General features: G+C 34.1%; 5 protein-coding genes and 1 pseudogene across 5 annotated transcripts in view; all 6 read right to left on the minus strand.

Moving 5' to 3' along the window:
• LOC131073297 (endoglucanase 16-like) overlaps positions 1 to 871 on the minus strand; it is a 9,138-nt gene extending 8,267 nt beyond the window's left edge. The window contains exons 1-3 of the mRNA XM_059216019.1: positions 665 to 871; positions 335 to 547; positions 49 to 249 (exon numbers count right to left, since the gene is read on the minus strand). Of these exons, the coding sequence (XP_059072002.1) occupies positions 49 to 249; positions 335 to 547; positions 665 to 871 (621 nt within the window). The remainder of the gene's footprint in view (positions 1 to 48; positions 250 to 334; positions 548 to 664) is intronic.
• A 12,445-nt stretch (positions 872 to 13,316) lies between these two features.
• Positions 13,317 to 15,532, minus strand: LOC131073295 (endoglucanase 16-like). The gene is made up of 8 exons (XM_058009701.2): positions 15,326 to 15,532; positions 14,996 to 15,208; positions 14,710 to 14,910; positions 14,493 to 14,570; positions 14,250 to 14,402; positions 14,050 to 14,158; positions 13,739 to 13,902; positions 13,317 to 13,664 (listed from the first exon to the last, which is right to left on the minus strand). The coding sequence occupies exons 1-8, from the start codon at positions 15,530 to 15,532 to the stop codon at positions 13,317 to 13,319; spliced, it is 1,473 nt and encodes a 490-aa protein (XP_057865684.2).
• A 5,560-nt stretch (positions 15,533 to 21,092) lies between these two features.
• Positions 21,093 to 30,276, minus strand: LOC131053160 (endoglucanase 16-like). The gene is made up of 9 exons (XM_057987780.2): positions 30,070 to 30,276; positions 29,740 to 29,952; positions 29,454 to 29,654; positions 29,237 to 29,314; positions 28,994 to 29,146; positions 28,794 to 28,902; positions 28,483 to 28,646; positions 28,098 to 28,408; positions 21,093 to 21,459 (listed from the first exon to the last, which is right to left on the minus strand). The coding sequence occupies exons 1-9, from the start codon at positions 30,274 to 30,276 to the stop codon at positions 21,093 to 21,095; spliced, it is 1,803 nt and encodes a 600-aa protein (XP_057843763.2).
• A 4,165-nt stretch (positions 30,277 to 34,441) lies between these two features.
• Positions 34,442 to 44,985, minus strand: LOC131871927 (endoglucanase 16-like). Its single transcript, XM_059216020.1, has 11 exons — positions 44,779 to 44,985; positions 44,449 to 44,661; positions 44,163 to 44,363; positions 43,946 to 44,023; positions 43,703 to 43,855; positions 43,503 to 43,611; positions 43,192 to 43,355; positions 42,807 to 43,117; positions 35,848 to 36,203; positions 35,587 to 35,742; positions 34,442 to 34,518 (listed from the first exon to the last, which is right to left on the minus strand). Exons 1-11 carry the CDS (start codon positions 44,983 to 44,985, stop codon positions 34,442 to 34,444), a joined length of 2,025 nt encoding a protein of 674 aa, XP_059072003.1.
• A 5,562-nt stretch (positions 44,986 to 50,547) lies between these two features.
• LOC131053159 (endoglucanase 16-like) lies at positions 50,548 to 59,737 on the minus strand. Its single transcript, XM_057987779.2, has 9 exons — positions 59,531 to 59,737; positions 59,201 to 59,413; positions 58,915 to 59,115; positions 58,698 to 58,775; positions 58,455 to 58,607; positions 58,255 to 58,363; positions 57,944 to 58,107; positions 57,559 to 57,869; positions 50,548 to 50,914 (listed from the first exon to the last, which is right to left on the minus strand). The coding sequence occupies exons 1-9, from the start codon at positions 59,735 to 59,737 to the stop codon at positions 50,548 to 50,550; spliced, it is 1,803 nt and encodes a 600-aa protein (XP_057843762.2).
• A 5,560-nt stretch (positions 59,738 to 65,297) lies between these two features.
• LOC131053158 (endoglucanase 16-like) overlaps positions 65,298 to 72,089 on the minus strand; it is a 9,193-nt pseudogene continuing 2,401 nt past the window's right edge.

Here is a 72,089-nt window from a genome sequence, read left to right on the forward strand (position 1 = left end):
GTTAGTTAACAGCTATGTTTTCTATTTTACTTGAGCACCCAAACATACCGATTGAGAACGTTGGAGGAGAAGGTGTGAGTAACGAGGGTTTGTGAATCTGAAAACAATGGAGGAGGCAGCCAAGGCTGCGGCCGTTTCTGCTGCAATTTCTGATCCAGGGGTGTCTTTATCAATCTTGTAAAGAGATCGAGGAGTGTCCATATCTTCTGGACGCTCCCAACAATTATGGTCTGCCTGGGGATCACCCACCTATTTCATGCATCAAGATCAACCTCGTCAGTTTTTCATAATCTTGAAGAATGAATGCTGAATATTTTAGATTAGATTTCTTTACCTGAACCCATAATTCATTTGGAGTTGCACTAGCCTTGAGAAAGTAGTCAGTTCCCCATCTAATAGCGTCCCTTGCATTCTGAATCTCTCCTGCAGCTTTCAACTCTTTCCCATAATCCAGTGTGCCCCAAGCGAGTGTGGTGATAGTGAATGCCATGGGAAGCCCATATTTCACGTTATCGCCTGCATCGTAGTAACCCCCAGCTAAATCAACCTGCAGTTGAGTTGCACATAAAATTTTGTATGGAGTCAATTTGGAATGATAGTATGATCCACTTCTATTTTTATTTCTAAATAAATTGAATAGGGATTTATTTCTGCTTCTACTTACGTTTTGCAACTTCCCATCTGTGAGGCCAGAATCTCCTCTCCACTTTACTCGCTGGGATTGTGGGAGTTTACCGGATCGTTGGGCCTCTAGAAAGAGGATAGACTTAGATAGAGCATCTCTGTAATCGAATTCTCCACGAACCACCTGCCACTCACCACAAAACAGCAACAACACCACTGCCAAAAGCGCTTCCATTGCCTTGGCCATATGGATTCTCTTCTTTCTTTGATATGCAATTTAGAATTGTGCGCTAAATTTATAGACTTGTTAGTCGTGGTATAAAGCTAGTATTTATAACGAGGACTGTGTATGAGTTTCTGTTGCTGAGTAATGCATGGGAACTGCAAGATTTAGAGCATGGGACACCACAAAATAAACGATAAATACTCAGCACCTCAAACAGTTAATACGAGAAATCAGGTTGATGCCTTATATCATTTGTCTTTTTTTCGATTGTTGTTCACAAGAATTATACGTTTCACAAGATATATACGTTTTACCTTCAATTTTGATTTGTTCTTGTTCACAAGAATTATAAGTTTTAGCATTTGTTTTGATTTGTATTATTTTCCGTCTGCACCGCAATGCTACCGTTAGTAATTATCGTTGTTCGTTGATGAATGGTAAGGGAGAAAACGATTCTAATTACAGGCTAAGGCAGGTGAAAGTTTGTAGTTTGATTTAAGATATAATACTATTGTTAAAATTCGGTTTTAGGATTAATGCTTTAATATAATATACATACGTGTAGTAAGTAATTATTGTATTATATATTTGTATCAAGTATTGGAAAAATATTTTTGGTTTACATGATGTTATACTATACTTTAAAAAATAAAATCTGAATTTAATTGTTTATTGTAAGGTATTTGTCAATAGTATAGTCATTATCATTCAATATTTTCAATAGGAGTTGCATAAGAGAAAAGAGAAATGAAAGTTGCAATAAGCTGGTCTTTAGCCTCATCATAGTTCTCACCACTCTAGTTCAAAAAAAGAAAAGCCATTTAGAGGACACTCCCTACTTGTATCCTCCTTTGCTTGCAGTGGCTGGTTCAAGCCTCTTCCGTAGTGAAAAGTCATTTGAAGTAAAACAAGAGTTTCTCAATAAGGAGTGGTAGGCCATATAAGACCTACTATTGTTAGATCAATCTTAGTTTCTCTAGTGCTCGCATGTTGGTTTCCTCAATCTTCTATGGTTTCTAGTTGTTTTTTATTAGATTAAGTAAGGAATGACCCCAAACCATTAGACATCCAAATAAAATGGCATGGGAGAGAGATGCGTCTTTCATCTTTAGAGGAAAATTTCCTTTTGGAACTACTAGGATGAGGAGGCTTCTGGTCATGATCATTAGGAGAATTATACGGTGCAGTGGGGTTGAGAGTGGGGTTTTATCCAAGCAGTAATTGTAAATGGTATAAATGAAGCCCTTATATAAGGGCGGGTAAAAATCTTTAAAAAAACACTTGTCCAGGGAAGAAAATAAAAATAATGGATAACTAACAAGCTTATTATGTCTTAAGTGATTAAGAATGGGGAAATTGTACCTGTGGATTGTTACAAATTGTCCCTCCAATATGAAGTACTTTATCATATGGTAGGTAATGGATCCTCACAATAATGAAATGTTTTCTTTTCTAAATCGATTCTAGTGTCTCTTTAGTCCCTCACCATTCTCTAGAAACATTGAAATGCACTCCTCATAAGAATTTGTTTACTTATTCGAGAGACTTTTTTTCCATCACACTTCAATGCAATCACTCGAACAATAATCTCTTCTGAAACCTCTAAATTGATACCACCCACCATAAATCTCCCACTTTTCATGCTATTCATAAACTAGGACAAGAGGTCATCATCACTACCTTTCATAATTATGAAGAATACTGTGATTCCTCTCCTATCATAGATGTCTCACACTTGTGTATTCTTTTTTAATAAGACATACAAGGTGCATTGAACAAGAAAATGTTGCCCACCACCCCCCCCCCCCCTCCCCATGTGATTGTAACTTTCTCACACCCAAGAATAGAGCTACATGCCGTTGGTCTTAATTATGGCGAACATTCCAGGAACCCTATTGTGCAACCACAGTTTGGAGAGTTGATACAAGTCCTCCTTTTAAGTAGCTTACCTCATGTTGGATGGAGAAGCATTCCTGCCACTTGGGGCCAAGGTATCAAGTTTTCCTCGTTAGATGCTCCACACTCTTGGGCTTAGTTATGGTGACTGTTCCAGGTGTCTTATCGTGCTTCTTCTCCAACCCCTATTATGGTTGATTATGGGAAACGGAGTTCTATATTCTATATTTGTAGGGTTAGTACCAAAGTTTACATTGGAAAGGAAATTTATAATTAATATTCTATATTTCTTATTTTTAATTGAACATTTGATTTTAGGGAAAGATTTAGGATCATCCCAAAAGGGAACATTACACGTTGACACTAACTGGGAATAAAAAATAAAGTAAATTTAGAAGACAATTATTTAGAATTAGACTGATATGAATGGTCTAAATAGGAAACTTATTTCTAGTTTATAATACCTGCATTATTTCTATTTCTCCATTGGGTTGGAGATAAGCTAATTTTCAAAATAGATGATAAAAGGTTTTCCCATTGAGATAACCCACTTCTTGAAAGAAATTTAGAGACATATCTTGGTTCAAGTTTCACAACTTGTGATGATATCAAAGGATCATAGTGAAAGTTGAATAGTGAAATGGTTCGTCCTAAAAAAGCCTCTAAGAAAGTTAGAAGTAGTAGTAACAAAGAAATTAGTAGTTGAGTATCACTCAAAAAGATTTGCAGGACAATATGAATCATCAAGAAAAATCAATTGAAAACAAAAAAGTGTAATGTTCCCAATTTTTACGTGACATTTATAATTAAATTTACGTTTATTAAGTGGTAAAAATTATTAAAAATATTTAAATGATGATTTAATGTAATTATTTTAATTAAATTATATATATATATATATATATATATATATATCACTTTATTATAATAAAGTTCTCCAAAGTATAATAAACATTTTAATCAGCTAAGACGACCTAATGTTCTAGATGCTTCTTGGAGTTCTTTATAGGGAGACTGGATGGAAGAAGAAAGGCATGATTGATTTGATGAATTTGTCTAATGCTTTACATTATCTCATCAGTGAGGACAAAAACCTTCAATCATAAGGATGGTTGGATGGAAACTTGGATCTTCCAATGGATTAGAAGATTTCCTAGCCGATAAAGGATGTTGGCTAAATTTGGGCGAAATTTTGTTAATTTATGAAGAAATCCTTGTGGATGAAGAATTGACACCCTTAGCCATGTCACAACCATTTAATTAGCCTTATTTTGTTCTGATTATTTCAGGCGAACTGACGCATGCATCATATTTAACAGACATAAGACACAACACATTCAGATGAAGCATGGTAGTGAAGATTTAAAAGACTGTCATTCTTCTCACATCATAGGAAAAGTGTTCTTCAACATGACTGAGGTGGCATCTTTCCAACATTTGTGCAAGATTACCAAGTAGTGTGGGAAATATATATTGGTAACACCATTTAAGGCCGATTATAATTACTTGTTTCTGATTTGACTGTCAAGTTGCTTTTCGTTAGGAAATCGTGGTACATTCCTAGCGCATCTCATAAAAATGGAAATGATTTTTCGATGTGCAATAGGTTTTGATCAGATACTGGCAAGGTTAAGAAAGTAAGAAAATAATTACTTCAATCTACTTCAAATCCCTCACTTGTATGATTACATTTCTATTTTGAGCTTACTGTTTCCGTAGATTTGGGTGGCATTTGAGGAGATGGATTTAGGAGGGAAAAATGAACATTTTGTTTCATCATTTTTTTCTCTTTGTTCTCTTTGTCTACTACTGGTTGAAATAATAGAGTATAAGCATTTGAAATAATGCATTTCAATTACATTTACTGACTGTGAGTTTCCAACTCATGTGTCCCACACAATGAAGCATATGAAGTACATCTTCAAGTGGGATTGTGCGACAATCTAGAGGGTGATCATTATTATAGTGGGCGAAGAGGTTCTTAATCTAAAGGTTCCTCAACTTTTTTTCCTTCTCAGGTTGTTTTTGTATTCCTATCTAATGCATTTGATTTTCTTCAGAATTATGGATCTTTGTTCCATTTGTGTTCTATATGTCATGGTCGGGTTCATATCTATTGATCATGATAATTAAAGGGTTGTGAAAAAGCATGACTTGTTTAATGGTAAGGGATGGATAGATGAATTTTCCCTAAAAAATGTTTGAAGAGGAAGCCCCATTATGTTGGTGTATATAATACTATGGAAATAGGTCTTGAATCAAACAACTGTAATATCTTTGACGATGAACTAGGTTTGTTCTTTAAGCAGATTTCTTTTTCAGAGGCATCACAAATTTCAAAACTCTTTTATTCACTGCATCACCTGGTTCTACATCAACTGCGTCAACATAGGATTGAGAATATCTCAATCTGGCTACACTTTTAAAATATTCTTTTAATTATGAGGAATTCTACATGCTCATTTAGACCCTTCTCAATAAAATGTATTATTTTTTATATAAATTCAAGAGGGATCTCTTAATAGGGCAAAAATATATTCAATAAAATGTATGATGACTGACTTCTTTGAGCCCTTGTCACACATGGTTTGAATTAAATTTTATCACACAAGATCCCTCCAAGGATCAAAAACCTCTAGGCTTCCTCATAGTCGGATCTAGGGCCATCTCCGTTAGTGTTTTCCACAATTCAATTCAAATCCTCTTCCTCCTTGGTTTGCAACACCACCTGTATTTCTCCATCTTCTAGAGTATCACTTCATTGTTCCTCCTGATTGGTGTTTTGCCGTTCTCTCTCGTATTTTCCTATTTGATCCTCTTTCCCTTCTTCAACCATCTGGTTTTTGGGTTTTTCCATGTTAGTTTTCCCATGTTTCTCGAAGGTATGAGGGATGCTAACACTTTGGGGTTCTTCTGCCATTTTTTTCTTTTTCAGCAATCTTCGGTTGCTTAGAAGGTTTTTTGGCTCTCCATTGCGTTGTCTTATCTTTCTTCTCTTTCTATTTGGCGACCTGTAGAGGGCATTTTCTAGAATTATGCCTCGATTTTTTGCAGTGAAAACATGCAAAAGGGACACTTTCATATTCTATAGGTTGGATCCACTTCCCCAATCTGGAGTTAATCTTGATAGATAATGGCATATTCGTGCCTTGCATAACTCCCATACAAATCCTTGCAAAGGTAAGTATTCTTCTAGCTATTGTGATAGGATCCATAGATAAGAGTTCCCAAAAGGAACTAGCGATTCCTTTAAAACATCCTCAACCCATAACTCTAGAGGAAGGCTCGACAATCTGACCCAAACAGGAGCTTGTACAAAAAATAACTCATTTAGGTCCATCTTAGGTGACCATTTTGTGCAAGCGTAGATTTTCCAATCAAGCAAGGACCATCACAAAGCACCTCAACATGTCTTCTTCACATGAAAATGGCATCAATAACGCACCTTTGGATATAGCCGTTATCTCCACTTGACCTTTATGCGTCCATTTATGTTTCACAAATGTCCCGACAACATCAATATTCAGCGTCGGGCACAAAATTTTTCCAACCCGAGTCATTGCCATAAGGCTAATGTTATGCTCAATTACTGGGTCTGGAACTGCAATAGAAGATCTACCCTTTTCTGGTTCTGAGATATTATGAACTGGGAGTAGCGAGGACTTTCCACTCGGTTTGACACCGAATAGAGACGTCTACGACCGACCGTTGTCCCTACAAATAGGTCCCTTCCTTGGGCTGTGTCTAGCACATGATGCTCCATCACCCCCATCAGGATCGAGAGGCTTGTCACCAGCTTTTGGGTTCCCATCCACTAGGTCCTTTCCATTTGGCTCAGAGGAATCAGGCAGTCTTGAGATCCATCCTTTCCGCCCTCCCCCTGGTTTGCTTGTCCATTGCAGGGTTTCCTGCCTAGTCCTAATTTCAAATTCAAAGTCTCTCCCTTCTCCCGGCCCCGCATCGCTCTCTAATTTTTACTTTGATACAAATTGTTGAACACACCATGGGGGATTAATTGAAAGAGAACCGTGCACTAGTTTGTTGTTTCTAAGAGTGATCTAACTATATATCACAATTTATATTTCAATTGTGTGAGATATTTTTCACATCAACATTTTAGATTATACTCCATCATCCATCATCAAGATGGAGGAGTTTATAAAGATAAGGAAACCACATCTACCTTCCAATGTTTAATTTCATAGCTTACTAGATAGTAGAAAAGAAGGTCGAAATAGGTTCAAACAACATAAAAAGTAGTTTAGTCCAATAACTTGTTGAAATATGTGCAAACACCTCTAAATTAGTTTTTCCCAATAACATGTTATTGCGATAAACTAATTTTAGAGGTGTTTGCACCTATTTTAACCTTGTTATGAGGTATCTAGTAAGCTGTGAAATTAGACATTGGAAGGTAGATGTGTGTTCCTTCTATCTTGTATGATTTCTTATTTGGAGCTACGATATATCATAGATCAAGCATTTGGGGTTAAATTGTATTGAGGTTCCAATTCATATAGCTGTCATGATTGGTTTAGGAAGAGGACACGAAAACCATCATGCAAGTAATTGGAGATGCTAGTTGTGCTACAAGCCCTTTTATTCTTATGCAGCCCATATGTATTGTTTAGATTAGTTTCCTATACGTGTTGTAAAGACCAGAAGGATTTTGTTTTTGCATACTATAAGCTTCTTTTCATTCTTGGTAATTGTATGTTCTACTTGTTTTTTGCATGCTTCATTTATCCCATTTGACTATAGAGATTATTTTAAAAATTGTTAGTGCTAATCGAGGAAATGAATATGATAAAGTACTAAGTCAAGCGTGGTTCGAGGGTATTGTAATAATTGAACTTCAATAATGTTCCATCCTAGAGAAGATTCATGCATAAAAAGTTTAATTGCATATCATCTTCTTCTTGATGACAACTTGCATGAATTGTATCTAGATTATTTAGTTTTTCTTGAGCACATCATACTCATAACATCACACATTTTAGTACATTTGAGATAACATCTCATATTTAGAGCATTTGATTAATGATCTTGAATATGTCATTTCATTTGCATCATGTCACATGTTAGTTTGAGGGTCATTCATTATGGTTAGTGTGCTTGAATCTTTGTGGTACTTGTTACTATATATCAGTTTTAGTCATAACTCAAGATCAACATCAAGGTAGGCATGAATATTCAAGACTTCTTCATTAACATATTGTGGAGTTAATCTGCTTCCATCCTCTTTCCACATCAATGGGAAGTCTTTCCCACTAGGTGTTTTCTCTTTAACAACTTTGTTAGGGTTTCTTTGTACTTTTCAAGACCCTAATCTCTTTGTATCCACCTAGTTGTGCATGGAGGGTGTTAGTGTAGATATTTTTTCTAGATAACCTTACTTGTGAATACTATGTACTTTTTATATGATTTGTTCCTGTGTGCTATCTTGTATGGTCATCACATGTCTCTATCCTAGATAGAAAACTTTCTATTCTAGATGACAAAAAATATTTCAATTTAAATTTATATCTTATTAAGTTAAATATTTCATTGAGTTAATGCATTAAGCTATTTATTTACATATTTTTTGTCTCTCACTATTGTCTCAGTTTGACTATACATGTGCTTGACTTATGTGGCTTTCTAATATTAGAGATATATTCAAAGGTTCTAGCCAATCCAAAAAAAAAAATCAATTTTTAATATGCATTGCCAAGTGTAAGCTGGTCAATGACGAGTGCAATATTATAAATGAAAAATGAATTAGGGAAAATGACATTGAGAGGGAAAAGGTGTTTTGTATAGGGTGGTCAACAGTGGCTAATGTAGGAAATTTTAGTCATTGAAATAATGGATTTGTTATGTAGGGAAAGACCTAAAAAAATAAAAAATCAATAGGGTGTTAAGGAGTAAATAACGTAAGGGTAAGAGTGAAATGAGTTGAATTTAAGGCAGTGAAATCACATGGAAATGATTGTGGACTCATTATCTGTTGTCCACAATAGTTGCATCTTTGATGAATTATTACTTGACACAATTACTAATTCCTTGCGGGAAACAATCTTGTCGTGCATTTTCCATTTTTATAGAATAATATGGTTAGATTGGAATGATCACAGAGAGGTCGATCTAAATATTTGTGTTCCCCCTAACAAAAATACAAGGACTCTAGTTCTATGTTTCTACCCTTAGCTCAAGCTACCTCTCTAGAGTCTCCCTTTTGGTAAAGGAGCCTTTACATCTATATTGATACACAACACTAAAAAAATGTTTCGAAGCCTTATTAGATATATAGTGTTTTTTAGAATCCCAAATTTATAAAATAGCCCACATTAGACATATGGTTAAATTATAAAGTTGAGGTTGTGTGTCCTCCTTATATGTATGGGGAGAACATTCCTCTTTCTCTCACTTTTCCTACCCTTCATTAGAACTGGAAATCAACCCTACCTTTTATCTCTTAGGGATATTAAGGTCACCTTTCCTTTTGAGCCTCTTGATTTTAAGATCTATGATGATTGTATCTAAGATATGTCTTGGAAACTTGACTCTAGGATTATTATCTTGGAAATTATGGAAAAGCATCCTTTTGTGAAAGAGTTTTTCAGGTCAATCCAAATGAAATTGGTTAAAAATTGAGTCTCCAAAGGTTGACCTACTTTATTGTGCCCTCTTTTTGGTCATCTTCCACTATTTTGTTGCTATCATGAGAATCACTAATTTCTATTAGGACTCTATTTGATTGTCCCTAAAATTCTGAACAAGTGTTGGGATTGTGTTGGAAATAGAAATTTGTCAACTTAGTGTCTTGATTTATAACTTGCAATCAAATTTGTTATCAAAAGATACACATATAGTCCAACAAGTTATAAAAACAATTCTAATCATAATCCTAATAATTATAAATACATGTGAGTTTTCTTTGAGGATTTACCCAATGACTCATCCATGCTATGAAGCCCATGAGAGATCATATAAGGTTCCTTGAGCCTATCCATTAAGTTCAAGGACTTGAAAGTACATTTGTCATTTGACCTCCTAGCTTAACTTGAATGGACCATTTGTCTACTTTCTTTCCTTATATGCCCACATCTCACCTCCATAATGGGATGACAAATTGGATGAAACTTTAAAGAAATTAATTATTTGTTTTATTATACAGTGATTATATACATACATATATGTATATATATATATATATGTATATGTATACATATATATATATATTTATATATATATATTTATATATATATATATATATGTATGTATGTACATGCGTGCACGCACGTACACACAAACACACACACAGATATATGTATGTATGTATGTATGTATATATTAGTAACACCATTTAAGGTCGATTATAATTCCTTTTTTTTGATTTGAGTGTCAAGTGGCTTTTCCTTAGGAAATCATGGTACTTTTCTAGCGCATCTCATGAAAATAGAAATGATTTTTTGATGTGCAATAGGTTTTGATTAGACACTGGAAAGGTTACGAAAGTAAGAAAATAATTACTTCAATCTACTTCAAATACCTCACTTGTATGATTACATTTCTATTTTGAGCTTACTGTGTCCGTAGATTTGGGTGGCATTTGAGGAGATGGATTTAGGAGGGAAAAATGAACATTTTGTTTCATCATTTTCTTCTCTATGTTCTCTCTGTCTACTAGTGGTTGAAATAATAGAGTATAATCCTTTGAACTGATGCATTTGAGTTACATTTACTAACTGTGAGTGTCCAACATATGTGTCCTACACAACGAAGCATATGAAGTACATCTTCAAGTGGGATTGTGCGACAATCTAGCGGGCGATCATTATTATAGTGGGCGAAGAGGTTCTTAACCTGAAGGCTCCTCAATTTTTTTTTCCTTCTTAGGTTGTTTTTGTATTCCTATCTAATGCATTTGATTTGCTTCAGAATTATGGATCTCTGTTCCATTTGTGTTCTATATGTCAGGTACGGGTTCGTATCTACTGATCATGATATTGAAAGGGTTGTGAAAAAGCATGACTTGTTTAAAGGTAAGGGATGGATAGATGTATTTTCCCTAAATTTTTCTTTTGAAGAAGCCCCATTATGTTAGTCTATATAATACTATGAAAATAGGTCTTGAATCAAACAACTGTAAGATCTTTAACAATGAACCAAGTTTGTTCTTTGAGCAGATTCCTTCTTCAGAGGCATCCCAAATTTCAGAACTCTTTTATTCACGTCATCACTTGGTTCTACATCAACTGCGTCAACATAGGATCGAGAATATCTCAATTTGGCTACACTTTTAAAATATTCTTTTAATTATGAGGAATTATACATGCTCATTTAGACCCTTCTCAATAAAGTGTATTATTTTTTATAGAAATTAAAGAGGGATCTCTTAATAGGGCAAAAATATATTCAAGAAAATGCATGATGGCTAACTTCTTTCAGCCCTTATCACACATGGTTGGAATTAAATTTTATATGGTGCATGGTTTCAGCATACTAGTCGTTATGGTCTTTCAGAGCGTTGTTTTAGATTTAATAAATGGGGCTCAAAATTATGGGCTGCAATACAAAATATGTATCAAATCTTTATATTGGTAACCTCCAGAAAGGGATTTACAAAAATGGTAGCTCTAATCCTGACTTATTTTGACAAAACAATTGGATTTTATTAAATTATTCCTTGCAAAATTCCTTTATTACTATGGTTGTTGGGGCTATTTCTATGAATATAGTTCTCTCTTGTGTTGTAGAATTGTGTTGTTTGGTGACTTTCCAGTGCAATCATCAAACCTCTAAAAGTAAGGAAATTTCTCAATAGGAAAAATTCCATCCTTTTGAAGATGAGGATCTCCTTCATGTTTCATGTAAGTAGCTCATTTGTTTTCTGAATGAATTTTTGGACCATTAAGATGAATTTATTTGCCCTAACATCACGAATATCACGCTAGACTAAGAGTACGATTTTGATTAAACATTGGTAAACTTGATAAGTGACCAAGTATGAAATCCAGGGTTGAAAAATATAAAATGGAATCCCAAGCCTCTATTTGAAAGGTCTCTTAGTGGATCTCTCAAGCACTCCTTACCAAGAGAAAATTAAAGAAAAATAGTGAAGTCTTTTTGTCCTTTGACATTAAAGCAAAGTTACTTTTAGTCAAATTTTGGAAGGATGGTTTGTTAATATGTTTTAGCAAACTTAAACTTTGTCAACTTCCTCTGTCTTCTTCCTCTTCTTTTCTCCTCATTTTTCAATTAGATTTCACTCTCTATTTTATATGCCATTTTTTATATGAGTGGGCCCTCATTCCACAACTTGTCAATAAAAGAATTACCTATAAATATAAAATTGTAAACAATTATTTAAAAAAAAATCAAAATCATAAGAAGTAAATCAATATATTACCAGGTGAATGAATGGGAACTTGTAGGGGAAGAAAATATAAAATGAAAATAAAACATCATATTTTCTTTAGAAAAATAAAATAATGTGGTATTCAAAAGCTACATAACCAATTGCACATCGGCGTGAAGGGTTTCTCTCTTCAGCCATTTGTTGATGGCTATAATGTGAATGATGCATTTTATTTATTGCTTTATTATTTCTTTCCAAGGTACTTGGGCTCATGGTAAAAGCATAATTGCTGTTTTCAACTTATTGGCGATTGAGTTTTTATTCATTAATATATTATTGTTGCGAGAATTATTGTCACATTGAGTTATTATTACTTGTATTTAAAAGAAATAGTGAGATGAGTGAATTAAATTGTTTAGAAAATATGCTTTAGAGTAAATAGGCATTGCTTCATTGAGCACCTATGAATTTGTGATAAAAAAGTGCGAGAGACAATGTACAATGCAACAAATAAATTGGTTGATGTATAATAATGTGAGAGACAATGTACAATCCAACAAATAAATTTGGCTCATGTATAATAATGAAGACATGGGATGGGGGATTTCCATTTTTTAGAGGGTGAAAGTATTATAATTAATTGATGACAATGGTTATTGTTGATGAATGTAATTTAAGAAGAAGTTTGTATGTGCACAAGTTATCACCATCCTTAATATAATCATATCACACCTTTGAGCACATTACACATTTCAAATTAACAATTTTAACAATATTAAATTTCATATTAATAATTGTAACAATATTAAAAAGTAAACTAGTTTCATAATCAAGTAATAATGACCATGATTATTGTTCATCCATGTGATTTAAGGAGAAATTTGTATGTATACAAATTCTAACTACCCCTAATGAAATTGTATAATACCTATCAGCATAACAAAAAAATTAATAATATCACCTTTTTATTATATTAAAACATAAACTATTAATAATATTCAATTCTAATTCTAACATAAATAGATTTATATATTTTTTACTTTAGAACCAACATAAAAGCTGTAACTTGAAAATAATAATTTTTATTGTGTTAATAATGACATGATTCATCTTGGGGGCCTTTTCTCATATAGCCTCCCACAATTGTAAATACTCTAGTGCAACATAATCTGTCATTTCCAATGATTGATGGAAAGATTTTTCCTAGTTCTTTGATGTCCAAGAAAATCAACACTGCCTGTTAGTTTTGCATGTCATTCTGTACAATTTTGCAAGAACACCCACAAGAGGAGAATTTATGTATGTTGTAGGTTCAAGCATGCTAGATTTGGTCCTGAGGTCTACAAAACGATCATATTTATCTGGGCCCCCCACTATTGCCCCAATTAGTGTGTTTGGATTGGAAGAATCTTTGTGAAACCAGTTCATAAAACCTTCAATGCATTTGATCTTCCTTGGTTGTTGATGAATGGAAACTACAGATGCTCCTCTGTGATGTGGTTGCCTTGGATATTTGGAACCGTATCCTACCATATATGAAATGCCCAGAGGATTCCTTCCTAATAAATAATCAATCTGCAAAGGATATGATTAGGATTCGTTATATTGTATGCTCCAAAATACAAAAACAGATAATGTAGTGTGCTTACTTGTAGCTTTGCGAAGCCCATAACGTCGTTGGGTTTAAAGAGAGTGTTGCCGCATGACAATGTTCCCTTCTTAGCTGATAGTAAATCACTGTATCTTGCCATCAAAAAAGCAGCACTGGTAACATATTGAGTGTTGGCGCCATCTCTAACATACAACAAACCTCCTGTAACAAAAGAATTGTATTACAGATATCACTAAGAGAATTTTGAGGGCTATGATTAGAAAAGGAGTAGTAACAGAGGATTTATATGGTTGTGACTAGAAAAAGGAATGATTGTTAGTGGTACTGGTGAAGAGATAGAGAGTTCACCTGGGGTGGTTTTAACAGAACGAATGGGACTGCCTGGAAGAAGTGAACAAACAAAGCGTTCTGCATTACTTCTATAGGCTGAGAATTGAGCTTCCCCTTGGAAATATAACTGGTTGGTGAAGTGCATAAGTTAGCTTTAAGCTAGAGTATGTTTATATTACATTTTATTTAAAAAATTGCACCAATCAGTCTACGCTTACGTCTGTTAGAAGCACTTGAACTCCAGCATATTTGAGGTCCCAGTTGAATTCATTAACATATGCCTTTACATCGTCGTGCTGGATAATATAGTTGGAATAATATGAGGATTTGGTAGCTCTGTATAGCCAAGATGCAGCCCATAGAAGCTCGTCCTGAGATCATATTTACAAGTGCATATGTTAAAAGAAAACCAAATTCTGGTTACAAGTGCATATGTTAAGAGAAAACCAAAGTCTTCTTACATTGTAGCCTGAAACAGAGCAATAAAATGGACACTCTCCTCCGTAGGTGCCCTTGTATCGATCGGCAAAGCTGAAGAGCTGAAGGGAAACATGAATGGCCGGTTAGAAAGAAGATGGATGTATAAGGTTTTTCTCAAAATGGATGGATGAAACTTGTTGATTTTGCTGTGTTAGTTAACAGCTATGTTTTCTATTTTACTTGAGCACCCAAACATACCGATTGAGAACGTTGGAGGAGAAGGTGTGAGTAACGAGGGTTTGTGAATCTGAAAACAATGGAGGAGGCAGCCAAGGCTGCGGCCGTTTCTGCTGCAATTTCTGATCCAGGGGTGTCTTTATCAATCTTGTAAAGAGATCGAGGAGTGTCCATATCTTCTGGACGCTCCCAACAATTATGGTCTGCCTGGGGATCACCCACCTATTTCATGCATCAAGATCAACCTCGTCAGTTTTTCATAATCTTGAAGAATGAATGCTGAATATTTTAGATTAGATTTCTTTACCTGAACCCATAATTCATTTGGAGTTGCACTAGCCTTGAGAAAGTAGTCAGTTCCCCATCTAATAGCGTCCCTTGCATTCTGAATCTCTCCTGCAGCTTTCAACTCTTTCCCATAATCCAGTGTGCCCCAAGCGAGTGTGGTGATAGTGAATGCCATGGGAAGCCCATATTTCACGTTATCGCCTGCATCGTAGTAACCCCCAGCTAAATCAACCTGCAGTTGAGTTGCACATAAAATTTTGTATGGAGTCAATTTGGAATGATAGTATGATCCACTTCTATTTTTATTTCTAAATAAATTGAATAGGGATTTATTTCTGCTTCTACTTACGTTTTGCAACTTCCCATCTGTGAGGCCAGAATCTCCTCTCCACTTTACTCGCTGGGATTGTGGGAGTTTACCGGATCGTTGGGCCTCTAGAAAGAGGATAGACTTAGATAGAGCATCTCTGTAATCGAATTCTCCACGAACCACCTGCCACTCACCACAAAACAGCAACAACACCACTGCCAAAAGCGTTTCCATTGCCTTGGCCATATGGATTCTCTTCTTTCTTTGATATGCAATTTAGAATTGTGCGCTAAATTTATAGACTTGTTAGTCGTGGGATAAAGCTAGTATTTATCACGAGGACTGTGTATGAGTTTCTGTTGCTGAGTAATGCATGGGAACTGCAAGATTTAGAGCATGGGACACCACAAAATAAACGATAAATACTCAGCACCTCAAACAGTTAATACGAGAAATCAGGTTGATGCCTTATATCATTTGTCTTTTTTTCGATTGTTGTTCACAAGAATTATACGTTTCACAAGATATATACGTTTTACCTTCAATTTTGATTTGTTCTTGTTCACAAGAATTATAAGTTTTAGCATTTGTTTTGATTTGTATTATTTTCCGTCTGCACCGCAATGCTACCGTTAGTAATTATCGTTGTTCGTTGATGAATGGTAAGGGAGAAAACGATTCTAATTACAGGCTAAGGCAGGTGAAAGTTTGTAGTTTGATTTAAGATATAATACTATTGTTAAAATTCGGTTTTAGGATTAATGCTTTAATATAATATACATACGTGTAGTAAGTAATTATTGTATTATATATTTGTATCAAGTATTGGAAAAATATTTTTGGTTTACATGATGTTATACTATACTTTAAAAAATAAAATCTGAATTTAATTGTTTATTGTAAGGTATTTGTCAATAGTATAGTCATTATCATTCAATATTTTCAATAGGAGTTGCATAAGAGAAAAGAGAAATGAAAGTTGCAATAAGCTGGTCTTTAGCCTCATCATAGTTCTCACCACTCTAGTTCAAAAAAAGAAAAGCCATTTAGAGGACACTCCCTACTTGTATCCTCCTTTGCTTGCAGTGGCTGGTTCAAGCCTCTTCCGTAGTGAAAAGTCATTTGAAGTAAAACAAGAGTTTCTCAATAAGGAGTGGTAGGCCATATAAGACCTACTATTGTTAGATCAATCTTAGTTTCTCTAGTGCTCGCATGTTGGTTTCCTCAATCTTCTATGGTTTCTAGTTGTTTTTTATTAGATTAAGTAAGGAATGACCCCAAACCATTAGACATCCAAATAAAATGGCGTGGGAGAGAGATGCGTCTTTCATCTTTAGAGGAAAATTTCCTTTTGGAACTACTAGGATGAGGAGGCTTCTGGTCATGATCATTAGGAGAATTATACGGTGCAGTGGGGTTGAGAGTGGGGTTTTATCCAAGCAGTAATTGTAAATGGTATAAATGAAGCCCTTATATAAGGGCGGGTAAAAATCTTAAAAAGAACACTTGTCCAGGGAAGAAAATAAAAATAATGGATAACTAACAAGCTTATTATGTCTTAAGTGATTAAGAATGGGGAAATTGTACCTGTGGATTGTTACAAATTGTCCCTCCAATATGAAGTACTTTATCAAATGGTAGGTAATGGATCCTCACAATAATGAAATGTTTTCTTTTCTAAATCGATTCTAGTGTCTCTTTAGTCCCTCACCATTCTCTAGAAACATTGAAATGCACTCCTCATAAGAATTTGTTTACTTATTCGAGAGACTTTTTTTCCATCACACTTCAACGCAATCACTCGGACAATAATCTCTTCTGAAACCTCTAAATTGATACCACCCACCATAAATCTCCCACTTTTCATGCTATTCATAAACTAGGACAAGAGGTCATCATCACTACCTTTCATAATTATGAAGAATACTATGATTCCTCTCCTATCATAGATGTCTCACACTTGTGTATTCTTTTTTAATAAGACATACAAGGTGCATTGAACAAGAAAATGTTGCCCACCACCCCCCCCCCCCGCTCCCCATGTGATTGTAACTTTCTCACACCCAAGAATAGAGCTACATGCCATTGGTCTTAATTATGGCGAACATTCCAGGAACCCTATTGTGCAACCACAGTTTGGAGAGTTGATACAAGTCCTCCTTTTAAGTAGCTTACCTCATGTTGGATGGAGAAGCATTCCTGCCACTTGGGGCCAAGGTATCAAGTTTTCCTCGTTAGATGCTCCACACTCTTGGGCTTAGTTATGGCGACTGTTCCAGGTGTCTTATCGTGCTTCTTCTCCAACCCCTATTATGGTTGATTATGGGAAATGGAGTTCTATATTCTATATTTGTAGGGTTAGTACCAAAGTTTACATTGGAAAGGAAATTTATAATTAATATTCTATATTTCTTATTTTTAATTGAACATTTGATTTTAGGGAAAGATTTAGGATCATCCCAAAAGGGAACATTACACGTTGACACTAACTGGGAATAAAAAATGAAGTAAATTTAGAAGACAATTATTTAGAATTAGACTGATATGAATGGTCTAAATAGGAAACTTATTTCTAGTTTATAATACCTGCATTATTTCTATTTCTCCATTGGGTTGGAGATAAGCTAATTTTCAAAATAGATGATAAAAGGTTTTCCCATTGAGATAACCCACTTCTTGAAAGAAATTTAGAGACATATCTTGGTTCAAGTTTCACAACTTGTGATGATATCAAAGGATCATAGTGAAAGTTGAATAGTGAATTGGTTCGTCCTAAAAAAGCCTCTAAGAAAGTTAGAAGTAGTAGTAACAAAGAAATTAGTAGTTGAGTATCACTCAAAAAGATTTGCAGGACAATATGAATCATCAAGAAAAATCAATTGAAAACAAAAAAGTGTAATGTTCCCAATTTTTACGTGACATTTATTATTAAATTTACGTTTATTAAGTGGTAAAAATTATTAAAAATATTTAAATGATGATTTAATGTAATTATTTTAATTAAATTATATATATATATATATATCACTTTATTATAATAAAGTTCTCCAAAGTATAATTAACATTTTAATCAGCTAAGACGACCTAATGTTCTAGATGCTTCTTGGAGTTCTTTATAGGGAGACTGGATGGAAGAAGAAAGGCATGATTGATTTGATGAATTTGTCTAATGCTTTACATTATCTCATCAGTGAGGACAAAAACCTTCAATCATAAGGATGGTTGGATGGAAACTTGGATCTTCCAATGGATTAGAAGATTTCCTAGCCGATAAAGGATGTTGGCTAAATTTGGGCGAAATTTTGTTAATTTATGAAGAAATCCTCGTGGATGAAGAATTGACACCCTTAGCCATGTCACAACCATTTAATTAGCCTTATTTTGTTCTGATTATTTCAGGTGAACTGACGCATGCATCATATTTAACAGACATAAGACACAACACATTCAGATGAAGCATGGTAGTGAAGATTTAAAAGACTGTCATTCTTCTCACATCATAGGAAAAGTGTTCTTCAACATGACTGAGGTGGCATCTTTCCAACATTTGTGCAAGATTACCAAGTAGTGTGGGAAATATATATTGGTAACACCATTTAAGGCCGATTATAATTCCTTGTTTCTGATTTGACTGTCAAGTTGCTTTTCCTTAGGAAATCGTGGTACATTCCTAGCGCATCTCATAAAAATGGAAATGATTTTTCGATGTGCAATAGGTTTTGATCAGATACTGGCAAGGTTAAGAAAGTAAGAAAATAATTACTTCAATCTACTTCAAATCCCTCACTTGTATGATTACATTTCTATTTTGAGCTTACTGTTTCCGTAGATTTGGGTGGCATTTGAGGAGATGGATTTAGGAGGGAAAAATGAACATTTTGTTTCATCATTTTTTTCTCTTTGTTCTCTTTGTCTACTACTGGTTGAAATAATAGAGTATAAGCATTTGAAATAATGCATTTCAATTACATTTACTGACTGTGAGTTTCCAACTCATGTGTCCCACACAATGAAGCATATGAAGTACATCTTCAAGTGGGATTGTGCGACAATCTAGAGGGCGATCATTATTATAGTGGGCGAAGAGGTTCTTAATCTAAAGGTTCCTCAACTTTTTTTCCTTCTCAGGTTGTTTTTGTATTCCTATCTAATCCATTTGATTTTCTTCAGAATTATGGATCTTTGTTCCATTTGTGTTCTATATGTCATGGTCGGGTTCATATCTATTGATCATGATAATTAAAGGGTTGTGAAAAAGCATGACTTGTTTAATGGTAAGGGATGGATAGATGAATTTTCCCTAAGAAATGTTTGAAGAGGAAGCCCCATTATGTTGGTGTATATAATACTATGGAAATAGGTTTTGAATCAAACAACTGTAAGATCTTTGACGATGAACTAGGTTTGTTCTTTAAGCAGATTTCTTTTTCAGAGGCATCACAAATTTCAAAACTCTTTTATTCACTGCATCACCTGGTTCTACATCAACTGCGTCAACAAAGGATTGAGAATATCTCAATCTGGCTACACTTTTAAAATATTCTTTTAATTATGAGGAATTCTACATGCTCATTTAGACCCTTCTCAATAAAATGTATTATTTTTTATATAAATTCAAGAGGGATCTCTTAATAGGGCAAAAATATATTCAAGAAAATGTATGATGACTGACTTCTTTGAGCCCTTATCACACATGGTTTGAATTAAATTTTATCACACAAGATCCCTCCAAGGATCAAAAACCTCTAGGCTTCCTCATAGTCAGATCTAGGGCCATCTCTGTTAGTGTTTTCCACAATTCAATTCAAATCCGCTTCCTCCTTGGTCTGCAACACCACCTGTATTTCTCCATCTTGCAGAGTATCACTTCATTGTTCCTCCTGATTGGTGTTTTGCCGTTCTCTCTCGTATTTTCCTGTTTGATCCTCTTTCCCTTCTTCAACCATCTGGTTTTTGGGTTTTTCCATGTTAGTTTTCCCATGTTGCTCGAAGGTATCAGGGATGCTAACACTTTGGGGTTCTTCTGCCATTTTTTTCTTTTTCAGCAATCTTCGGTTGCTTAGAAGGTTTTTTGGCTCTCCATTGCATTGTCTTATCTTTCTTCTCTTTCTATTTGACGACCTGTAGAGGACATTTTCTAGAATTATGCCTCGATTTTTTGCAGTGAAAACATGCAAAAGGGACACTTTCATATTCTATAGGTTGGATCCACTTCCCCAATCTAGAGTTAATCTTGATAGATAATGGCATATTCGTGCCTTGCATAACTCCCATACAAATCCTTGCAAAGGTAAGTATTCTTCTAGCTATTGTGATAGGATCCATAGATAAGAGTTCCCAAAAGGAACTAGCGATTCCTTTGAAACATCCTCAACGCATAACTCTAGAGGAAGGCTCGACAATCTGACCCAAACAGGAGCTTGTACAAAAAATAACTCATTTAGGTCCATCTTAGGCAACCATTTTGTGCAAGCGTAGATTTTCCAATCAAGCAAGGACCATCACAAAGCACCCTCAACATGTCTTCTTCACATGAAAATGGCATCAATAACGCACCTTTGGATATAGCCGTTATCTCCACTTGACCTTTATGTGTCCATTTATGTTTCACAAATGTCCCAACAACATCAATATTCAGCGTCGGGCACAAAATTTTTCCAACCCAAGTCATTGCCATAAGGCTAATGTTATGCTCAATTACTGGGTCTGGAACTGCAATAGAAGATCTACCCTTTTCTGGTTCTGAGATATTATGAACTGGGAGTAGCGAGGACTTTCCACTCGGTTTGACACCGAATAGAGACGTCTACGACCAACCGTTGTCCCTACAAATAGGTCCCTTCCTTGGGCTGTGTCTAGCACATGATGCTCCATCCCCCCCATCAGGATCGAGAGGCTTGTCACCAGCTTTTGGGTTCCCATCCACTAGGTCCTTTCCATTTGGCTTAGAGGAATCAGGCAGTCCTGAGATCCATCCTTTCCGCCCTCCCCTTGGTTTGCTTGTCCATTGCAGGGTTTCCCGCCTAGTCCTAATTTCAAATTCAAAGTCTCTCCCTTCTCCCGGTCCCGCATCGCTCTCCAATTTTTGCTTTGATACAAATTGTTGAACACACCATGGGGGATTAATTGAAAGAGAACCGTGCACTAGTTTGTTGTTTCTAAGAGTGATCTCACTATATATCACAATTTATATTTCAATTGTGTGAGATATTTTTCACATCAACATTTTAGATTATACTCCATCATCCATTATCAAGATGGAGGAGTTTATAAAGATAAGGAAACCACATCTACCTTCCAATGTTTAATTTCATAGCTTACTAGATAGTAGAAAAGAAGGTCGAAATAGGTTCAAACATCATAAAAAGTAGTTTAGTCCAATAACTTGTTGAAATATGTGCAAACACCTCTAAATTAGTTTTTCCCAATAACATGTTATTGCCATAAACTAATTTTAGAGGTGTTTGCACCTATTTTAACCTTGTTATGAGGTATCTAGTAAGCTGTGAAATTAAACATTGGAAGGTACATGTGTGTTCCTTCTATCTTGTATGATTTCTTATTTGGAGCTATGATATATCATAGATCAAGCATTTGGGGTTAAATTGTATTGAGGTTCCAATTCATATAGCTGTCATGATTGGTTTAGGAAGAGGACACGAAAACCATCATGCAAGTAATTGGAGATGCTAGTTGTGCTACAAGCCCTTTTATTCTTATGCAGCCCATATGTATTGTTTAGATTAGTTTCCTATACGTGTTGTAAAGACCAGAAGGATTTTGTTTTTGCATACTATAAGCTTCTTTTCATTCTTGGTAATTGTATGTTCTACTTTTTTTTTGCATGCTTCATTTATCCCATTTGACTATAGAGATTATTTTAAAAATTGTTAGTGCTAATCGAGGAAATGAATATGATAAAGTACTAAGTCAAGCCTGGTTCGAGGGTATTGTAATAATTGAGAAATGAATATGATAAAGTACTAAGTCAAGCCTGGTTCGAGGGTATTGTAATAATTGAACTTCAATAATGTTCCATCCTAGAGAAGATTCATGCATAAAAAGTTTAATTGCATATCATCTTCTTCTTGATGACAACTTGCATGAATTGTATCTAGATTGTTTAGTTTTTCTTGAGCACATCATACTCATAACATCACACATTTTAGTACATTTGAGATAACATCTCATATTTAGAGCATTTGGTTAATGATCTTGAATATGTCATTTCATTTACATCATGTCACATGTTAGTTTGAGGGTCATTCATTATGGTTAGTGTGCTTGAATCTTTGTGGTACTTGTTACTATATATCAGTTTTAGTCATAACTCAAGATCAACATCAAGGTAGGCATGAATATTCAAGACTTCTTCATTAACATATTATGGAGTTAATCTACTTCCATCCTCTTTCAACATCAATGGGAAGTCTTTCCCACTAGGTGTTTTCTCTTTAACAACTTTGTTAGGGTTTCTTTGTACTTTTCAAGACCCTAATCTCTTTGTATCCACGTAGTTGTGCATGGAGGGTGTTAGTGCAGATATTTTTTCTAGATAACCTTACTTGTGAATACTATGTACTTTTTATATGATTTGTTCCTGTGTGCTATCTTGTATGGTCATCACATGTCTCTATCCTAGATAGAAAACTTTCTATTCTAGATGACAAAAAATATTTCAATATAAATTTATATCTTATTAAGTTAAATATTTCATTGAGTTAATGCATTAAGCTATTTATTTACATATTTTTTGTCTCTCACTATTGTCTTAGTTTGACTATACATGTGCTTGACTTATGTGGCTTTCTAATATTAGAGATATATTCAAAGGTTCTAGCCAATCCAAAAAAAAAAATCAATTTTTAATATGCATTGCCAAGTGTAAGCTGGTCAATGACGAGTGCAATATTATAAATGAAAAATGAATTAGGGAAAATGACATTGAGATGGAAAAGGTGTTTTGTATAGGGTGGTCAACAGTGGCTAATGTAGGAAATTTCAGTCATTGAAATAATGGATTTGTTATGTAGGGAAAGACCTAAAAAAATAAAAAATCAATAGGGTGTTAAGGAGTAAATAACGTAAGGGTAAGAGTGAAATGAGTTGAATTTAAGGCAGTGAAATCACATGGAAATGATTGTGGACTCATTATCTGTTGTCCACAATAGTTGCATCTTTGATGAATTATTACTTGACACAATTACTAATTCCTTGCGGGAAACAATCTTGTCGTGCATTTTCCATTTTTATAGAATAATATGGTTAGATTGGAATGGTCACAGAGAGGTCGATCTAAATATTTGTGTTCCCCCTAACAAAAATACAAGGACTCTAGTTCTATGTTTCTACCCTTAGCTCAAGCTACCTCTCTAGAGTCTCCCTTTTGATAAAGGAGCCTTTACATCTATATTGATACACAACACCAAAAAAATGTTTCGAAGCCTTATTAGATATATAGTGTTTTTTAGAATCCCAAATTGGTAAAATAGCCCACATTAGACATATGGTTAAATTATAAAGTTGAGGTTGTGTGTCCTCCTTATATGTATGGGGAGAACATTCCTCTTTCTCTCACTTTTCCTACCCTTCATTAGAACTGGAAATCAACCCTACCTTTTATCTCTTAGGGATATTAAGGTCACCTTTCCTTTTGAGCCTCTTGATTTTAAGATCTATGATGATTGTATCTAAGATATGTCTTGGAAACTTGACTCTAGGATTATTATCTTGGAAATTATGGAAAAGCATCCTTTTGTGAAAGAGTTTTCAGGTCAATCCAAATGAAATTGGTTAAACATTGAGTCTCCAAAGGTTGACCTACTTTATTGTGCCCTCTTTTTGGTCATCTTCCACTATTTTGTTTCTATCATGAGAATCACTAATTTCTATTAGGACTCTATTTGATTGTCCCTAAAATTCTGAACAAGTGTTGGGATTGTGTTGGAAATAGAGATTTGTCAACTTAGTGTCTTGATTTATAACTTGCAATCAAATTTGTTATCAAAAGATACACATACAGTCCAACAAGTTATAAAGACAATTCTAATCATAATCCTAATAATTATAAATACATGTGAGTTTTCTTTGAGGATTTACCCAATGACTCATCCATGCTATGAAGCCCATGAGAGATCATATAAGGTTCCTTGAGCCTATCCATTAAGTTCAAGGACTTGAAAGTACATTTGTCATTTGACCTCCTAGCTTAACTTGAATGGACCATTTGTCTACTTTCTTTCCTTATATGCCCACATCTCGCCTCCATAATGGGATGACAAATTGGATGAAACTTTAAAGAAATTAATTATTTGTTTTATTATACAGTGATTATATACATACATATATGTATATATATGTATATATGTATATGTATACATACATATATATATATATATATATATATATATATATATATATATATATATTTATATATATATATATATATATATATATATATATGTATGTATGTACATGCGTGCACGCACGTACACACAAACACACACACAGATATATGTATGTATGTATGTATGTATATATTAGTAACACCATTTAAGGTCGATTATAATTCCTTTTTTCTGATTTGAGTGTCAAGTGGCTTTTCCTTAGGAAATCATGGTACTTTTCTAGCGCATCTCATGAAAATAGAAATGATTTTTTGATGTGCAATAGGTTTTGATTAGACACTGGAAAGGTTAAGAAAGTAAGAAAATAATTACTTCAATCTACTTCAAATACCTCACTTGTATGATTACATTTCTATTTTGAGCTTACTGTTTCCGTAGATTTGGGTGGCATTTGAGGAGATGGATTTAGGAGGGAAAAATGAACATTTTGTTTCATCATTTTTTTCTCTTTGTTCTCTCTGTCTACTAGTGGTTTAAATAATAGAGTATAATCCTTTGAACTGATGCATTTGAGTTACATTTACTAACTGTGAGTTTCCAACATATGTGTCCTACACAACGAAGCATATGAAGTACATCTTCAAGTGGGATTGTGCGACAATCTAGCGGGCGATCATTATTATAGTGGGCGAAGAGGTTCTTAACCTGAACGCTCCTCAATTTTTTTTTCCTTCTTAGGTTGTTTTTGTTTTCCTATCTAATGCATTTGATTTGCTTCAGAATTATGGATCTCTGTTCCATTTGTGTTCTATATGTCAGGTACGGGTTCGTATCTACTGATCATGATATTGAAAGGGTTGTGAAAAAGCATGACTTGTTTAAAGGTAAGGGATGGATAGATGTATTTTCCCTAAATTTTTCTTTTGAAGAAGCCCCATTATGTTAGTCTATATAATACTATGAAAATAGGTCTTGAATCAAACAACTGTAAGATCTTTGACAATGAACCAAGTTTGTTCTTTGAGCAGATTCCTTCTTCAGAGGCATCCCAAATTTCAGAACTCTTTTATTCACGTCATCACTTGGTTCTACATCAACTGCGTCAACATAGGATCGAGAATATCTCAATTTGGCTACACTTTTAAAATATTCTTTTAATTATGAGGAATTATACATGCTCATTTAGACCCTTCTCAATAAAGTGTATTATTTTTTATAGAAATTAAAGAGGGATCTCTTAATAGGGCAAAAATATATTCAAGAAAATGCATGATGGCTAACTTCTTTGAGCCCTTATCACACATGGTTGGAATTAAATTTTATATGGTGCATGGTTTCAGCATACTAGTCGTTATGGTCTTTCAGAGTGTTGTTTTAGATTTAATAAATGGGGCTCAAAATTATGGGCTGCAATACAAAATATATATCAAATCTTTATATTGGTAACCTCCAGAAAGGGATTTACAAAAATGGTAGCTCTAATCCTGACTTATTTTGACAAAACAATTGGATTTTATTAAATTATTCCTTGCAAAATTCCTTTATTACTATGGTTGTTGGGGTTATTTCTATGAATATAGTTCTCTCTTGTGTTGTAGAATTGTGTTGTTTGGTGACTTTCCAGTGCAATCATCAAACCTCTAAAAGTAAGGAAATTTCTCAATAGGAAAAATTCCATCCTTTTGAAGATGAGGATCTCCTTCATGTTTCATGTAAGTAGCGCATTTGTTTTCTGAATGAATTTTTGGACCATTAAGATGAATTTATTTGCCCTAACATCATGAATATCACGCTAGACTAAGAGTACGATTTTGATTAAACATTGGTAAACTTGATAAGTGACCAAGTATGAAATCCAGGGTTTAAAAATATAAAATGGAATCCCAAGCCTCTATTTGAAAGACCTCTTAGTGGATCTCTCAAGCACTCCTTACCAAGAGAAAATTAAAGAAAAATAGTGAAGTCTTTTTGTCCTTTGACATTAAAGCAAAGTTACTTTTAGTCAAATTTTGGAAGGATGGTTTGTTAATATGTTTTAGCAAACTTAAACTTTGTCAACTTCCTCTGTCTTCTTCCTCTTCTTTTCTCCTCATTTTTCAATTAGATTTCACTCTCTATTTTATATGCCATTTTTTATATGAGTGGGCCCTCATTCCACAACTTGTCAATAAAAGAATTACCTATAAATATAAAATTGTAAACAATTATTTAAAAAAAAATCAAAATCATAAGAAGTAAATCAATATATTACCAGGTGAATGAATGGGAACTTGTAGGGGAAGAAAATATAAAATGAAAATAAAACATCATATTTTCTTTAGAAAAATAAAATAATGTGGTATTCAAAAGCTACATAACCAATTGCACATCGGCGTGAAGGGTTTCTCTCTTCAGCCATTTGTTGATGGCTATAATGTGAATGATGCATTTTATTTATTGCTTTATTATTTCTTTCCAAGGTACTTGGGCTCATGGTAAAAGCATAATTGCTGTTTTCAACTTATTGGCGATTGAGTTTTTATTCATTAATATATTATTGTTGCGAGAATTATTGTCACATTGAGTTATTATTACTTGTATTTAAAAGAAATAGTGAGATGAGTGAATTAAATTGTTTAGAAAATATGCTTTAGAGTAAATAGGCATTGCTTCATTGAGCACCTATGAATTTGTGATAAAAAAGTGCGAGAGACAATGTACAATGCAACAAATAAATTGGTTGATGTATAATAATGTGAGAGACAATGTACAATCCAACAAATAAATTTGGCTCATGTATAATAATGAAGACATGGGATGGGGGATTTCCATTTTTTAGAGGGTGAAAGTATTATAATTAATTGATGACAATGGTTATTGTTGATGAATGTAATTTAAGAAAAAGTTTGTATGTGCACAAGTTATCACCATCCTTAATATAATCATATCACACCTTTGAGCACATTACACATTTCAAATTAACAATTTTAACAATATTAAATTTCATATTAATAATTGTAACAATATTAAAAAGTAAACTAGTTTCATAATCAAGTAATAATGACCATGATTATTGTTCATCCATGTGATTTAAGGAGAAATTTGTATGTATACAAATTCTAACTACCCCTAATGAAATTGTATAATACCTATCAGCATAACAAAAAAATTAATAATATCACCTTTTTATTATATTAAAACATAAACTATTAATAATATTCAATTCTAATTCTAACATAAATAGATTTATATATTTTTTACTTTAGAACCAACATAAAAGCTGTAACTTGAAAATAATAATTTTTATTGTGTTAATAATGACATGATTCATCTTGGGGGCCTTTACTCATATAGCCTCCCACAATTGTAAATACTCTAGTGCAACATAATCTGTCATTTCCAATGATTGATGGAAAGATTTTTCCTAGTTCTTTGATGTCCAAGAAAATCAACACTGCCTGTTAGTTTTGCATGTCATTCTGTACAATTTTGCAAGAACACCCACAAGAGGAGAATTTATGTATGTTGTAGGTTCAAGCATGCTAGATTTGGTCCTGAGGTCTACAAAACGATCATATTTATCTGGGCCCCCCACTATTGCCCCAATTAGTGTGTTTGGATTGGAAGAATCTTTGTGAAACCAGTTCATAAAACCTTCAATGCATTTGATCTTCCTTGGTTGTTGATGAATGGAAACTACAGATGCTCCTCTGTGATGTGGTTGCCTTGGATATTTGGAACCGTATCCTACCATATATGAAATGCCCAGAGGATTCCTTCCTAATAAATAATCAATCTGCAAAGGATATGATTAGGATTCGTTATATTGTATGCTCCAAAATACAAAAACAGATAATGTAGTGTGCTTACTTGTAGCTTTGCGAAGCCCATAACGTCGTTGGGTTTAAAGAGAGTGTTGCCGCATGACAATGTTCGCTTCTTAGCTGATAGTAAATCACTGTATCTTGCCATCAAAAAAGCAGCACTGGTAACATATTGAGTGTTGGCGCCATCTCTAACATACAACAAACCTCCTGTAACAAAAGAATTGTATTACAGATATCACTAAGAGAATTTTGAGGGCTATGATTAGAAAAGGAGTAGTAACAGAGGATTTATATGGTTGTGACTAGAAAAAGGAATGATTGTTAGTGGTACTGGTGAAGAGATAGAGAGTTCACCTGGGGTGGTTTTAACAGAACGAATGGGACTGCCTGGAAGAAGTGAACAAACAAAGCGTTCTGCATTACTTCTATAGGCTGAGAATTGAGCTTCCCCTTGGAAATATAACTGGTTGGTGAAGTGCATAAGTTAGCTTTAAGCTAGAGTATGTTTATATTACATTTTATTTAAAAAATTGCACCAATCAGTCTACGCTTACGTCTGTTAGAAGCACTTGAACTCCAGCATATTTGAGGTCCCAGTTGAATTCATTAACATATGCCTTTACATCGTCGTGCTGGATAATATAGTTGGAATAATATGAGGATTTGGTAGCTCTGTATAGCCAAGATGCAGCCCATAGAAGCTCGTCCTGAGATCATATTTACAAGTGCATATGTTAAAAGAAAACCAAATTCTGGTTACAAGTGCATATGTTAAGAGAAAACCAAAGTCTTCTTACATTGTAGCCTGAAACAGAGCAATAAAATGGACACTCTCCTCCGTAGGTGCCCTTGTATCGATCGGCAAAGCTGAAGAGCTGAAGGGAAACATGAATGGCCGGTTAGAAAGAAGATGGATGTATAAGGTTTTTCTCAAAATGGATGGATGAAACTTGTTGATTTTGCTGTGTTAGTTAACAGCTATGTTTTCTATTTTACTTGAGCACCCAAACATACCGATTGAGAACGTTGGAGGAGAAGGTGTGAGTAACGAGGGTTTGTGAATCTGAAAACAATGGAGGAGGCAGCCAAGGCTGCGGCCGTTTCTGCTGCAATTTCTGATCCAGGGGTGTCTTTATCAATCTTGTAAAGAGATCGAGGAGTGTCCATATCTTCTGGACGCTCCCAACAATTATGGTCTGCCTGGGGATCACCCACCTATTTCATGCATCAAGATCAACCTCGTCAGTTTTTCATAATCTTGAAGAATGAATGCTGAATATTTTAGATTAGATTTCTTTACCTGAACCCATAATTCATTTGGAGTTGCACTAGCCTTGAGAAAGTAGTCAGTTCCCCATCTAATAGCGTCCCTTGCATTCTGAATCTCTCCTGCAGCTTTCAACTCTTTCCCATAATCCAGTGTGCCCCAAGCGAGTGTGGTGATAGTGAATGCCATGGGAAGCCCATATTTCACGTTATCGCCTGCATCGTAGTAACCCCCAGCTAAATCAACCTGCAGTTGAGTTGCACATAAAATTTTGTATGGAGTCAATTTGGAATGATAGTATGATCCACTTCTATTTTTATTTCTAAATAAATTGAATAGGGATTTATTTCTGCTTCTACTTACGTTTTGCAACTTCCCATCTGTGAGGCCAGAATCTCCTCTCCACTTTACTCGCTGGGATTGTGGGAGTTTACCGGATCGTTGGGCCTCTAGAAAGAGGATAGACTTAGATAGAGCATCTCTGTAATCGAATTCTCCACGAACCACCTGCCACTCACCACAAAACAGCAACAACACCACTGCCAAAAGCGTTTCCATTGCCTTGGCCATATGGATTCTCTTCTTTCTTTGATATGCAATTTAGAATTGTGCGCTAAATTTATAGACTTGTTAGTCGTGGGATAAAGCTAGTATTTATCACGAGGACTGTGTATGAGTTTCTGTTGCTGAGTAATGCATGGGAACTGCAAGATTTAGAGCATGGGACACCACAAAATAAACGATAAATACTCAGCACCTCAAACAGTTAATACGAGAAATCAGGTTGATGCCTTATATCATTTGTCTTTTTTTCGATTGTTGTTCACAAGAATTATACGTTTCACAAGATATATACGTTTTACCTTCAATTTTGATTTGTTCTTGTTCACAAGAATTATAAGTTTTAGCATTTGTTTTGATTTGTATTATTTTCCGTCTGCACCGCAATGCTACCGTTAGTAATTATCGTTGTTCGTTGATGAATGGTAAGGGAGAAAACGATTCTAATTACAGGCTAAGGCAGGTGAAAGTTTGTAGTTTGATTTAAGATATAATACTATTGTTAAAATTCGGTTTTAGGATTAATGCTTTAATATAATATACATACGTGTAGTAAGTAATTATTGTATTATATATTTGTATCAAGTATTGGAAAAATATTTTTGGTTTACATGATGTTATACTATACTTTAAAAAATAAAATCTGAATTTAATTGTTTATTGTAAGGTATTTGTCAATAGTATAGTCATTATCATTCAATATTTTCAATAGGAGTTGCATAAGAGAAAAGAGAAATGAAAGTTGCAATAAGCTGGTCTTTAGCCTCATCATAGTTCTCACCACTCTAGTTCAAAAAAAGAAAAGCCATTTAGAGGACACTCCCTACTTGTATCCTCCTTTGCTTGCAGTGGCTGGTTCAAGCCTCTTCCGTAGTGAAAAGTCATTTGAAGTAAAACAAGAGTTTCTCAATAAGGAGTGGTAGGCCATATAAGACCTACTATTGTTAGATCAATCTTAGTTTCTCTAGTGCTCGCATGTTGGTTTCCTCAATCTTCTATGGTTTCTAGTTGTTTTTTATTAGATTAAGTAAGGAATGACCCCAAACCATTAGACATCCAAATAAAATGGCGTGGGAGAGAGATGCGTCTTTCATCTTTAGAGGAAAATTTCCTTTTGGAACTACTAGGATGAGGAGGCTTCTGGTCATGATCATTAGGAGAATTATACGGTGCAGTGGGGTTGAGAGTGGGGTTTTATCCAAGCAGTAATTGTAAATGGTATAAATGAAGCCCTTATATAAGGGCGGGTAAAAATCTTAAAAAGAACACTTGTCCAGGGAAGAAAATAAAAATAATGGATAACTAACAAGCTTATTATGTCTTAAGTGATTAAGAATGGGGAAATTGTACCTGTGGATTGTTACAAATTGTCCCTCCAATATGAAGTACTTTATCAAATGGTAGGTAATGGATCCTCACAATAATGAAATGTTTTCTTTTCTAAATCGATTCTAGTGTCTCTTTAGTCCCTCACCATTCTCTAGAAACATTGAAATGCACTCCTCATAAGAATTTGTTTACTTATTCGAGAGACTTTTTTTCCATCACACTTCAACGCAATCACTCGGACAATAATCTCTTCTGAAACCTCTAAATTGATACCACCCACCATAAATCTCCCACTTTTCATGCTATTCATAAACTAGGACAAGAGGTCATCATCACTACCTTTCATAATTATGAAGAATACTATGATTCCTCTCCTATCATAGATGTCTCACACTTGTGTATTCTTTTTTAATAAGACATACAAGGTGCATTGAACAAGAAAATGTTGCCCACCACCCCCCCCCCCCGCTCCCCATGTGATTGTAACTTTCTCACACCCAAGAATAGAGCTACATGCCATTGGTCTTAATTATGGCGAACATTCCAGGAACCCTATTGTGCAACCACAGTTTGGAGAGTTGATACAAGTCCTCCTTTTAAGTAGCTTACCTCATGTTGGATGGAGAAGCATTCCTGCCACTTGGGGCCAAGGTATCAAGTTTTCCTCGTTAGATGCTCCACACTCTTGGGCTTAGTTATGGTGACTGTTCCAGGTGTCTTATCGTGCTTCTTCTCCAACCCCTATTATGGTTGATTATGGGAAATGGAGTTCTATATTCTATATTTGTAGGGTTAGTACCAAAGTTTACATTGGAAAGGAAATTTATAATTAATATTCTATATTTCTTATTTTTAATTGAACATTTGATTTTAGGGAAAGATTTAGGATCATCCCAAAAGGGAACATTACACGTTGACACTAACTGGGAATAAAAAATGAAGTAAATTTAGAAGACAATTATTTAGAATTAGACTGATATGAATGGTCTAAATAGGAAACTTATTTCTAGTTTATAATACCTGCATTATTTCTATTTCTCCATTGGGTTGGAGATAAGCTAATTTTCAAAATAGATGATAAAAGGTTTTCCCATTGAGATAACCCACTTCTTGAAAGAAATTTAGAGACATATCTTGGTTCAAGTTTCACAACTTGTGATGATATCAAAGGATCATAGTGAAAGTTGAATAGTGAATTGGTTCGTCCTAAAAAAGCCTCTAAGAAAGTTAGAAGTAGTAGTAACAAAGAAATTAGTAGTTGAGTATCACTCAAAAATATTTGCAGGACAATATGAATCATCAAGAAAAATCAATTGAAAACAAAAAAGTGTAATGTTCCCAATTTTTACGTGACATTTATTATTAAATTTACGTTTATTAAGTGGTAAAAATTATTAAAAATATTTAAATGATGATTTAATGTAATTATTTTAATTAAATTATATATATATATATATATCACTTTATTATAATAAAGTTCTCCAAAGTATAATTAACATTTTAATCAGCTAAGACGACCTAATGTTCTAGATGCTTCTTGGAGTTCTTTATAGGGAGACTGGATGGAAGAAGAAAGGCATGATTGATTTGATGAATTTGTCTAATGCTTTACATTATCTCATCAGTGAGGACAAAAACCTTCAATCATAAGGATGGTTGGATGGAAACTTGGATCTTCCAATGGATTAGAAGATTTCCTAGCCGATAAAGGATGTTGGCTAAATTTGGGCGAAATTTTGTTAATTTATGAAGAAATCCTCGTGGATGAAGAATTGACACCCTTAGCCATGTCACAACCATTTAATTAGCCTTATTTTGTTCTGATTATTTCAGGTGAACTGACGCATGCATCATATTTAACGGACATAAGACACAACACATTCAGATGAAGCATGGTAGTGAAGATTTAAAAGACTGTCATTCTTCTCACATCATAGGAAAAGTGTTCTTCAACATGACTGAGGTGGCATCTTTCCAACATTTGTGCAAGATTACCAAGTAGTGTGGGAAATATATATTGGTAACACCATTTAAGGCCGATTATAATTCCTTGTTTCTGATTTGACTGTCAAGTTGCTTTTCCTTAGGAAATCGTGGTACATTCCTAGCGCATCTCATAAAAATGGAAATGATTTTTCGATGTGCAATAGGTTTTGATCAGATACTGGCAAGGTTAAGAAAGTAAGAAAATAATTACTTCAATCTACTTCAAATCCCTCACTTGTATGATTACATTTCTATTTTGAGCTTACTGTTTCCGTAGATTTGGGTGGCATTTGAGGAGATGGATTTAGGAGGGAAAAATGAACATTTTGTTTCATCATTTTTTTCTCTTTGTTCTCTTTGTCTACTACTGGTTGAAATAATAGAGTATAAGCATTTGAAATAATGCATTTCAATTACATTTACTGACTGTGAGTTTCCAACTCATGTGTCCCACACAATGAAGCATATGAAGTACATCTTCAAGTGGGATTGTGCGACAATCTAGAGGGCGATCATTATTATAGTGGGCGAAGAGGTTCTTAATCTAAAGGTTCCTCAACTTTTTTTCCTTCTCAGGTTGTTTTTGTATTCCTATCTAATCCATTTGATTTTCTTCAGAATTATGGATCTTTGTTCCATTTGTGTTCTATATGTCATGGTCGGGTTCATATCTATTGATCATGATAATTAAAGGGTTGTGAAAAAGCATGACTTGTTTAATGGTAAGGGATGGATAGATGAATTTTCCCTAAGAAATGTTTGAAGAGGAAGCCCCATTATGTTGGTGTATATAATACTATGGAAATAGGTTTTGAATCAAACAACTGTAAGATCTTTGACGATGAACTAGGTTTGTTCTTTAAGCAGATTTCTTTTTCAGAGGCATCACAAATTTCAAAACTCTTTTATTCACTGCATCACCTGGTTCTACATCAACTGCGTCAACAAAGGATTGAGAATATCTCAATCTGGCTACACTTTTAAAATATTCTTTTAATTATGAGGAATTCTACATGCTCATTTAGACCCTTCTCAATAAAATGTATTATTTTTTATATAAATTCAAGAGGGATCTCTTAATAGGGAAAAAATATATTCAAGAAAATGTATGATGACTGACTTCTTTGAGCCCTTATCACACATGGTTTGAATTAAATTTTATCACACAAGATCCCTCCAAGGATCAAAAACCTCTAGGCTTCCTCATAGTCGGATCTAGGGCCATCTCTGTTAGTGTTTTCCACAATTCAATTCAAATCCGCTTCCTCCTTGGTCTGCAACACCACCTGTATTTCTCCATCTTGCAGAGTATCACTTCATTGTTCCTCCTGATTGGTGTTTTGCCGTTCTCTCTCGTATTTTCCTGTTTGATCCTCTTTCCCTTCTTCAACCATCTGGTTTTTGGGTTTTTCCATGTTAGTTTTCCCATGTTGCTCGAAGGTATCAGGGATGCTAACACTTTGGGGTTCTTCTGCCATTTTTTTCTTTTTCAGCAATCTTCGGTTGCTTAGAAGGTTTTTTGGCTCTCCATTGCATTGTCTTATCTTTCTTCTCTTTCTATTTGACGACCTGTAGAGGACATTTTCTAGAATTATGCCTCGATTTTTTGCAGTGAAAACATGCAAAAGGGACACTTTCATATTCTATAGGTTGGATCCACTTCCCCAATCTAGAGTTAATCTTGATAGATAATGGCATATTCGTGCCTTGCATAACTCCCATACAAATCCTTGCAAAGGTAAGTATTCTTCTAGCTATTGTGATAGGATCCATAGATAAGAGTTCCCAAAAGGAACTAGCGATTCCTTTGAAACATCCTCAACGCATAACTCTAGAGGAAGGCTCGACAATCTGACCCAAACAGGAGCTTGTACAAAAAATAACTCATTTAGGTCCATCTTAGGCAACCATTTTGTGCAAGCGTAGATTTTCCAATCAAGCAAGGACCATCACAAAGCACCCTCAACATGTCTTCTTCACATGAAAATGGCATCAATAACGCACCTTTGGATATAGCCGTTATCTCCACTTGACCTTTATGCGTCCATTTATGTTTCACAAATGTCCCAACAACATCAATATTCAGCGTCGGGCACAAAATTTTTCCAACCCAAGTCATTGCCATAAGGCTAATGTTATGCTCAATTACTGGGTCTGGAACTGCAATAGAAGATCTACCCTTTTCTGGTTCTCAGATATTATGAACTAGGAGTAGCGAGGACTTTCCACTCGGTTTGACACCGAATAGAGACGTCTACGACCAACCGTTGTCCCTACAAATAGGTCCCTTCCTTGGGCTGTGTCTAGCACATGATGCTCCATCCCCCCCATCAGGATCGAGAGGCTTGTCACCAGCTTTTGGGTTCCCATCCACTAGGTCCTTTCCATTTGGCTTAGAGGAATCAGGCAGTCCTGAGATCCATCCTTTCCGCCCTCCCCCTGGTTTGCTTGTCCATTGCAGGGTTTCCCGCCTAGTCCTAATTTCAAATTCAAAGTCTCTCCCTTCTCCCGGTCCCGCATCGCTCTCCAATTTTTGCTTTGATACAAATTGTTGAACACACCATGGGGGATTAATTGAAAGAGAACCGTGCACTAGTTTGTTGTTTCTAAGAGTGATCTCACTATATATCACAATTTATATTTCAATTGTGTGAGATATTTTTCACATCAACATTTTAGATTATACTCCATCATCCATTATCAAGATGGAGGAGTTTATAAAGATATGGAAACCACATCTACCTTCCAATGTTTAATTTCATAGCTTACTAGATAGTAGAAAAGAAGGTCGAAATAGGTTCAAACATCATAAAAAGTAGTTTAGTCCAATAACTTGTTGAAATATGTGCAAACACCTCTAAATTAGTTTTTCCCAATAACATGTTATTGCCATAAACTAATTTTAGAGGTGTTTGCACCTATTTTAACCTTGTTATGAGGTATCTAGTAAGCTGTGAAATTAAACATTGGAAGGTAGATGTGTGTTCCTTCTATCTTGTATGATTTCTTATTTGGAGCTATGATATATCATAGATCAAGCATTTTGGGTTAAATTGTATTGAGGTTCCAATTCATATAGCTGTCATGATTGGTTTAGGAAGAGGACACGAAAACCATCATGCAAGTAATTGGAGATGCTAGTTGTGCTACAAGCCCTTTTATTCTTATGCAGCCCATATGTATTGTTTAGATTAGTTTCCTATACGTGTTGTAAAGACCAGAAGGATTTTGTTTTTGCATACTATAAGCTTCTTTTCATTCTTGGTAATTGTATGTTCTACTTGTTTTTTGCATGCTTCATTTATCCCATTTGACTATAGAGATTATTTTAAAAATTGTTAGTGCTAATCGAGGAAATGAATATGATAAAGTACTAAGTCAAGCCTGGTTCGAGGGTATTGTAATAATTGAGAAATGAATATGATAAAGTACTAAGTCAAGCCTGGTTCGAGGGTATTGTAATAATTGAACTTCAATAATGTTCCATCCTAGAGAAGATTCATGCATAAAAAGTTTAATTGCATATCATCTTCTTCTTGATGACAACTTGCATGAATTGTATCTAGATTGTTTAGTTTTTCTTGAGCACATCATACTCATAACATCACACATTTTAGTACATTTGAGATAACATCTCATATTTAGAGCATTTGGTTAATGATCTTGAATATGTCATTTCATTTACATCATGTCACATGTTAGTTTGAGGGTCATTCATTATGGTTAGTGTGCTTGAATCTTTGTGGTACTTGTTACTATATATCAGTTTTAGTCATAACTCAAGATCAACATCAAGGTAGGCATGAATATTCAAGACTTCTTCATTAACATATTATGGAGTTAATCTACTTCCATCCTCTTTCCACATCAATGGGAAGTCTTTCCCACTAGGTGTTTTCTCTTTAACAACTTTGTTAGGGTTTCTTTGTACTTTTCAAGACCCTAATCTCTTTGTATCCACGTAGTTGTGCATGGAGGGTGTTAGTGCAGATATTTTTTCTAGATAACCTTACTTGTGAATACTATGTACTTTTTATATGATTTGTTCCTGTGTGCTATCTTGTATGGTCATCACATGTCTCTATCCTAGATAGAAAACTTTCTATTGTAGATGACAAAAAAATATTTCAATATAAATTTATATCTTATTAAGTTAAATATTTCATTGAGTTAATGCATTAAGCTATTTATTTACATATTTTTTGTCTCTCATTATTGTCTTAGTTTGACTATACATGTGCTTGACTTATGTGGCTTTCTAATATTAGAGATATATTCAAAGGTTCTAGCCAATCCAAAAAAAAAAATCAATTTTTAATATGCATTGCCAAGTGTAAGCTGGTCAATGACGAGTGCAATATTATAAATGAAAAATGAATTAGGGAAAATGACATTGAGATGGAAAAGGTGTTTTGTATAGGGTGGTCAACAGTGGCTAATGTAGGAAATTTCAGTCATTGAAATAATGGATTTGTTATGTAGGGAAAGACCTAAAAAAATAAAAAATCAATAGGGTGTTAAGGAGTAAATAACGTAAGGGTAAGAGTGAAATGAGTTGAATTTAAGGCAGTGAAATCACATGGAAATGATTGTGGACTCATTATCTGTTGTCCACAATAGTTGCATCTTTGATGAATTATTACTTGACACAATTACTAATTCCTTGCGGGAAACAATCTTGTCGTGCATTTTCCATTTTTATAGAATAATATGGTTAGATTGGAATGATCACAGAGAGGTCGATCTAAATATTTGTGTTCCCCCTAACAAAAATACAAGGACTCTAGTTCTATGTTTCTACCCTTAGCTCAAGCTACCTCTCTAGAGTCTCCCTTTTGATAAAGGAGCCTTTACATCTATATTGATACACAACACCAAAAAAATGTTTCGAAGCCTTATTAGATATATAGTGTTTTTTAGAATCCCAAATTGGTAAAATAGCCCACATTAGACATATGGTTAAATTATAAAGTTGAGGTTGTGTGTCCTCCTTATATGTATGGGGAGAACATTCCTCTTTCTCTCACTTTTCCTACCCTTCATTAGAACTGGAAATCAACCCTACCTTTTATCTCTTAGGGATATTAAGGTCACCTTTCCTTTTGAGCCTCTTGATTTTAAGATCTATGATGATTGTATCTAAGATATGTCTTGGAAACTTGACTCTAGGATTATTATCTTGGAAATTATGGAAAAGCATCCTTTTGTGAAAGAGTTTTCAGGTCAATCCAAATGAAATTGGTTAAACATTGAGTCTCCAAAGGTTGACCTACTTTATTGTGCCCTCTTTTTGGTCATCTTCCACTATTTTGTTTCTATCATGAGAATCACTAATTTCTATTAGGACTCTATTTGATTGTCCCTAAAATTCTGAACAAGTGTTGGGATTGTGTTGGAAATAGAGATTTGTCAACTTAGTGTCTTGATTTATAACTTGCAATCAAATTTGTTATCAAAAGATACACATACAGTCCAACAAGTTATAAAGACAATTCTAATCATAATCCTAATAATTATAAATACATGTGAGTTTTCTTTGAGGATTTACCCAATGACTCATCCATGCTATGAAGCCCATGAGAGATCATATAAGGTTCCTTGAGCCTATCCATTAAGTTCAAGGACTTGAAAGTACATTTGTCATTTGACCTCCTAGCTTAACTTGAATGGACCATTTGTCTACTTTCTTTCCTTATATGCCCACATCTCGCCTCCATAATGGGATGACAAATTGGATGAAACTTTAAAGAAATTAATTATTTGTTTTATTATACAGTGATTATATACATACATATATGTATATATATGTATATATGTATATGTATACATACATATATATATATATATTTATATATATATATATATATATATATATGTATGTATGTACATGCGTGCACGCACGTACACACAAACACACACACAGATATATGTATGTATGTATGTATGTATATATTAGTAACACCATTTAAGGTCGATTATAATTCCTTTTTTCTGATTTGAGTGTCAAGTGGCTTTTCCTTAGGAAATCATGGTACTTTTCTAGCGCATCTCATGAAAATAGAAATGATTTTTTGATGTGCAATAGGTTTTGATTAGACACTGGAAAGGTTAAGAAAGTAAGAAAATAATTACTTCAATCTACTTCAAATACCTCACTTGTATGATTACATTTCTATTTTGAGCTTACTGTTTCCGTAGATTTGGGTGGCATTTGAGGAGATGGATTTAGGAGGGAAAAATGAACATTTTGTTTCATCATTTTTTTCTCTTTGTTCTCTCTGTCTACTAGTGGTTGAAATAATAGAGTATAATCCTTTGAACTGATGCATTTGAGTTACATTTACTAACTGTGAGTTTCCAACATATGTGTCCTACACAACGAAGCATATGAAGTACATCTTCAAGTGGGATTGTGCGACAATCTAGCGGGCGATCATTATTATAGTGGGCGAAGAGGTTCTTAACCTGAAGGCTCCTCAATTTTTTTTTCCTTCTTAGGTTGTTTTTGTATTCCTATCTAATGCATTTGATTTGCTTCAGAATTATGGATCTCTGTTCCATTTGTGTTCTATATGTCAGGTACGGGTTCGTATCTACTGATCATGATATTGAAAGGGTTGTGAAAAAGCATGACTTGTTTAAAGGTAAGGGATGGATAGATGTATTTTCCCTAAATTTTTCTTTTGAAGAAGCCCCATTATGTTAGTCTATATAATACTATGAAAATAGGTCTTGAATCAAACAACTGTAAGATCTTTGACAATGAACCAAGTTTGTTCTTTGAGCAGATTCCTTCTTCAGAGGCATCCCAAATTTCAGAACTCTTTTATTCACGTCATCACTTGGTTCTACATCAACTGCGTCAACATAGGATCGAGAATATCTCAATTTGGCTACACTTTTAAAATATTCTTTTAATTATGAGGAATTATACATGCTCATTTAGACCCTTCTCAATAAAGTGTATTATTTTTTATAGAAATTAAAGAGGGATCTCTTAATAGGGCAAAAATATATTCAAGAAAATGCATGATGGCTAACTTCTTTGAGCCCTTATCACACATGGTTGGAATTAAATTTTATATGGTGCATGGTTTCAGCATACTAGTCGTTATGGTCTTTCAGAGTGTTGTTTTAGATTTAATAAATGGGGCTCAAAATTATGGGCTGCAATACAAAATATATATCAAATCTTTATATTGGTAACCTCCAGAAAGGGATTTACAAAAATGGTAGCTCTAATCCTGACTTATTTTGACAAAACAATTGGATTTTATTAAATTATTCCTTGCAAAATTCCTTTATTACTATGGTTGTTGGGGTTATTTCTATGAATATAGTTCTCTCTTGTGTTGTAGAATTGTGTTGTTTGGTGACTTTCCAGTGCAATCATCAAACCTCTAAAAGTAAGGAAATTTCTCAATAGGAAAAATTCCATCCTTTTGAAGATGAGGATCTCCTTCATGTTTCATGTAAGTAGCGCATTTGTTTTCTGAATGAATTTTTGGACCATTAAGATGAATTTATTTGCCCTAACATCATGAATATCACGCTAGACTAAGAGTACGATTTTGATTAAACATTGGTAAACTTGATAAGTGACCAAGTATGAAATCCAGGGTTTAAAAATATAAAATGGAATCCCAAGCCTCTATTTTAAAGACCTCTTAGTGGATCTCTCAAGCACTCCTTACCAAGAGAAAATTAAAGAAAAATAGTGAAGTCTTTTTGTCCTTTGACATTAAAGCAAAGTTACTTTTAGTCAAATTTTGGAAGGATGGTTTGTTAATATGTTTTAGCAAACTTAAACTTTGTCAACTTCCTCTGTCTTCTTCCTCTTCTTTTCTCCTCATTTTTCAATTAGATTTCACTCTCTATTTTATATGCCATTTTTTATATGAGTGGGCCCTCATTCCACAACTTGTCAATAAAAGAATTACCTATAAATATAAAATTGTAAACAATTATTTAAAAAAAAATCAAAATCATAAGAAGTAAATCAATATATTACCAGGTGAATGAATGGGAACTTGTAGGGGAAGAAAATATAAAATGAAAATAAAACATCATATTTTCTTTAGAAAAATAAAATAATGTGGTATTCAAAAGCTACATAACCAATTGCACATCGGCGTGAAGGGTTTCTCTCTTCAGCCATTTGTTGATGGCTATAATGTGAATGATGCATTTTATTTATTGCTTTATTATTTCTTTCCAAGGTACTTGGGCTCATGGTAAAAGCATAATTGCTGTTTTCAACTTATTGGCGATTGAGTTTTTATTCATTAATATATTATTGTTGCGAGAATTATTGTCACATTGAGTTATTATTACTTGTATTTAAAAGAAATAGTGAGATGAGTGAATTAAATTGTTTAGAAAATATGCTTTAGAGTAAATAGGCATTGCTTCATTGAGCACCTATGAATTTGTGATAAAAAAGTGCGAGAGACAATGTACAATGCAACAAATAAATTGGTTGATGTATAATAATGTGAGAGACAATGTACAATCCAACAAATAAATTTGGCTCATGTATAATAATGAAGACATGGGATGGGGGATTTCCATTTTTTAGAGGGTGAAAGTATTATAATTAATTGATGACAATGGTTATTGTTGATGAATGTAATTTAAGAAGAAGTTTGTATGTGCACAAGTTATCACCATCCTTAATATAATCATATCACACCTTTGAGCACATTACACATTTAAAATTAACAATTTTAACAATATTAAATTTCATATTAATAATTGTAACAATATTAAAAAGTAAACTAGTTTCATAATCAAGTAATAATGACCATGATTATTGTTCATCCATGTGATTTAAGGAGAAATTTGTATGTATACAAATTCTAACTACCCCTAATGAAATTGTATAATACCTATCAGCATAACAAAAAAATTAATAATATCACCTTTTTATTATATTAAAACATAAACTATTAATAATATTCAATTCTAATTCTAACATAAATAGATTTATATATTTTTTACTTTAGAACCAACATAAAAGCTGTAACTTGAAAATAATAATTTTTATTGTGTTAATAATGACATGATTCATCTTGGGGGCCTTTTCTCATATAGCCTCCCACAATTGTAAATACTCTAGTGCAACATAATCTGTCATTTCCAATGATTGATGGAAAGATTTTTCCTAGTTCTTTGATGTCCAAGAAAATCAACACTGCCTGTTAGTTTTGCATGTCATTCTGTACAATTTTGCAAGAACACCCACAAGAGGAGAATTTATGTATGTTGTAGGTTCAAGCATGCTAGATTTGGTCCTGAGGTCTACAAAACGATCATATTTATCTGGGCCCCCCACTATTGCCCCAATTAGTGTGTTTGGATTGGAAGAATCTTTGTGAAACCAGTTCATAAAACCTTCAATGCATTTGATCTTCCTTGGTTGTTGATGAATGGAAACTACAGATGCTCCTCTGTGATGTGGTTGCCTTGGATATTTGGAACCGTATCCTACCATATATGAAATGCCCAGAGGATTCCTTCCTAATAAATAATCAATCTGCAAAGGATATGATTAGGATTCGTTATATTGTATGCTCCAAAATACAAAAACAGATAATGTAGTGTGCTTACTTGTAGCTTTGCGAAGCCCATAACGTCGTTGGGTTTAAAGAGAGTGTTGCCGCATGACAATGTTCCCTTCTTAGCTGATAGTAAATCACTGTATCTTGCCATCAAAAAAGCAGCACTGGTAACATATTGAGTGTTGGCGCCATCTCTAACATACAACAAACCTCCTGTAACAAAAGAATTGTATTACAGATATCACTAAGAGAATTTTGAGGGCTATGATTAGAAAAGGAGTAGTAACAGAGGATTTATATGGTTGTGACTAGAAAAAGGAATGATTGTTAGTGGTACTGGTGAAGAGATAGAGAGTTCACCTGGGGTGGTTTTAACAGAACGAATGGGACTGCCTGGAAGAAGTGAACAAACAAAGCGTTCTGCATTACTTCTATAGGCTGAGAATTGAGCTTCCCCTTGGAAATATAACTGGTTGGTGAAGTGCATAAGTTAGCTTTAAGCTAGAGTATGTTTATATTACATTTTATTTAAAAAATTGCACCAATCAGTCTACGCTTACGTCTGTTAGAAGCACTTGAACTCCAGCATATTTGAGGTCCCAGTTGAATTCATTAACATATGCCTTTACATCGTCGTGCTGGATAATATAGTTGGAATAATATGAGGATTTGGTAGCTCTGTATAGCCAAGATGCAGCCCATAGAAGCTCGTCCTGAGATCATATTTACAAGTGCATATGTTAAAAGAAAACCAAATTCTGGTTACAAGTGCATATGTTAAGAGAAAACCAAAGTCTTCTTACATTGTAGCCTGAAACAGAGCAATAAAATGGACACTCTCCTCCGTAGGTGCCCTTGTATCGATCGGCAAAGCTGAAGAGCTGAAGGGAAACATGAATGGCCGGTTAGAAAGAAGATGGATGTATAAGGTTTTTCTCAAAATGGATGGATGAAACTTGTTGATTTTGCTGTGTTAGTTAACAGCTATGTTTTCTATTTTACTTGAGCACCCAAACATACCGATTGAGAACGTTGGAGGAGAAGGTGTGAGTAACGAGGGTTTGTGAATCTGAAAACAATGGAGGAGGCAGCCAAGGCTGCGGCCGTTTCTGCTGCAATTTCTGATCCAGGGGTGTCTTTATCAATCTTGTAAAGAGATCGAGGAGTGTCCATATCTTCTGGACGCTCCCAACAATTATGGTCTGCCTGGGGATCACCCACCTATTTCATGCATCAAGATCAACCTCGTCAGTTTTTCATAATCTTGAAGAATGAATGCTGAATATTTTAGATTAGATTTCTTTACCTGAACCCATAATTCATTTGGAGTTGCACTAGCCTTGAGAAAGTAGTCAGTTCCCCATCTAATAGCGTCCCTTGCATTCTGAATCTCTCCTGCAGCTTTCAACTCTTTCCCATAATCCAGTGTGCCCCAAGCGAGTGTGGTGATAGTGAATGCCATGGGAAGCCCATATTTCACGTTATCGCCTGCATCGTAGTAACCCCCAGCTAAATCAACCTGCAGTTGAGTTGCACATAAAATTTTGTATGGAGTCAATTTGGAATGATAGTATGATCCACTTCTATTTTTATTTCTAAATAAATTGAATAGGGATTTATTTCTGCTTCTACTTACGTTTTGCAACTTCCCATCTGTGAGGCCAGAATCTCCTCTCCACTTTACTCGCTGGGATTGTGGGAGTTTACCGGATCGTTGGGCCTCTAGAAAGAGGATAGACTTAGATAGAGCATCTCTGTAATCGAATTCTCCACGAACCACCTGCCACTCACCACAAAACAGCAACAACACCACTGCCAAAAGCGTTTCCATTGCCTTGGCCATATGGATTCTCTTCTTTCTTTGATATGCAATTTAGAATTGTGCGCTAAATTTATAGACTTGTTAGTCGTGGGATAAAGCTAGTATTTATCACGAGGACTGTGTATGAGTTTCTGTTGCTGAGTAATGCATGGGAACTGCAAGATTTAGAGCATGGGACACCACAAAATAAACGATAAATACTCAGCACCTCAAACAGTTAATACGAGAAATCAGGTTGATGCCTTATATCATTTGTCTTTTTTTCGATTGTTGTTCACAAGAATTATACGTTTCACAAGATATATACGTTTTACCTTCAATTTTGATTTGTTCTTGTTCACAAGAATTATAAGTTTTAGCATTTGTTTTGATTTGTATTATTTTCCGTCTGCACCGCAATGCTACCGTTAGTAATTATCGTTGTTCGTTGATGAATGGTAAGGGAGAAAACGATTCTAATTACAGGCTAAGGCAGGTGAAAGTTTGTAGTTTGATTTAAGATATAATACTATTGTTAAAATTCGGTTTTAGGATTAATGCTTTAATATAATATACATACGTGTAGTAAGTAATTATTGTATTATATATTTGTATCAAGTATTGGAAAAATATTTTTGGTTTACATGATGTTATACTATACTTTAAAAAATAAAATCTGAATTTAATTGTTTATTGTAAGGTATTTGTCAATAGTATAGTCATTATCATTCAATATTTTCAATAGGAGTTGCATAAGAGAAAAGAGAAATGAAAGTTGCAATAAGCTGGTCTTTAGCCTCATCATAGTTCTCACCACTCTAGTTCAAAAAAAGAAAAGCCATTTAGAGGACACTCCCTACTTGTATCCTCCTTTGCTTGCAGTGGCTGGTTCAAGCCTCTTCCGTAGTGAAAAGTCATTTGAAGTAAAACAAGAGTTTCTCAATAAGGAGTGGTAGGCCATATAAGACCTACTATTGTTAGATCAATCTTAGTTTCTCTAGTGCTCGCATGTTGGTTTCCTCAATCTTCTATGGTTTCTAGTTGTTTTTTATTAGATTAAGTAAGGAATGACCCCAAACCATTAGACATCCAAATAAAATGGCGTGGGAGAGAGATGCGTCTTTCATCTTTAGAGGAAAATTTCCTTTTGGAACTACTAGGATGAGGAGGCTTCTGGTCATGATCATTAGGAGAATTATACGGTGCAGTGGGGTTGAGAGTGGGGTTTTATCCAAGCAGTAATTGTAAATGGTATAAATGAAGCCCTTATATAAGGGCGGGTAAAAATCTTAAAAAGAACACTTGTCCAGGGAAGAAAATAAAAATAATGGATAACTAACAAGCTTATTATGTCTTAAGTGATTAAGAATGGGGAAATTGTACCTGTGGATTGTTACAAATTGTCCCTCCAATATGAAGTACTTTATCAAATGGTAGGTAATGGATCCTCACAATAATGAAATGTTTTCTTTTCTAAATCGATTCTAGTGTCTCTTTAGTCCCTCACCATTCTCTAGAAACATTGAAATGCACTCCTCATAAGAATTTGTTTACTTATTCGAGAGACTTTTTTTCCATCACACTTCAACGCAATCACTCGGACAATAATCTCTTCTGAAACCTCTAAATTGATACCACCCACCATAAATCTCCCACTTTTCATGCTATTCATAAACTAGGACAAGAGGTCATCATCACTACCTTTCATAATTATGAAGAATACTATGATTCCTCTCCTATCATAGATGTCTCACACTTGTGTATTCTTTTTTAATAAGACATACAAGGTGCATTGAACAAGAAAATGTTGCCCACCACCCCCCCCCCCCGCTCCCCATGTGATTGTAACTTTCTCACACCCAAGAATAGAGCTACATGCCATTGGTCTTAATTATGGCGAACATTCCAGGAACCCTATTGTGCAACCACAGTTTGGAGAGTTGATACAAGTCCTCCTTTTAAGTAGCTTACCTCATGTTGGATGGAGAAGCATTCCTGCCACTTGGGGCCAAGGTATCAAGTTTTCCTCGTTAGATGCTCCACACTCTTGGGCTTAGTTATGGCGACTGTTCCAGGTGTCTTATCGTGCTTCTTCTCCAACCCCTATTATGGTTGATTATGGGAAATGGAGTTCTATATTCTATATTTGTAGGGTTAGTACCAAAGTTTACATTGGAAAGGAAATTTATAATTAATATTCTATATTTCTTATTTTTAATTGAACATTTGATTTTAGGGAAAGATTTAGGATCATCCCAAAAGGGAACATTACACGTTGACACTAACTGGGAATAAAAAATGAAGTAAATTTAGAAGACAATTATTTAGAATTAGACTGATATGAATGGTCTAAATAGGAAACTTATTTCTAGTTTATAATACCTGCATTATTTCTATTTCTCCATTGGGTTGGAGATAAGCTAATTTTCAAAATAGATGATAAAAGGTTTTCCCATTGAGATAACCCACTTCTTGAAAGAAATTTAGAGACATATCTTGGTTCAAGTTTCACAACTTGTGATGATATCAAAGGATCATAGTGAAAGTTGAATAGTGAATTGGTTCGTCCTAAAAAAGCCTCTAAGAAAGTTAGAAGTAGTAGTAACAAAGAAATTAGTAGTTGAGTATCACTCAAAAAGATTTGCAGGACAATATGAATCATCAAGAAAAATCAATTGAAAACAAAAAAGTGTAATGTTCCCAATTTTTACGTGACATTTATTATTAAATTTACGTTTATTAAGTGGTAAAAATTATTAAAAATATTTAAATGATGATTTAATGTAATTATTTTAATTAAATTATATATATATATATATATATCACTTTATTATAATAAAGTTCTCCAAAGTATAATTAACATTTTAATCAGCTAAGACGACCTAATGTTCTAGATGCTTCTTGGAGTTCTTTATAGGGAGACTGGATGGAAGAAGAAAGGCATGATTGATTTGATGAATTTGTCTAATGCTTTACATTATCTCATCAGTGAGGACAAAAACCTTCAATCATAAGGATGGTTGGATGGAAACTTGGATCTTCCAATGGATTAGAAGATTTCCTAGCCGATAAAGGATGTTGGCTAAATTTGGGCGAAATTTTGTTAATTTATGAAGAAATCCTCGTGGATGAAGAATTGACACCCTTAGCCATGTCACAACCATTTAATTAGCCTTATTTTGTTCTGATTATTTCAGGTGAACTGACGCATGCATCATATTTAACAGACATAAGACACAACACATTCAGATGAAGCATGGTAGTGAAGATTTAAAAGACTGTCATTCTTCTCACATCATAGGAAAAGTGTTCTTCAACATGACTGAGGTGGCATCTTTCCAACATTTGTGCAAGATTACCAAGTAGTGTGGGAAATATATATTGGTAACACCATTTAAGGCCGATTATAATTCCTTGTTTCTGATTTGACTGTCAAGTTGCTTTTCCTTAGGAAATCGTGGTACATTCCTAGCGCATCTCATAAAAATGGAAATGATTTTTCGATGTGCAATAGGTTTTGATCAGATACTGGCAAGGTTAAGAAAGTAAGAAAATAATTACTTCAATCTACTTCAAATCCCTCACTTGTATGATTACATTTCTATTTTGAGCTTACTGTTTCCGTAGATTTGGGTGGCATTTGAGGAGATGGATTTAGGAGGGAAAAATGAACATTTTGTTTCATCATTTTTTTCTCTTTGTTCTCTTTGTCTACTACTGGTTGAAATAATAGAGTATAAGCATTTGAAATAATGCATTTCAATTACATTTACTGACTGTGAGTTTCCAACTCATGTGTCCCACACAATGAAGCATATGAAGTACATCTTCAAGTGGGATTGTGCGACAATCTAGAGGGCGATCATTATTATAGTGGGCGAAGAGGTTCTTAATCTAAAGGTTCCTCAACTTTTTTTCCTTCTCAGGTTGTTTTTGTATTCCTATCTAATCCATTTGATTTTCTTCAGAATTATGGATCTTTGTTCCATTTGTGTTCTATATGTCATGGTCGGGTTCATATCTATTGATCATGATAATTAAAGGGTTGTGAAAAAGCATGACTTGTTTAATGGTAAGGGATGGATAGATGAATTTTCCCTAAGAAATGTTTGAAGAGGAAGCCCCATTATGTTGGTGTATATAATACTATGGAAATAGGTTTTGAATCAAACAACTGTAAGATCTTTGACGATGAACTAGGTTTGTTCTTTAAGCAGATTTCTTTTTCAGAGGCATCACAAATTTCAAAACTCTTTTATTCACTGCATCACCTGGTTCTACATCAACTGCGTCAACAAAGGATTGAGAATATCTCAATCTGGCTACACTTTTAAAATATTCTTTTAATTATGAGGAATTCTACATGCTCATTTAGACCCTTCTCAATAAAATGTATTATTTTTTATATAAATTCAAGAGGGATCTCTTAATAGGGCAAAAATATATTCAAGAAAATGTATGATGACTGACTTCTTTGAGCCCTTATCACACATGGTTTGAATTAAATTTTATCACACAAGATCCCTCCAAGGATCAAAAACCTCTAGGCTTCCTCATAGTCAGATCTAGGGCCATCTCTGTTAGTGTTTTCCACAATTCAATTCAAATCCGCTTCCTCCTTGGTCTGCAACACCACCTGTATTTCTCCATCTTGCAGAGTATCACTTCATTGTTCCTCCTGATTGGTGTTTTGCCGTTCTCTCTCGTATTTTCCTGTTTGATCCTCTTTCCCTTCTTCAACCATCTGGTTTTTGGGTTTTTCCATGTTAGTTTTCCCATGTTGCTCGAAGGTATCAGGGATGCTAACACTTTGGGGTTCTTCTGCCATTTTTTTCTTTTTCAGCAATCTTCGGTTGCTTAGAAGGTTTTTTGGCTCTCCATTGCATTGTCTTATCTTTCTTCTCTTTCTATTTGACGACCTGTAGAGGACATTTTCTAGAATTATGCCTCGATTTTTTGCAGTGAAAACATGCAAAAGGGACACTTTCATATTCTATAGGTTGGATCCACTTCCCCAATCTAGAGTTAATCTTGATAGATAATGGCATATTCGTGCCTTGCATAACTCCCATACAAATCCTTGCAAAGGTAAGTATTCTTCTAGCTATTGTGATAGGATCCATAGATAAGAGTTCCCAAAAGGAACTAGCGATTCCTTTGAAACATCCTCAACGCATAACTCTAGAGGAAGGCTCGACAATCTGACCCAAACAGGAGCTTGTACAAAAAATAACTCATTTAGGTCCATCTTAGGCAACCATTTTGTGCAAGCGTAGATTTTCCAATCAAGCAAGGACCATCACAAAGCACCCTCAACATGTCTTCTTCACATGAAAATGGCATCAATAACGCACCTTTGGATATAGCCGTTATCTCCACTTGACCTTTATGTGTCCATTTATGTTTCACAAATGTCCCAACAACATCAATATTCAGCGTCGGGCACAAAATTTTTCCAACCCAAGTCATTGCCATAAGGCTAATGTTATGCTCAATTACTGGGTCTGGAACTGCAATAGAAGATCTACCCTTTTCTGGTTCTGAGATATTATGAACTGGGAGTAGCGAGGACTTTCCACTCGGTTTGACACCGAATAGAGACGTCTACGACCAACCGTTGTCCCTACAAATAGGTCCCTTCCTTGGGCTGTGTCTAGCACATGATGCTCCATCCCCCCCATCAGGATCGAGAGGCTTGTCACCAGCTTTTGGGTTCCCATCCACTAGGTCCTTTCCATTTGGCTTAGAGGAATCAGGCAGTCCTGAGATCCATCCTTTCCGCCCTCCCCTTGGTTTGCTTGTCCATTGCAGGGTTTCCCGCCTAGTCCTAATTTCAAATTCAAAGTCTCTCCCTTCTCCCGGTCCCGCATCGCTCTCCAATTTTTGCTTTGATACAAATTGTTGAACACACCATGGGGGATTAATTGAAAGAGAACCGTGCACTAGTTTGTTGTTTCTAAGAGTGATCTCACTATATATCACAATTTATATTTCAATTGTGTGAGATATTTTTCACATCAACATTTTAGATTATACTCCATCATCCATTATCAAGATGGAGGAGTTTATAAAGATAAGGAAACCACATCTACCTTCCAATGTTTAATTTCATAGCTTACTAGATAGTAGAAAAGAAGGTCGAAATAGGTTCAAACATCATAAAAAGTAGTTTAGTCCAATAACTTGTTGAAATATGTGCAAACACCTCTAAATTAGTTTTTCCCAATAACATGTTATTGCCATAAACTAATTTTAGAGGTGTTTGCACCTATTTTAACCTTGTTATGAGGTATCTAGTAAGCTGTGAAATTAAACATTGGAAGGTACATGTGTGTTCCTTCTATCTTGTATGATTTCTTATTTGGAGCTATGATATATCATAGATCAAGCATTTGGGGTTAAATTGTATTGAGGTTCCAATTCATATAGCTGTCATGATTGGTTTAGGAAGAGGACACGAAAACCATCATGCAAGTAATTGGAGATGCTAGTTGTGCTACAAGCCCTTTTATTCTTATGCAGCCCATATGTATTGTTTAGATTAGTTTCCTATACGTGTTGTAAAGACCAGAAGGATTTTGTTTTTGCATACTATAAGCTTCTTTTCATTCTTGGTAATTGTATGTTCTACTTTTTTTTTGCATGCTTCATTTATCCCATTTGACTATAGAGATTATTTTAAAAATTGTTAGTGCTAATCGAGGAAATGAATATGATAAAGTACTAAGTCAAGCCTGGTTCGAGGGTATTGTAATAATTGAGAAATGAATATGATAAAGTACTAAGTCAAGCCTGGTTCGAGGGTATTGTAATAATTGAACTTCAATAATGTTCCATCCTAGAGAAGATTCATGCATAAAAAGTTTAATTGCATATCATCTTCTTCTTGATGACAACTTGCATGAATTGTATCTAGATTGTTTAGTTTTTCTTGAGCACATCATACTCATAACATCACACATTTTAGTACATTTGAGATAACATCTCATATTTAGAGCATTTGGTTAATGATCTTGAATATGTCATTTCATTTACATCATGTCACATGTTAGTTTGAGGGTCATTCATTATGGTTAGTGTGCTTGAATCTTTGTGGTACTTGTTACTATATATCAGTTTTAGTCATAACTCAAGATCAACATCAAGGTAGGCATGAATATTCAAGACTTCTTCATTAACATATTATGGAGTTAATCTACTTCCATCCTCTTTCAACATCAATGGGAAGTCTTTCCCACTAGGTGTTTTCTCTTTAACAACTTTGTTAGGGTTTCTTTGTACTTTTCAAGACCCTAATCTCTTTGTATCCACGTAGTTGTGCATGGAGGGTGTTAGTGCAGATATTTTTTCTAGATAACCTTACTTGTGAATACTATGTACTTTTTATATGATTTGTTCCTGTGTGCTATCTTGTATGGTCATCACATGTCTCTATCCTAGATAGAAAACTTTCTATTCTAGATGACAAAAAATATTTCAATATAAATTTATATCTTATTAAGTTAAATATTTCATTGAGTTAATGCATTAAGCTATTTATTTACATATTTTTTGTCTCTCACTATTGTCTTAGTTTGACTATACATGTGCTTGACTTATGTGGCTTTCTAATATTAGAGATATATTCAAAGGTTCTAGCCAATCCAAAAAAAAAAATCAATTTTTAATATGCATTGCCAAGTGTAAGCTGGTCAATGACGAGTGCAATATTATAAATGAAAAATGAATTAGGGAAAATGACATTGAGATGGAAAAGGTGTTTTGTATAGGGTGGTCAACAGTGGCTAATGTAGGAAATTTCAGTCATTGAAATAATGGATTTGTTATGTAGGGAAAGACCTAAAAAAATAAAAAATCAATAGGGTGTTAAGGAGTAAATAACGTAAGGGTAAGAGTGAAATGAGTTGAATTTAAGGCAGTGAAATCACATGGAAATGATTGTGGACTCATTATCTGTTGTCCACAATAGTTGCATCTTTGATGAATTATTACTTGACACAATTACTAATTCCTTGCGGGAAACAATCTTGTCGTGCATTTTCCATTTTTATAGAATAATATGGTTAGATTGGAATGATCACAGAGAGGTCGATCTAAATATTTGTGTTCCCCCTAACAAAAATACAAGGACTCTAGTTCTATGTTTCTACCCTTAGCTCAAGCTACCTCTCTAGAGTCTCCCTTTTGATAAAGGAGCCTTTACATCTATATTGATACACAACACCAAAAAAATGTTTCGAAGCCTTATTAGATATATAGTGTTTTTTAGAATCCCAAATTGGTAAAATAGCCCACATTAGACATATGGTTAAATTATAAAGTTGAGGTTGTGTGTCCTCCTTATATGTATGGGGAGAACATTCCTCTTTCTCTCACTTTTCCTACCCTTCATTAGAACTGGAAATCAACCCTACCTTTTATCTCTTAGGGATATTAAGGTCACCTTTCCTTTTGAGCCTCTTGATTTTAAGATCTATGATGATTGTATCTAAGATATGTCTTGGAAACTTGACTCTAGGATTATTATCTTGGAAATTATGGAAAAGCATCCTTTTGTGAAAGAGTTTTCAGGTCAATCCAAATGAAATTGGTTAAACATTGAGTCTCCAAAGGTTGACCTACTTTATTGTGCCCTCTTTTTGGTCATCTTCCACTATTTTGTTTCTATCATGAGAATCACTAATTTCTATTAGGACTCTATTTGATTGTCCCTAAAATTCTGAACAAGTGTTGGGATTGTGTTGGAAATAGAGATTTGTCAACTTAGTGTCTTGATTTATAACTTGCAATCAAATTTGTTATCAAAAGATACACATACAGTCCAACAAGTTATAAAGACAATTCTAATCATAATCCTAATAATTATAAATACATGTGAGTTTTCTTTGAGGATTTACCCAATGACTCATCCATGCTATGAAGCCCATGAGAGATCATATAAGGTTCCTTGAGCCTATCCATTAAGTTCAAGGACTTGAAAGTACATTTGTCATTTGACCTCCTAGCTTAACTTGAATGGACCATTTGTCTACTTTCTTTCCTTATATGCCCACATCTCGCCTCCATAATGGGATGACAAATTGGATGAAACTTTAAAGAAATTAATTATTTGTTTTATTATACAGTGATTATATACATACATATATGTATATATATGTATATATGTATATGTATACATACATATATATATATATATATATATATATATATATATATATATATATATATATATTTATATATATATATATATATATATATATATATATGTATGTATGTACATGCGTGCACGCACGTACACACAAACACACACACAGATATATGTATGTATGTATGTATGTATATATTAGTAACACCATTTAAGGTCGATTATAATTCCTTTTTTCTGATTTGAGTGTCAAGTGGCTTTTCCTTAGGAAATCATGGTACTTTTCTAGCGCATCTCATGAAAATAGAAATGATTTTTTGATGTGAAATAGGTTTTGATTAGACACTGGAAAGGTTAAGAAAGTAAGAAAATAATTACTTCAATCTACTTCAAATACCTCACTTGTATGATTACATTTCTATTTTGAGCTTACTGTTTCCGTAGATTTGGGTGGCATTTGAGGAGATGGATTTAGGAGGGAAAAATGAACATTTTGTTTCATCATTTTTTTCTCTTTGTTCTCTCTGTCTACTAGTGGTTTAAATAATAGAGTATAATCCTTTGAACTGATGCATTTGAGTTACATTTACTAACTGTGAGTTTCCAACATATGTGTCCTACACAACGAAGCATATGAAGTACATCTTCAAGTGGGATTGTGCGACAATCTAGCGGGCGATCATTATTATAGTGGGCGAACAGGTTCTTAACCTGAAGGCTCCTCAATTTTTTTTTCCTTCTTAGGTTGTTTTTGTTTTCCTATCTAATGCATTTGATTTGCTTCAGAATTATGGATCTCTGTTCCATTTGTGTTCTATATGTCAGGTACGGGTTCGTATCTACTGATCATGATATTGAAAGGGTTGTGAAAAAGCATGACTTGTTTAAAGGTAAGGGATGGATAGATGTATTTTCCCTAAATTTTTCTTTTGAAGAAGCCCCATTATGTTAGTCTATATAATACTATGAAAATAGGTCTTGAATCAAACAACTGTAAGATCTTTGACAATGAACCAAGTTTGTTCTTTGAGCAGATTCCTTCTTCAGAGGCATCCCAAATTTCAGAACTCTTTTATTCACGTCATCACTTGGTTCTACATCAACTGCGTCAACATAGGATCGAGAATATCTCAATTTGGCTACACTTTTAAAATATTCTTTTAATTATGAGGAATTATACATGCTCATTTAGACCCTTCTCAATAAAGTGTATTATTTTTTATAGAAATTAAAGAGGGATCTCTTAATAGGGCAAAAATATATTCAAGAAAATGCATGATGGCTAACTTCTTTGAGCCCTTATCACACATGGTTGGAATTAAATTTTATATGGTGCATGGTTTCAGCATACTAGTCGTTATGGTCTTTCAGAGTGTTGTTTTAGATTTAATAAATGGGGCTCAAAATTATGGGCTGCAATACAAAATATATATCAAATCTTTATATTGGTAACCTCCAGAAAGGGATTTACAAAAATGGTAGCTCTAATCCTGACTTATTTTGACAAAACAATTGGATTTTATTAAATTATTCCTTGCAAAATTCCTTTATTACTATGGTTGTTGGGGTTATTTCTATGAATATAGTTCTCTCTTGTGTTGTAGAATTGTGTTGTTTGGTGACTTTCCAGTGCAATCATCAAACCTCTAAAAGTAAGGAAATTTCTCAATAGGAAAAATTCCATCCTTTTGAAGATGAGGATCTCCTTCATGTTTCATGTAAGTAGCGCATTTGTTTTCTGAATGAATTTTTGGACCATTAAGATGAATTTATTTGCCCTAACATCATGAATATCACGCTAGACTAAGAGTACGATTTTGATTAAACATTGGTAAACTTGATAAGTGACCAAGTATGAAATCCAGGGTTTAAAAATATAAAATGGAATCCCAAGCCTCTATTTGAAAGACCTCTTAGTGGATCTCTCAAGCACTCCTTACCAAGAGAAAATTAAAGAAAAATAGTGAAGTCTTTTTGTCCTTTGACATTAAAGCAAAGTTACTTTTAGTCAAATTTTGGAAGGATGGTTTGTTAATATGTTTTAGCAAACTTAAACTTTGTCAACTTCCTCTGTCTTCTTCCTCTTCTTTTCTCCTCATTTTTCAATTAGATTTCACTCTCTATTTTATATGCCATTTTTTATATGAGTGGGCCCTCATTCCACAACTTGTCAATAAAAGAATTACCTATAAATATAAAATTGTAAACAATTATTTAAAAAAAAATCAAAATCATAAGAAGTAAATCAATATATTACCAGGTGAATGAATGGGAACTTGTAGGGGAAGAAAATATAAAATGAAAATAAAACATCATATTTTCTTTAGAAAAATAAAATAATGTGGTATTCAAAAGCTACATAACCAATTGCACATCGGCGTGAAGGGTTTCTCTCTTCAGCCATTTGTTGATGGCTATAATGTGAATGATGCATTTTATTTATTGCTTTATTATTTCTTTCCAAGGTACTTGGGCTCATGGTAAAAGCATAATTGCTGTTTTCAACTTATTGGCGATTGAGTTTTTATTCATTAATATATTATTGTTGCGAGAATTATTGTCACATTGAGTTATTATTACTTGTATTTAAAAGAAATAGTGAGATGAGTGAATTAAATTGTTTAGAAAATATGCTTTAGAGTAAATAGGCATTGCTTCATTGAGCACCTATGAATTTGTGATAAAAAAGTGCGAGAGACAATGTACAATGCAACAAATAAATTGGTTGATGTATAATAATGTGAGAGACAATGTACAATCCAACAAATAAATTTGGCTCATGTATAATAATGAAGACATGGGATGGGGGATTTCCATTTTTTAGAGGGTGAAAGTATTATAATTAATTGATGACAATGGTTATTGTTGATGAATGTAATTTAAGAAAAAGTTTGTATGTGCACAAGTTATCACCATCCTTAATATAATCATATCACACCTTTGAGCACATTACACATTTCAAATTAACAATTTTAACAATATTAAATTTCATATTAATAATTGTAACAATATTAAAAAGTAAACTAGTTTCATAATCAAGTAATAATGACCATGATTATTGTTCATCCATGTGATTTAAGGAGAAATTTGTATGTATACAAATTCTAACTACCCCTAATGAAATTGTATAATACCTATCAGCATAACAAAAAAATTAATAATATCACCTTTTTATTATATTAAAACATAAACTATTAATAATATTCAATTCTAATTCTAACATAAATAGATTTATATATTTTTTACTTTAGAACCAACATAAAAGCTGTAACTTGAAAATAATAATTTTTATTGTGTTAATAATGACATGATTCATCTTGGGGGCCTTTACTCATATAGCCTCCCACAATTGTAAATACTCTAGTGCAACATAATCTGTCATTTCCAATGATTGATGGAAAGATTTTTCCTAGTTCTTTGATGTCCAAGAAAATCAACACTGCCTGTTAGTTTTGCATGTCATTCTGTACAATTTTGCAAGAACACCCACAAGAGGAGAATTTATGTATGTTGTAGGTTCAAGCATGCTAGATTTGGTCCTGAGGTCTACAAAACGATCATATTTATCTGGGCCCCCCACTATTGCCCCAATTAGTGTGTTTGGATTGGAAGAATCTTTGTGAAACCAGTTCATAAAACCTTCAATGCATTTGATCTTCCTTGGTTGTTGATGAATGGAAACTACAGATGCTCCTCTGTGATGTGGTTGCCTTGGATATTTGGAACCGTATCCTACCATATATGAAATGCCCAGAGGATTCCTTCCTAATAAATAATCAATCTGCAAAGGATATGATTAGGATTCGTTATATTGTATGCTCCAAAATACAAAAACAGATAATGTAGTGTGCTTACTTGTAGCTTTGCGAAGCCCATAACGTCGTTGGGTTTAAAGAGAGTGTTGCCGCATGACAATGTTCGCTTCTTAGCTGATAGTAAATCACTGTATCTTGCCATCAAAAAAGCAGCACTGGTAACATATTGAGTGTTGGCGCCATCTCTAACATACAACAAACCTCCTGTAACAAAAGAATTGTATTACAGATATCACTAAGAGAATTTTGAGGGCTATGATTAGAAAAGGAGTAGTAACAGAGGATTTATATGGTTGTGACTAGAAAAAGGAATGATTGTTAGTGGTACTGGTGAAGAGATAGAGAGTTCACCTGGGGTGGTTTTAACAGAACGAATGGGACTGCCTGGAAGAAGTGAACAAACAAAGCGTTCTGCATTACTTCTATAGGCTGAGAATTGAGCTTCCCCTTGGAAATATAACTGGTTGGTGAAGTGCATAAGTTAGCTTTAAGCTAGAGTATGTTTATATTACATTTTATTTAAAAAATTGCACCAATCAGTCTACGCTTACGTCTGTTAGAAGCACTTGAACTCCAGCATATTTGAGGTCCCAGTTGAATTCATTAACATATGCCTTTACATCGTCGTGCTGGATAATATAGTTGGAATAATATGAGGATTTGGTAGCTCTGTATAGCCAAGATGCAGCCCATAGAAGCTCGTCCTGAGATCATATTTACAAGTGCATATGTTAAAAGAAAACCAAATTCTGGTTACAAGTGCATATGTTAAGAGAAAACCAAAGTCTTCTTACATTGTAGCCTGAAACAGAGCAATAAAATGGACACTCTCCTCCGTAGGTGCCCTTGTATCGATCGGCAAAGCTGAAGAGCTGAAGGGAAACATGAATGGCCGGTTAGAAAGAAGATGGATGTATAAGGTTTTTCTCAAAATGGATGGATGAAACTTGTTGATTTTGCTGTGTTAGTTAACAGCTATGTTTTCTATTTTACTTGAGCACCCAAACATACCGATTGAGAACGTTGGAGGAGAAGGTGTGAGTAACGAGGGTTTGTGAATCTGAAAACAATGGAGGAGGCAGCCAAGGCTGCGGCCGTTTCTGCTGCAATTTCTGATCCAGGGGTGTCTTTATCAATCTTGTAAAGAGATCGAGGAGTGTCCATATCTTCTGGACGCTCCCAACAATTATGGTCTGCCTGGGGATCACCCACCTATTTCATGCATCAAGATCAACCTCGTCAGTTTTTCATAATCTTGAAGAATGAATGCTGAATATTTTAGATTAGATTTCTTTACCTGAACCCATAATTCATTTGGAGTTGCACTAGCCTTGAGAAAGTAGTCAGTTCCCCATCTAATAGCGTCCCTTGCATTCTGAATCTCTCCTGCAGCTTTCAACTCTTTCCCATAATCCAGTGTGCCCCAAGCGAGTGTGGTGATAGTGAATGCCATGGGAAGCCCATATTTCACGTTATCGCCTGCATCGTAGTAACCCCCAGCTAAATCAACCTGCAGTTGAGTTGCACATAAAATTTTGTATGGAGTCAATTTGGAATGATAGTATGATCCACTTCTATTTTTATTTCTAAATAAATTGAATAGGGATTTATTTCTGCTTCTACTTACGTTTTGCAACTTCCCATCTGTGAGGCCAGAATCTCCTCTCCACTTTACTCGCTGGGATTGTGGGAGTTTACCGGATCGTTGGGCCTCTAGAAAGAGGATAGACTTAGATAGAGCATCTCTGTAATCGAATTCTCCACGAACCACCTGCCACTCACCACAAAACAGCAACAACACCACTGCCAAAAGCGTTTCCATTGCCTTGGCCATATGGATTCTCTTCTTTCTTTGATATGCAATTTAGAATTGTGCGCTAAATTTATAGACTTGTTAGTCGTGGGATAAAGCTAGTATTTATCACGAGGACTGTGTATGAGTTTCTGTTGCTGAGTAATGCATGGGAACTGCAAGATTTAGAGCATGGGACACCACAAAATAAACGATAAATACTCAGCACCTCAAACAGTTAATACGAGAAATCAGGTTGATGCCTTATATCATTTGTCTTTTTTTCGATTGTTGTTCACAAGAATTATACGTTTCACAAGATATATACGTTTTACCTTCAATTTTGATTTGTTCTTGTTCACAAGAATTATAAGTTTTAGCATTTGTTTTGATTTGTATTATTTTCCGTCTGCACCGCAATGCTACCGTTAGTAATTATCGTTGTTCGTTGATGAATGGTAAGGGAGAAAACGATTCTAATTACAGGCTAAGGCAGGTGAAAGTTTGTAGTTTGATTTAAGATATAATACTATTGTTAAAATTCGGTTTTAGGATTAATGCTTTAATATAATATACATACGTGTAGTAAGTAATTATTGTATTATATATTTGTATCAAGTATTGGAAAAATATTTTTGGTTTACATGATGTTATACTATACTTTAAAAAATAAAATCTGAATTTAATTGTTTATTGTAAGGTATTTGTCAATAGTATAGTCATTATCATTCAATATTTTCAATAGGAGTTGCATAAGAGAAAAGAGAAATGAAAGTTGCAATAAGCTGGTCTTTAGCCTCATCATAGTTCTCACCACTCTAGTTCAAAAAAAGAAAAGCCATTTAGAGGACACTCCCTACTTGTATCCTCCTTTGCTTGCAGTGGCTGGTTCAAGCCTCTTCCGTAGTGAAAAGTCATTTGAAGTAAAACAAGAGTTTCTCAATAAGGAGTGGTAGGCCATATAAGACCTACTATTGTTAGATCAATCTTAGTTTCTCTAGTGCTCGCATGTTGGTTTCCTCAATCTTCTATGGTTTCTAGTTGTTTTTTATTAGATTAAGTAAGGAATGACCCCAAACCATTAGACATCCAAATAAAATGGCGTGGGAGAGAGATGCGTCTTTCATCTTTAGAGGAAAATTTCCTTTTGGAACTACTAGGATGAGGAGGCTTCTGGTCATGATCATTAGGAGAATTATACGGTGCAGTGGGGTTGAGAGTGGGGTTTTATCCAAGCAGTAATTGTAAATGGTATAAATGAAGCCCTTATATAAGGGCGGGTAAAAATCTTAAAAAGAACACTTGTCCAGGGAAGAAAATAAAAATAATGGATAACTAACAAGCTTATTATGTCTTAAGTGATTAAGAATGGGGAAATTGTACCTGTGGATTGTTACAAATTGTCCCTCCAATATGAAGTACTTTATCAAATGGTAGGTAATGGATCCTCACAATAATGAAATGTTTTCTTTTCTAAATCGATTCTAGTGTCTCTTTAGTCCCTCACCATTCTCTAGAAACATTGAAATGCACTCCTCATAAGAATTTGTTTACTTATTCGAGAGACTTTTTTTCCATCACACTTCAACGCAATCACTCGGACAATAATCTCTTCTGAAACCTCTAAATTGATACCACCCACCATAAATCTCCCACTTTTCATGCTATTCATAAACTAGGACAAGAGGTCATCATCACTACCTTTCATAATTATGAAGAATACTATGATTCCTCTCCTATCATAGATGTCTCACACTTGTGTATTCTTTTTTAATAAGACATACAAGGTGCATTGAACAAGAAAATGTTGCCCACCACCCCCCCCCCCCGCTCCCCATGTGATTGTAACTTTCTCACACCCAAGAATAGAGCTACATGCCATTGGTCTTAATTATGGCGAACATTCCAGGAACCCTATTGTGCAACCACAGTTTGGAGAGTTGATACAAGTCCTCCTTTTAAGTAGCTTACCTCATGTTGGATGGAGAAGCATTCCTGCCACTTGGGGCCAAGGTATCAAGTTTTCCTCGTTAGATGCTCCACACTCTTGGGCTTAGTTATGGTGACTGTTCCAGGTGTCTTATCGTGCTTCTTCTCCAACCCCTATTATGGTTGATTATGGGAAATGGAGTTCTATATTCTATATTTGTAGGGTTAGTACCAAAGTTTACATTGGAAAGGAAATTTATAATTAATATTCTATATTTCTTATTTTTAATTGAACATTTGATTTTAGGGAAAGATTTAGGATCATCCCAAAAGGGAACATTACACGTTGACACTAACTGGGAATAAAAAATGAAGTAAATTTAGAAGACAATTATTTAGAATTAGACTGATATGAATGGTCTAAATAGGAAACTTATTTCTAGTTTATAATACCTGCATTATTTCTATTTCTCCATTGGGTTGGAGATAAGCTAATTTTCAAAATAGATGATAAAAGGTTTTCCCATTGAGATAACCCACTTCTTGAAAGAAATTTAGAGACATATCTTGGTTCAAGTTTCACAACTTGTGATGATATCAAAGGATCATAGTGAAAGTTGAATAGTGAATTGGTTCGTCCTAAAAAAGCCTCTAAGAAAGTTAGAAGTAGTAGTAACAAAGAAATTAGTAGTTGAGTATCACTCAAAAAGATTTGCAGGACAATATGAATCATCAAGAAAAATCAATTGAAAACAAAAAAGTGTAATGTTCCCAATTTTTACGTGACATTTATTATTAAATTTACGTTTATTAAGTGGTAAAAATTATTAAAAATATTTAAATGATGATTTAATGTAATTATTTTAATTAAATTATATATATATATATATATCACTTTATTATAATAAAGTTCTCCAAAGTATAATTAACATTTTAATCAGCTAAGACGACCTAATGTTCTAGATGCTTCTTGGAGTTCTTTATAGGGAGACTGGATGGAAGAAGAAAGGCATGATTGATTTGATGAATTTGTCTAATGCTTTACATTATCTCATCAGTGAGGACAAAAACCTTCAATCATAAGGATGGTTGGATGGAAACTTGGATCTTCCAATGGATTAGAAGATTTCCTAGCCGATAAAGGATGTTGGCTAAATTTGGGCGAAATTTTGTTAATTTATGAAGAAATCCTCGTGGATGAAGAATTGACACCCTTAGCCATGTCACAACCATTTAATTAGCCTTATTTTGTTCTGATTATTTCAGGTGAACTGACGCATGCATCATATTTAACGGACATAAGACACAACACATTCAGATGAAGCATGGTAGTGAAGATTTAAAAGACTGTCATTCTTCTCACATCATAGGAAAAGTGTTCTTCAACATGACTGAGGTGGCATCTTTCCAACATTTGTGCAAGATTACCAAGTAGTGTGGGAAATATATATTGGTAACACCATTTAAGGCCGATTATAATTCCTTGTTTCTGATTTGACTGTCAAGTTGCTTTTCCTTAGGAAATCGTGGTACATTCCTAGCGCATCTCATAAAAATGGAAATGATTTTTCGATGTGCAATAGGTTTTGATCAGATACTGGCAAGGTTAAGAAAGTAAGAAAATAATTACTTCAATCTACTTCAAATCCCTCACTTGTATGATTACATTTCTATTTTGAGCTTACTGTTTCCGTAGATTTGGGTGGCATTTGAGGAGATGGATTTAGGAGGGAAAAATGAACATTTTGTTTCATCATTTTTTTCTCTTTGTTCTCTTTGTCTACTACTGGTTGAAATAATAGAGTATAAGCATTTGAAATAATGCATTTCAATTACATTTACTGACTGTGAGTTTCCAACTCATGTGTCCCACACAATGAAGCATATGAAGTACATCTTCAAGTGGGATTGTGCGACAATCTAGAGGGCGATCATTATTATAGTGGGCGAAGAGGTTCTTAATCTAAAGGTTCCTCAACTTTTTTTCCTTCTCAGGTTGTTTTTGTATTCCTATCTAATCCATTTGATTTTCTTCAGAATTATGGATCTTTGTTCCATTTGTGTTCTATATGTCATGGTCGGGTTCATATCTATTGATCATGATAATTAAAGGGTTGTGAAAAAGCATGACTTGTTTAATGGTAAGGGATGGATAGATGAATTTTCCCTAAGAAATGTTTGAAGAGGAAGCCCCATTATGTTGGTGTATATAATACTATGGAAATAGGTTTTGAATCAAACAACTGTAAGATCTTTGACGATGAACTAGGTTTGTTCTTTAAGCAGATTTCTTTTTCAGAGGCATCACAAATTTCAAAACTCTTTTATTCACTGCATCACCTGGTTCTACATCAACTGCGTCAACAAAGGATTGAGAATATCTCAATCTGGCTACACTTTTAAAATATTCTTTTAATTATGAGGAATTCTACATGCTCATTTAGACCCTTCTCAATAAAATGTATTATTTTTTATATAAATTCAAGAGGGATCTCTTAATAGGGCAAAAATATATTCAAGAAAATGTATGATGACTGACTTCTTTGAGCCCTTATCACACATGGTTTGAATTAAATTTTATCACACAAGATCCCTCCAAGGATCAAAAACCTCTAGGCTTCCTCATAGTCGGATCTAGGGCCATCTCTGTTAGTGTTTTCCACAATTCAATTCAAATCCGCTTCCTCCTTGGTCTGCAACACCACCTGTATTTCTCCATCTTGCAGAGTATCACTTCATTGTTCCTCCTGATTGGTGTTTTGCCATTCTCTCTCGTATTTTCCTGTTTGATCCTTTTTCCCTTCTTCAACCATCTGGTTTTTGGGTTTTTCCATGTTAGTTTTCCCATGTTGCTCGAAGGTATCAGGGATGCTAACACTTTGGGGTTCTTCTGCCATTTTTTTCTTTTTCAGCAATCTTCGGTTGCTTAGAAGGTTTTTTGGCTCTCCATTGCATTGTCTTATCTTTCTTCTCTTTCTATTTGACGACCTGTAGAGGACATTTTCTAGAATTATGCCTCGATTTTTTGCAGTGAAAACATGCAAAAGGGACACTTTCATATTCTATAGGTTGGATCCACTTCCCCAATCTAGAGTTAATCTTGATAGATAATGGCATATTCGTGCCTTGCATAACTCCCATACAAATCCTTGCAAAGGTAAGTATTCTTCTAGCTATTGTGATAGGATCCATAGATAAGAGTTCCCAAAAGGAACTAGCGATTCCTTTGAAACATCCTCAACGCATAACTCTAGAGGAAGGCTCGACAATCTAACCCAAACAGGAGCTTGTACAAAAAATAACTCATTTAGGTCCATCTTAGGCAACCATTTTGTGCAAGCGTAGATTTTCCAATCAAGCAAGGACCATCACAAAGCACCCTCAACATGTCTTCTTCACATGAAAATGGCATCAATAACGCACCTTTGGATATAGCCGTTATCTCCACTTGACCTTTATGCGTCCATTTATGTTTCACAAATGTCCCAACAACATCAATATTCAGCGTCGGGCACAAAATTTTTCCAACCCAAGTCATTGCCATAAGGCTAATGTTATGCTCAATTACTGGGTCTGGAACTGCAATAGAAGATCTACCCTTTTCTGGTTCTGAGATATTATGAACTGGGAGTAGCGAGGACTTTCCACTCGGTTTGACACCGAATAGAGACGTCTACGACCAACCGTTGTCCCTACAAATAGGTCCCTTCCTTGGGCTGTGTCTAGCACATGATGCTCCATCCCCCCCATCAGAATCGAGAGGCTTGTCACCAGCTTTTGGGTTCCCATCCACTAGGTCCTTTCCATTTGGCTTAGAGGAATCAGGCAGTCCTGAGATCCATTCTTTCCGCCCTCCCCCTGGTTTTCTTGTCCATTGCAGGGTTTCCCGCCTAGTCCTAATTTCAAATTCAAAGTCTCTCCCTTCTCCCGGTCCCGCATCGCTCTCCAATTTTTGCTTTGATACAAATTGTTGAACACACCATGGGGGATTAATTGAAAGAGAACCGTGCACTAGTTTGTTGTTTCTAAGAGTGATCTCACTATATATCACAATTTATATTTCAATTGTGTGAGATATTTTTCACATCAACATTTTAGATTATACTCCATCATCCATTATCAAGATGGAGGAGTTTATAAAGATAAGGAAACCACATCTACCTTCCAATGTTTAATTTCATAGCTTACTAGATAGTAGAAAAGAAGGTCGAAATAGGTTCAAACATCATAAAAAGTAGTTTAGTCCAATAACTTGTTGAAATATGTGCAAACACCTCTAAATTAGTTTTTCCCAATAACATGTTATTGCCATAAACTAATTTTAGAGGTGTTTGCACCTATTTTAACCTTGTTATGAGGTATCTAGTAAGCTATGAAATTAAACATTGGAAGGTAGATGTGTGTTCCTTCTATCTTGTATGATTTCTTATTTGGAGCTATGATATATCATAGATCAAGCATTTGGGGTTAAATTGTATTGAGGTTCCAATTCATATAGCTGTCATGATTGGTTTAGGAAGAGGACACGAAAACCATCATGCAAGTAATTGGAGATGCTAGTTGTGCTACAAGCCCTTTTATTCTTATGCAGCCCATATGTATTGTTTAGATTAGTTTCCTATACGTGTTGTAAAGACCAGAAGGATTTTGTTTTTGCATACTATAAGCTTCTTTTCATTCTTGGTAATTGTATGTTCTACTTGTTTTTTGCATGCTTCATTTATCCCATTTGACTATAGAGATTATTTTAAAAATTGTTAGTGCTAATCGAGGAAATGAATATGATAAAGTACTAAGTCAAGCCTGGTTCGAGGGTATTGTAATAATTGAGAAATGAATATGATAAAGTACTAAGTCAAGCCTGGTTCGAGGGTATTGTAATAATTGAACTTCAATAATGTTCCATCCTAGAGAAGATTCATGCATAAAAAGTTTAATTGCATATCATCTTCTTCTTGATGACAACTTGCATGAATTGTATCTAGATTGTTTAGTTTTTCTTGAGCACATCATACTCATAACATCACACATTTTAGTACATTTGAGATAACATCTCATATTTAGAGCATTTGGTTAATGATCTTGAATATGTCATTTCATTTACATCATGTCACATGTTAGTTTGAGGGTCATTCATTATGGTTAGTGTGCTTGAATCTTTGTGGTACTTGTTACTATATATCAGTTTTAGTCATAACTCAAGATCAACATCAAGGTAGGCATGAATATTCAAGACTTCTTCATTAACATATTATGGAGTTAATCTACTTCCATCCTCTTTCCACATCAATGGGAAGTCTTTCCCACTAGGTGTTTTCTCTTTAACAACTTTGTTAGGGTTTCTTTGTACTTTTCAAGACCCTAATCTCTTTGTATCCACGTATTTGTGCATGGAGGGTGTTAGTGCAGATATTTTTTCTAGATAACCTTACTTGTGAATACTATGTACTTTTTATATGATTTGTTCCTGTGTGCTATCTTGTATGGTCATCACATGTCTCTATCCTAGATAGAAAACTTTCTATTCTAGATGACAAAAAATATTTCAATATAAATTTATATCTTATTAAGTTAAATATTTCATTGAGTTAATGCATTAAGCTATTTATTTACATATTTTTTGTCTCTCACTATTGTCTTAGTTTGACTATACATGTGCTTGACTTATGTGGCTTTCTAATATTAGAGATATATTCAAAGGTTCTAGCCAATCCAAAAAAAAAAATCAATTTTTAATATGCATTGCCAAGTGTAAGCTGGTCAATGACGAGTGCAATATTATAAATGAAAAATGAATTAGGGAAAATGACATTGAGATGGAAAAGGTGTTTTGTATAGGGTGGTCAACAGTGGCTAATGTAGGAAATTTCAGTCATTGAAATAATGGATTTGTTATGTAGGGAAAGACCTAAAAAAATAAAAAATCAATAGGGTGTTAAGGAGTAAATAACGTAAGGGTAAGAGTGAAATGAGTTGAATTTAAGGCAGTGAAATCACATGGAAATGATTGTGGACTCATTATCTGTTGTCCACAATAGTTGCATCTTTGATGAATTATTACTTGACACAATTACTAATTCCTTGCGGGAAACAATCTTGTCGTGCATTTTCCATTTTTATAGAATAATATGGTTAGATTGGAATGATCACAGAGAGGTCGATCTAAATATTTGTGTTCCCCCTAACAAAAATACAAGGACTCTAGTTCTATGTTTCTACCCTTAGCTCAAGCTACCTCTCTAGAGTCTCCCTTTTGATAAAGGAGCCTTTACATCTATATTGATACACAACACCAAAAAAATGTTTCGAAGCCTTATTAGATATATAGTGTTTTTTAGAATCCCAAATTGGTAAAATAGCCCACATTAGACATATGGTTAAATTATAAAGTTGAGGTTGTGTGTCCTCCTTATATGTATGGGGAGAACATTCCTCTTTCTCTCACTTTTCCTACCCTTCATTAGAACTGGAAATCAACCCTACCTTTTATCTCTTAGGGATATTAAGGTCACCTTTCCTTTTGAGCCTCTTGATTTTAAGATCTATGATGATTGTATCTAAGATATGTCTTGGAAACTTGACTCTAGGATTATTATCTTGGAAATTATGGAAAAGCATCCTTTTGTGAAAGAGTTTTCAGGTCAATCCAAATGAAATTGGTTAAACATTGAGTCTCCAAAGGTTGACCTACTTTATTGTGCCCTCTTTTTGGTCATCTTCCACTATTTTGTTTCTATCATGAGAATCACTAATTTCTATTAGGACTCTATTTGATTGTCCCTAAAATTCTGAACAAGTGTTGGGATTGTGTTGGAAATAGAGATTTGTCAACTTAGTGTCTTGATTTATAACTTGCAATCAAATTTGTTATCAAAAGATACACATACAGTCCAACAAGTTATAAAGACAATTCTAATCATAATCCTAATAATTATAAATACATGTGAGTTTTCTTTGAGGATTTACCCAATGACTCATCCATGCTATGAAGCCCATGAGAGATCATATAAGGTTCCTTGAGCCTATCCATTAAGTTCAAGGACTTGAAAGTACATTTGTCATTTGACCTCCTAGCTTAACTTGAATGGACCATTTGTCTACTTTCTTTCCTTATATGCCCACATCTCGCCTCCATAATGGGATGACAAATTGGATGAAACTTTAAAGAAATTAATTATTTGTTTTATTATACAGTGATTATATACATACATATATGTATATATATGTATATATGTATATGTATACATACATATATATATATATATATATATATATATATATATATATATATTTATATATATATATATATATATATATATATATATATATATATATATGTATGTATGTACATGCGTGCACGCACGTACACACAAACACACACACAGATATATGTATGTATGTATGTATGTATATATTAGTAACACCATTTAAGGTCGATTATAATTCCTTTTTTCTGATTTGAGTGTCAAGTGGCTTTTCCTTAGGAAATCATGGTACTTTTCTAGCGCATCTCATGAAAATAGAAATGATTTTTTGATGTGCAATAGGTTTTGATTAGACACTGGAAAGGTTAAGAAAGTAAGAAAATAATTACTTCAATCTACTTCAAATACCTCACTTGTATGATTACATTTCTATTTTGAGCTTACTGTTTCCGTAGATTTGGGTGGCATTTGAGGAGATGGATTTAGGAGGGAAAAATGAACATTTTGTTTCATCATTTTTTTCTCTTTGTTCTCTCTGTCTACTAGTGGTTGAAATAATAGAGTATAATCCTTTGAACTGATGCATTTGAGTTACATTTACTAACTGTGAGTTTCCAACATATGTGTCCTACACAACGAAGCATATGAAGTACATCTTCAAGTGGGATTGTGCGACAATCTAGCGGGCGATCATTATTATAGTGGGCGAAGAGGTTCTTAACCTGAAGGCTCCTCAATTTTTTTTTCCTTCTTAGGTTGTTTTTGTATTCCTATCTAATGCATTTGATTTGCTTCAGAATTATGGATCTCTGTTCCATTTGTGTTCTATATGTCAGGTACGGGTTCGTATCTACTGATCATGATATTGAAAGGGTTGTGAAAAAGCATGACTTGTTTAAAGGTAAGGGATGGATAGATGTATTTTCCCTAAATTTTTCTTTTGAAGAAGCCCCATTATGTTAGTCTATATAATACTATGAAAATAGGTCTTGAATCAAACAACTGTAAGATCTTTGACAATGAACCAAGTTTGTTCTTTGAGCAGATTCCTTCTTCAGAGGCATCCCAAATTTCAGAACTCTTTTATTCACGTCATCACTTGGTTCTACATCAACTGCGTCAACATAGGATCGAGAATATCTCAATTTGGCTACACTTTTAAAATATTCTTTTAATTATGAGGAATTATACATGCTCATTTAGACCCTTCTCAATAAAGTGTATTATTTTTTATAGAAATTAAAGAGGGATCTCTTAATAGGGCAAAAATATATTCAAGAAAATGCATGATGGCTAACTTCTTTGAGCCCTTATCACACATGGTTGGAATTAAATTTTATATGGTGCATGGTTTCAGCATACTAGTCGTTATGGTCTTTCAGAGTGTTGTTTTAGATTTAATAAATGGGGCTCAAAATTATGGGCTGCAATACAAAATATATATCAAATCTTTATATTGGTAACCTCCAGAAAGGGATTTACAAAAATGGTAGCTCTAATCCTGACTTATTTTGACAAAACAATTGGATTTTATTAAATTATTCCTTGCAAAATTCCTTTATTACTATGGTTGTTGGGGTTATTTCTATGAATATAGTTCTCTCTTGTGCTGTAGAATTGTGTTGTTTGGTGACTTTCCAGTGCAATCATCAAACCTCTAAAAGTAAGGAAATTTCTCAATAGGAAAAATTCCATCCTTTTGAAGATGAGGATCTCCTTCATGTTTCATGTAAGTAGCGCATTTGTTTTCTGAATGAATTTTTGGACCATTAAGATGAATTTATTTGCCCTAACATCATGAATATCACGCTAGACTAAGAGTACGATTTTGATTAAACATTGGTAAACTTGATAAGTGACCAAGTATGAAATCCAGGGTTTAAAAATATAAAATGGAATCCCAAGCCTCTATTTGAAAGACCTCTTAGTGGATCTCTCAAGCACTCCTTACCAAGAGAAAATTAAAGAAAAATAGTGAAGTCTTTTTGTCCTTTGACATTAAAGCAAAGTTACTTTTAGTCAAATTTTGGAAGGATGGTTTGTTAATATGTTTTAGCAAACTTAAACTTTGTCAACTTCCTCTGTCTTCTTCCTCTTCTTTTCTCCTCATTTTTCAATTAGATTTCACTCTCTATTTTATATGCCATTTTTTATATGAGTGGGCCCTCATTCCACAACTTGTCAATAAAAGAATTACCTATAAATATAAAATTGTAAACAATTATTTAAAAAAAAATCAAAATCATAAGAAGTAAATCAATATATTACCAGGTGAATGAATGGGAACTTGTAGGGGAAGAAAATATAAAATGAAAATAAAACATCATATTTTCTTTAGAAAAATAAAATAATGTGGTATTCAAAAGCTACATAACCAATTGCACATCGGCGTGAAGGGTTTCTCTCTTCAGCCATTTGTTGATGGCTATAATGTGAATGATGCATTTTATTTATTGCTTTATTATTTCTTTCCAAGGTACTTGGGCTCATGGTAAAAGCATAATTGCTGTTTTCAACTTATTGGCGATTGAGTTTTTATTCATTAATATATTATTGTTGCGAGAATTATTGTCACATTGAGTTATTATTACTTGTATTTAAAAGAAATAGTGAGATGAGTGAATTAAATTGTTTAGAAAATATGCTTTAGAGTAAATAGGCATTGCTTCATTGAGCACCTATGAATTTGTGATAAAAAAGTGCGAGAGACAATGTACAATGCAACAAATAAATTGGTTGATGTATAATAATGTGAGAGACAATGTACAATCCAACAAATAAATTTGGCTCATGTATAATAATGAAGACATGGGATGGGGGATTTCCATTTTTTAGAGGGTGAATGTATTATAATTAATTGATGACAATGGTTATTGTTGATGAATGTAATTTAAGAAAAAGTTTGTATGTGCACAAGTTATCACCATCCTTAATATAATCATATCACACCTTTGAGCACATTACACATTTCAAATTAACAATTTTAACAATATTAAATTTCATATTAATAATTGTAACAATATTAAAAAGTAAACTAGTTTCATAATCAAGTAATAATGACCATGATTATTGTTCATCCATGTGATTTAAGGAGAAATTTGTATGTATACAAATTCTAACTACCCCTAATGAAATTGTATAATACCTATCAGCATAACAAAAAAATTAATAATATCACTTTTTTATTATATTAAAACATAAACTATTAATAATATTCAATTCTAATTCTAACATAAATAGAGTTATATATTTTTTACTTT

Source organism: Cryptomeria japonica, unplaced genomic scaffold (assembly GCF_030272615.1).
Source record: "Cryptomeria japonica unplaced genomic scaffold, Sugi_1.0 HiC_scaffold_486, whole genome shotgun sequence".
Classification (NCBI taxonomy): Eukaryota; Viridiplantae; Streptophyta; class Pinopsida; order Cupressales; family Cupressaceae; genus Cryptomeria; species Cryptomeria japonica.

What these genes read in the sequence shown, in the direction of transcription:
- LOC131073295 (XM_058009701.2), bottom strand. Translation starts at nt 15,532, where the DNA reads ATGGCCAAGGCAATGGAAACGCTTTTGGCAGTGGTGTTGTTGCTGTTT. An exon ending in TCCTCCAACGTTCTCAATCG is followed by an intron (nt 14,571 to 14,709) that starts GTATGTTTGGGT and finishes GTTTCCCTTCAG; the next exon opens with CTCTTCAGCTTTGCCGATCG. An exon ending in GCTCTGTTTCAGGCTACAAT is followed by an intron (nt 14,403 to 14,492) that starts GTAAGAAGACTT and finishes ATATGATCTCAG; the next exon opens with GACGAGCTTCTATGGGCTGC.
- LOC131053160 (XM_057987780.2), bottom strand. Translation starts at nt 30,276, where the DNA reads ATGGCCAAGGCAATGGAAACGCTTTTGGCAGTGGTGTTGTTGCTGTTT. An exon ending in CAGATGGGAAGTTGCAAAAC is followed by an intron (nt 29,953 to 30,069) that starts GTAAGTAGAAGC and finishes ACTCAACTGCAG; the next exon opens with GTTGATTTAGCTGGGGGTTA. An exon ending in TGGGCTTCGCAAAGCTACAA is followed by an intron (nt 28,409 to 28,482) that starts GTAAGCACACTA and finishes TATCCTTTGCAG; the next exon opens with ATTGATTATTTATTAGGAAG.
- LOC131871927 (XM_059216020.1), bottom strand. Translation starts at nt 44,985, where the DNA reads ATGGCCAAGGCAATGGAAACGCTTTTGGCAGTGGTGTTGTTGCTGTTT. An exon ending in TTCAAGTGCTTCTAACAGAC is followed by an intron (nt 43,612 to 43,702) that starts GTAAGCGTAGAC and finishes TTCACCAACCAG; the next exon opens with TTATATTTCCAAGGGGAAGC. An exon ending in TTCTGTTAAAACCACCCCAG is followed by an intron (nt 43,356 to 43,502) that starts GTGAACTCTCTA and finishes CTTTTGTTACAG; the next exon opens with GAGGTTTGTTGTATGTTAGA.
- LOC131053159 (XM_057987779.2), bottom strand. Translation starts at nt 59,737, where the DNA reads ATGGCCAAGGCAATGGAAACGCTTTTGGCAGTGGTGTTGTTGCTGTTT. An exon ending in CAGATGGGAAGTTGCAAAAC is followed by an intron (nt 59,414 to 59,530) that starts GTAAGTAGAAGC and finishes ACTCAACTGCAG; the next exon opens with GTTGATTTAGCTGGGGGTTA. An exon ending in CAAATGAATTATGGGTTCAG is followed by an intron (nt 59,116 to 59,200) that starts GTAAAGAAATCT and finishes TGCATGAAATAG; the next exon opens with GTGGGTGATCCCCAGGCAGA.